This window comes from Apium graveolens, chromosome 6 (genome assembly GCF_009905375.1).
Source record: "Apium graveolens cultivar Ventura chromosome 6, ASM990537v1, whole genome shotgun sequence".
NCBI lineage: Eukaryota > Viridiplantae > Streptophyta > Magnoliopsida > Apiales > Apiaceae > Apium > Apium graveolens.
Window position 1 is genome coordinate 50,292,775 of NC_133652.1, and position 72,089 is coordinate 50,364,863.

At 33.5% G+C, this 72,089-nt stretch overlaps 2 protein-coding genes and 1 long non-coding RNA gene across 6 annotated transcripts; 1 reads left to right on the forward strand and 2 right to left on the reverse strand.

Annotated features, from left to right (window-relative positions):
• Positions 1-22,372: 22,372 nt before the first annotated feature.
• Positions 22,373-30,936, forward strand: LOC141667968 (uncharacterized). Of its 2 annotated transcripts, none has more exons than XM_074474623.1 (11): positions 22,373-22,528; positions 23,170-23,337; positions 23,420-23,478; positions 23,719-23,784; positions 23,912-24,019; positions 24,630-24,696; positions 27,141-27,225; positions 28,074-28,234; positions 29,018-29,119; positions 29,646-29,868; positions 30,642-30,936. In XM_074474623.1, exons 1-11 carry the CDS (start codon positions 22,490-22,492, stop codon positions 30,773-30,775), a joined length of 1,212 nt encoding a protein of 403 aa, XP_074330724.1. In that variant the 5' UTR covers positions 22,373-22,489; the 3' UTR covers positions 30,776-30,936. The 2 variants fall into 2 exon arrangements, with proteins under 2 accessions (XP_074330724.1, XP_074330725.1); XM_074474624.1 differs by having other exon boundaries at positions 22,388-22,528; positions 23,197-23,337.
• Positions 30,937-36,977: 6,041 nt separating this feature from the next.
• On the reverse strand, positions 36,978-45,789 carry LOC141668573 (uncharacterized). The gene is made up of 12 exons (XM_074475506.1): positions 45,633-45,789; positions 44,504-44,731; positions 44,348-44,378; positions 44,182-44,195; positions 44,022-44,072; positions 43,439-43,508; positions 40,636-40,708; positions 40,470-40,537; positions 38,265-38,388; positions 37,983-38,022; positions 37,414-37,481; positions 36,978-37,243 (listed from the first exon to the last, which is right to left on the reverse strand). Exons 2-12 carry the CDS (start codon positions 44,636-44,638, stop codon positions 37,237-37,239), a joined length of 681 nt encoding a protein of 226 aa, XP_074331607.1. The 5' UTR covers positions 44,639-44,731; positions 45,633-45,789; the 3' UTR covers positions 36,978-37,236.
• A 1,273-nt stretch (positions 45,790-47,062) lies between these two features.
• LOC141663936 (uncharacterized) lies at positions 47,063-49,418 on the reverse strand. 3 transcript variants are annotated; one of them, XR_012551749.1, is made up of 6 exons: positions 49,314-49,418; positions 48,559-48,899; positions 48,377-48,464; positions 48,173-48,293; positions 47,842-47,987; positions 47,063-47,194 (listed from the first exon to the last, which is right to left on the reverse strand). It is a non-coding gene; the product is annotated as an uncharacterized LOC141663936 (long non-coding RNA). The 3 variants fall into 3 exon arrangements; XR_012551748.1 differs by lacking the exon at positions 49,314-49,418 and having other exon boundaries at positions 48,559-48,672; positions 48,754-49,064; XR_012551747.1 differs by lacking the exon at positions 49,314-49,418 and having other exon boundaries at positions 48,559-49,064.
• Positions 49,419-72,089: the final 22,671 nt, after the last annotated feature.

The following is a 72,089-nucleotide window of genomic DNA, read 5'->3' on the forward strand; positions in this document are numbered from 1 at the left end:
TTTTAAAATGTAGCACTTGCTTCCAAACACATGGAGATGCTTTACAGCAGGCTTTCTCTTAGACATGATTGAGTAAGGTGATTTGCCATGGGCCTTGTTAATGAGATATTTGTTTTGAGTATAGCATGCAATGTTAACAGCTTCCTCCTAGAAACTTGTTGGCAACTTGGTATCTTGCAGCATTGTTCTAGCAGCTTCAACTAAAGTTTTGTTCTTTCTTTCAACTACTCAATTTTGTTAAGGTGTTCTAGCATCTGAAAATTCTTAAACAATGCCTTCGCTTTTGCAGAATTCACTCAATATTACATTCCTGAATTCTTTTCCATTATCACTTCTCAATCTTTTTACACAATTATGATCTTCAGCCTGTTTTTATATCTTCTTGATGTCCTCAATTATGATGTGTGGAGTCTCGTCTTTAGAGTGCATGAATTCTTTCTACCCAAGTGTATCTTGAGAAATCATCCACCATCACAAGTGCGTATTTATTCCTTGAAATTGATAAGACATTTACTGGCCCAAACAAGTCCATGTGAATAAGCTGCAATGGTGCACTTATAGAATTCACAGCTTTTGACTTATGACTTGATCTTTTCATTTTTCCTTTCTGAGAAGCTTCACAGATTTCAACTTGAGCAAACTCCAGATTAGGCATGTCTCTTACTAACTCCTTTTTGACCAAGGTATTGATTGCCTTGAAATTCAAGTGAGACAACTTGTTATGCCATAGCTTGTTTTGTTCTGATACCTTGGTGTAGAAGCAACAAATACCATCCTTATTTGTTGAGTCCTAGTCTGCAACAAACAAACTTCCTTTTCTTGCTCCTTTCAGACTAACTTCACCAGTTTTCTTGCTGATAAAACTGATTTAGCAACCCAAGTAGTGTTGGGCACTTTCTTCTTGTTAACTGATTTAGCAGAAGTAGAATGAGTTGTTTCTAATAAAATAAAATTCAATGACTGTTGTGCATTTTCCCTATCTGTTGTAGACCCAATTTTTGTTTCTTTAAGGTCTACTCTCAGTTTGTGGCAACTTTTCATCACTTTCAAGTTGCAAGAAATGCAATCAAACTTGTCACAGAATGAGTAGGGATCATTTGAATCTGCTTCATTATATTTGCAGGCTCTTTCAACTGGCTTGCTAACAACCTTTTTACAAAGGTGAGTTAGGTGATTCACAGAGCCATATTTCTCACATTTCTTTCTTGGAGCATCTGAAACATAATCAAACTTGTTGCTTTTGTTTATTCCAATTTTCCCATTTCTATTTTTCTTCTTCTTTCTTGCATCTTTAGTTTTGGTTTCTTTGACAGGGTTTTTTGGAACCTTGGTTGTCCATGAGCTTCTCTTCAGCTTTGAAAGATTGAGTTGCTTCTACATTTTTCTTCTCATTGTCTTCATCAGCAATTTCTTGCTTCATAATCAACTCTTCTTCACTGAAGTTAACTTCACATGCCTTGAACATAGGTTAAACAACCTTTTTCAGCATTGCTGGAACATTTTCATTTTCAGTTGTTTTTTTTGTCACCTATATTTTTCTTCTTGTTGTTCAAGACATCATAATCAAGGCCAATAGCAATATTTGCACATGGCTTGTTTTTCTCATGGTATTGTCCAACCAACTCAGATGAATTCTTGAAGGACTTCAACTTTACTTCATTCTTTTCCAGCTTCTCCCTTAGCACTGCTTCAATTTTACTTGCACACTTGAGCTTGTTCTTCAGATATGCATTTTCTTGTCTTACAACTTCAAGCTCTACCAACAACGATTCAGCTTTTTGTTTCTCATTTTCAAGCTTCTCATTTATCTTTGTTAGTCTGCTAATATCTTCATTAGCAGCAACCATACTTGTATGAATGTAAAATATTTCTGTGCTCATCTTTTCTACAGTTTCCTTATATTGACTCACATTTAAATCATGGTGGTGAGAGTTGGTACCTGTGATTTTAATGAGGATGATTCTTGTTAGATATATTTGAGATGTCATGTTTAATCTGATTTGTGTTTAGTTTTCGGAAGTTAACAACAGGACTTATCAGGACTTACTGGAAATCAAAACTTACTGAATTCAGAACTTAATATCAGAACTTAAGGCATCAGAAGATATATATCAGGACTTAAGTGCGGGAAGACTTCAGATAAGGAATGCGGCTGATTTACAGGAGAAGATTTGAACTAAAACAAAAGAAGATATGCATGAAGAGTTAGAGGACTAGAAGACTTGTAGAAGATATCTGATTGATATATTTTAGGAGACAGAATTATATTCCATATCAATTAGAATACATCTTGTAACTGTGTACTATATAAACACAGCTTAGGGTTTACACTACATGTGTTATCATTATCGAGAAGATTATACATTGTAACCTAGTAGCTCTTAGTGATATTTTTCATCACTGAGAGAGAACAACAGTTCTATTGTAACAGAGTTTATTTGAATACACTTGATCTTTGTTACATACTTGTGTTGAAATCGATTTGATTGTATAAACACTATATTCAACCCCCTTATATAGTGTTGTGTGACCTAACAATTCTCCTTGCTCCAAGGCCATTAGTGCATAATTTCCAACTTCCTCATCTTCATCATTATCAGAATCATCCCAACTTTTTCCCTCTGCAATATAAGCTTTGTTTTGATGTTTCTTCAGAAGAGCTTCATACTTTGCTTCCTGTTCAAGATAAGCTTTGTCTTTCTTTGATTTCTTGGGTTTCCTGCATTCTATAGCAAAATGGCCTAGTTCATCATAGTTGAAGCATCTTATCTTTGATCTGTCAACAGATCCAGTTTTGTAACCATTTTTGCTATTAGATGTGTACTTTCCTTTTCCTTTCCAACTACTGTCTTTATTGAATGATTGTCCTTTACCCTTGAAGAATCTTGGTTTCTTTACTCTAATGTTAGAGAACTTTCTTTCCAGATAGGCCATTAATTGATCAAGCTCATCAAGTTCATCCAGGGTATAAAACTAGGGATGGCAATTTGTACCGAACCGATGGATACCCGATCCATATCGATCCGATCGGGTTTTACCGAACCAGAATATTTCGGGTTTGGATTCGGGTTCAGGTTTGATTTTTAAACCCGAATCATTTTCGATTCGGGTTTGGGTTTAAGGCATACCGTACCGAACCCGACCCGAAAACCCGAAACTCGTTCCGTTCCGATCCGAACCCGAACCCGATCCGAAATCTGTGTTAATATATAAATAATATTTTATATCTTATAAGTAGTAATATAATATATAATATAATATATTACTAATATTAGTACTAAAAAATTATACTTTTTACAAACTATTGCATTAAAGTCGTTGAAATATGTTTTTAGCAAGCATGTTCAATACAAGTTTACTAAATGTTAAGATTGTTGCATTATTTCACTAACAATTTTATTCACAGAGGTATGATTCTTTTTCTTCTCTGAACCCTCTAATTCAACCCCAAGAATTTTAATATCGTCATATTTATGAGCACTTTGCTCAAATCAGATCCTAGTAATTTTTCACCAGAGTTTGTGCAAATTAAGGTGCAATTTGATAGTGATCTACAAACCCGAACCCGAACCGAATCCGAACCGAACCCGATGGGTTCGGCTTTAGTGGTTCGGGTTTTTCCGGGTTCGGGTTTGGTTTTTGCTAAACCCGTTTCGACCGACCCGATCGCCATCTGTTATTCCTAGAGAACTAACAATGACATTTACAGAAGGGGGGTTAAATGTAAATCTCAAAACTTTTTCAAGTTTTGAGCAGTTTCAAAGGCTGTGTGTTTAAGATAAACAAGTGTATGAATTGCTTTAAGCTAATACAGACAGATATATATTCAAACACTAATGTAAAAGAACACAACAGACCTTAAAAACTTTTCTGGTGGATTGTTGTTCCACCAGAGATGGTATTTCAGAAAATCTGTGATTCAAGAAGTTGATCACAGCTGCGTCCTAGTACAAACTAGATAATTTTTCACTCAAGATTTTTCTAAACAGCTCTGGAAAAATTCTTATCTAATTACTAGCTGTTGCTTGGTTTATATATCACCAAGTTTACAAGTGAAGACAAAGATAAAAATACAATAATAAAATAAGTTCTCCACTTGTTTCTTCTCCATTTTACTCCAGTGCATTGTTGACTATTGCCTCTTTATACTAGAGTAGAACGGCTGCTTTTTCTGATGTTCCTGAAATAGGCTACCACATCTCAGTTGTCTCTGTCAACCCATGTGCCTCTGTTTATAGGTACAACTACCACTTGTCAACTGCTATTTAACAGAACATCCGTTGAAGCCTTCATCCGTTGATGGTTTTATCCGTTGATGTGTTAGCAGTTGAAGCTCTATCCGTTGATGCACTCATCCGTTGATGCACTCATCCGTTGAAACTTTAGAGACATCCGTTGAAGCTTTGTTTCTCATCCGTTGAAGGTCTTTAAGTTATCCGTTGACACCATTTCATTTATACAAAATTACAAGGCATGAAATATTTACAATTGGCCTTCCTATCTGCATATCCTCTAGTAGTCAATATGACTTATAATTTCCCTCAACATTTAAGAATTATATCTCAAATTCAGAGACTGAAATGTGCTACAACACTAGACTTATTTCTAAGTAAAGCTACACCATCAACGGATAGCCAAAATGGTCTTATCCGTTGAGGCTACAAACACTAGATTTCTACTTAAGTGTTTTGTTAGACATATCATCAAACTAATGCACATATATTCCTAAAAATCTCCCCCTATTTATGTCTATAAGAATTGTAGACATAAATTCAAGGTTAACTTGATGATAACAAAACACTTAACAAATATATGAACTGAAACTAAGTAGAAATTTAAAAGTGCTGCAAAAGTGTATGTACTAGAAGGTAATTGAAGATTTACAGTATTTCCAAGGGTGCTCCTCTAGCCTGAGCAAATCATCTTTTTCTTCTTTGTTCCCTGGTTTTCTTTCCTAGCCCTTTGTCATTTTCCTCAATTTGGAGTTGGAGTTGTCTGAAGAATTCAGCTTCATCTTCATCACTGATATCCAACTTAGATTGCATTTCTTTGAGAGTTTCATTGCTGGCAATCTTGAGTTGGTCTTCAAGTCTGAAAAATCTTCTGACTCCTTTATCATCTCTGAATTCCATCAACCAATGAGGTGATTTGTGAATTGTAGTTCCCCTTTCTTGAATGAGTAAGGTTCTGGGCAAAGCATTGGGCTCCCTCCAAGTTTTCCTTATGTTGGCAATCTTGTTGAGAATTTCAGTCTTGGCAGTCCTGGTAAAGCCAGAATCCTTTTGTATGGCTGAAAAGACTCTGATCAAGGTAGAGTAGCCTTCATTCAGAATCCTGTAGAGAGGCCATGTTCTTTCCCCAGCTCCTTTGTATTTGAACACCAATCTCTCTGGTAGCTGTCTGTAGGCAGCAATTCCCCTTACATCCTCCAGCTCATCCAGATAGAGTTCAATGTCTGAAATTTCTTTTATGTCACAGATGTGAACATAATCATCTTTAGAAATGGGTGGCTTAGGGTTAGGTTTATGTTTTTGAGTGAATTTCTTAGAGTTTAGGGGAGGTGTAGATTTGGATTTTCTTTTCTGTTTCTTTGGTAGTGGAAGAGTGGTTAAAAAAGTAGGCAAATTGATGGTGTCCCAATCAATAGGTTCCTCTTTTGGGATGATTGGTTCACCATGGATGTTTATAGTGGGATCAGCAACAAAGGGTTCAGGTATGGAAGGTAGAGATTTAGTTTCTTCAGTGTTGTCTTCACTCCTTCTATGTGCCTTGGCCTTTCTTCTGTTTCCCTTCTGCCATTCCTCTTTTTCCTCCATACTTTCACCAAATATACTTCCAAAAACCTCATCTAAGTTTGCAATCTTGTCTTCACCCCTGACTTCAATTCCTTTCTCATTTTCAACTAGACTTGACTTTAGCTTTTGTTCAAGCTTTGCTTGTGCTCTTCTGTCAGCCTTGAGTTTTTCAGCTTCTTTCTTTAACCTTTTGGTTTCTTCCCTCTTGGCTATTGAGAATTTGGGATGTCCTTGGATCACACAAATGCTCTTTCCCTCTCTAAAGATAATAGCCATGTTTCTCCTTACTGCCTCATCCATGGTCTCCTTGTGTTTCATGATGCTAGCACCCAAAACTTTGTCTTCATCAGGCTTTGGAAGAGGAAAGTCCACTTCTTTCATCTGAGCAAAGTCTAGAGGGTTCTTTGTGGAGTCCTTGCTGGATCTAGTGTTGGGCTTGAGAACCATAGGTTTTAGATTCTTGAAAGAAGTCTCTCCAACCTTATTTCTCCTTTTTGGCTTGTGCTCCATATTGATTGGTTCAACCTTTGTGCTATGTTTCACAGATATTGATTTATCTTGTGTAGAGCCAAACAACTGTTGCACCCTTTCATCAATTCTCCTCCTTTGCTCTTTCACTTGAATTTCAGCTGCTGCTAGCTGGATTAAATCAATTCCATCAGGATTTCCTTTGATTTGAATGATTGGAGAAGTAGTGATGGCAGGAACTAGCACTTTAGATATTTGGATTTTTGTAGATGGCTCTCTTTCCCCTTCCCTTTTACTCTCCCCCTTTTTGTTATCATCAAGGAGAGGGGTCAAGCCCTGTGCTTTTGCCAGCTGCATAAGTAGATTTGTTTGAGATTGTTGGTTGTGAAGAATGGTGGCCACAGAATCTTCAATAACTTGAACTTTGTCTTCCAATTTGGCCAGCCTCTTTTGAGTATGGGATTCCTTTTTCAATCTCAACAAAATTTCCTGCATTGTACCATAGGGCATGACTGAATCCAATTTTTCAGAATTGTAGGATTTCAAGTCAGCAATATCCTTTCTGAGTTCATCCACACTCAGATTCTGTCTTACTTGCTGCAACTTCATGAGATGCAGTGAGTCCAAGTGAGCTGTAAGGATAGCCTTTGTACCAGCATGAGAAGTTTTCTGAATGGCCTGTTGGATAGTACTGATTTATTTGACTAAGGAGACATTGAATTGCCCTGTTGTAGACTCCTTTGTTAAGGCCCATTCAGGTAGATTTGGAATAGAACTACGGCCTTCATCTCCCCCTAAGTTCATGCTTCCATCAGAAGAAATAAAGTCATCATCATCAGAATTTACTCCAAATTCTTCAAATGACTCACCAGCTGTTGAAGGCATCTTTTTAATAGCAGCTTTGTCCCTTTGAAGAGATGCTGTTGTATGTACTAGATGTAGTGTCTTTTCTGCCTCCACATTGCCCTGTGCAGCCAATAATTGATAGGCTGAAACAGGATGAGTAAAAGTGTCAGCATCCAAGGAAATGTTATCAATTACAGCTTTGTAATGTTGCTAAAATTGTCTTTCCTTTTCAGCATCATTCACAATCATTGACTCACTAGCAATGGCTGGATCCATCCTTATATCTGCTGTACCTGCCTTTCTCTCATTTTCTCTATGTTCTTGCATCAGGGGCTCCCCCTGGCTCACACAACTCACTCCCTCACCTTCACCTACTAAGGTGGTACTCCTCTCACTTACTTTTTCCATGCTGGAAAAAATAGCATGCATATTTGAGCTCTCAATCTCTCCTTTTGCCTGGGAGCAACCCAGCCTCTCACTCAAATTGTCACTCCCTTCCCTCAGTCCTAGAAGTGATTGTACAGTAATCAAGTCTTCTACACTTGGAATTGTTTCAGTTGTGTGTGTAGAGACTATCAACGGATGCGGAATAGCCGTTGAAGGTGAAACTGATGGTATCAACGGATAACTGCTGTTAAGCTTATCCGTTGAAGAACAACCACTTATCAACGGATGAGTGATATCCGTTAAAGAAGGAAAAGAAGTAGAAATTGAAAGTGATATAACTGTTGAATCTGTGTAGATTGATATGAGTTTTGGTGACACAGATCCTTCAATTACATCTGAAAGAATTTGCGGGTGATCCAACAAATCATCTAAAAGATGATGATCACCTGTATTTGAGTGGGGCTCCTCCCTGAGTTGTAAAGAGGGAGAATCAGGAATTGATGGGAATAACATATCCACATCTAGAGATGGTGATGAAGTGTGTGGTGATTGATGTGTGTTAATTGTGAGAGAATGGGGCTGTGACTCCACATTTGTTGGAGCCACATCAAACTGAGTTTGAGAAGGCATAGATACAGATGGATGTATCTGTGCAGTGTGTGCACCCTGTGTAGAAGATTGGGTTCTGGCTCTCTTTCTTCTAATAAAGGCTTTTGTTGGTGAGTGTTTGGCTTTATTGTCCCTCCCTCGTTTGTTCTGTGTTCCTGGTTGGGAACTATTTTCAATAGTTACATCCTTTTGGGAGGATGCAGCTAGAGATATGCTAGTAACCTTTTCAACCACCACAGCTTTTTGAGAAACTGTGGCTTGGCTAGCTTGGGAAGCACTTATCTCTCCTTCCTTATCCTGGGGGTTTCTTTGATGTTCACCCCTCCCCTCACCACTCACACCCTGTTCACTCCCCTCAGGGTTAATGGTAGATGTTACAACTGTTGTCTTTTGAGAAACAACAGAGGTGGTTTTCTTTGTCTTTGATTTTGAAAGTTTAGTTTTGGTGACCTTAGTAGGAATCTGTTGGGGCATTGTCACAGATTCCATGGCCACACTAGAAGATAAAGAAATAGAGGGGTTGGAAGAAGTAGGAGTTGTAGAAGCAATTACCTCACTTACCTGAGGTGCATTCATGATTGGTAAATATACCAATGGCACACTGCTGTTGAGATCCATTCTCAATAAATCTGCAAGAACTCTTTTCTCTTGTGCCCAACACTTGAGTTTATTATTCTCATTGGTTATGACCAAACCTTCAGCAACATGGTTAGCCAATAACATAAAGAATCTAGCATAATAGATGTTATTAGATCTATTAGCTTTGTTACCTAATCTAGTACCCAATTCTAGCATAACATAGTTGCTAAAATTAAAATACCTATCAGAAACAAGCATATAGAGCATATTAACAAGAGATGAAGTTATGGCATCAAAATTGCTAATTTTCCCAGAGAAAACCTTGATAAAGGCATCCCCAAGAAAACTCCATTCTTTCCTAAGGCCTTTTCTTTTAATACTCCCTAAACTAGCAGAGTTAAGAGAATAACCTATGGAATCTAACATGCTGGATACATCATTATCAGTGTGTGGTGTCATGGCATTGTTCTCAGGTAATTTAAAACATGCTAGTAAATCATCACAGTTAACACAATGATTTTTACCTTTGAGGGTGAAGGAGATAGTCATATCTAGTGAGTTGAACTCAGCAGTTGTCCAAATCTCCTCAACTACTTCACAGTAAATCGTTGGGGCTTCCAGCATTGCATAGCTAAGTTTACAATTTTTGATGAAGTCCATCATTTTGTGATAATCGGAGTGGGCTTCATTCTTTTCTACCAAAGCTATGAAATTGTTCTTCTCATAGATGAATCCAGATTGAGACATAATCTTTACTACTGGTGCCATTGTTGTGAGTAGAAATTGCAGAGAATAACTTGAAGGTTTTGCAGAGAGAAAATGGTAAAAGCTTTAAAATTTCAAGAAAGCGTAAAGTAAAAATGAAAAATCAGAAGGGCTTATATACTTTCTCAAATTAATAAGCATAAATAATAGATTAAACAATAAATATATGTAAGTGAATTTCAGCCGTTTAAGAATAAACTGTAAGAATTCTAAAAACTACCTTTAAAACGAATACATACAACTGTATGTATGAGTATCAACGGTTAAGAAAATAGAATCAACGGTTGTGAAACACCTGAATCGACTGATGTGATATTTCAATGGATAAAGTAAACTGTCATCCGTTGAAGAGCACTTCAGTTTTATCCGTTGACGGATAAAAAAAGAAATTCCAGAAATGTATATGTCTTTCAACGGATAATGAACATCTGTTGACAGAACAATTTTGACTTTCAACGGATAGGGAATATCCGTTGATGGAATAATCTGTGTTAAAAATCAAATTTGTTCTAGCAGCTAATACATTTCAGGCTTCAATTCAAATTGCAACAAGGACATGAATTTTAAGAGTAATTAAGCATACCTAGCTCACTTACCAATCTTGTGAATGTTGATTCATCAAGTGGCTTGGTAAATATGTCTGCAATTTGTTGTTCACTTGGAACAAAATGTAGTTCCACTGTACCATTCATGACATGCTCCCTAATGAAGTGGTACTTGATATCAATGTGCTTGGTCCTTGAGTGCTGCACAGGATTCTCTGTTATGGCTATGGCACTTGTGTTGTCACAAAAAATAGGAATTCTATCAACATGTAGTCCATAATCAAGGAGTTGATTCCTCATCCATAACACTTGAGAGCAGCAACTTCCAGCAGCAATGTATTCAGCCTCAGCTGTAGAAGTAGAGACTGAATTTTGCTTTTTGCTAAACCATGATACAAGCTTGTTTCCCAGGAATTGGCAGGAGCCTGTTGTACTTTTCCTGTCTATTTTGCAACCTGCATAGTCTGCATCTGAATAACCAATTAGATCAAAGCCAGATTCTCTAGGATACCAAATACCTAAATTTGATGTACCCTTGAGATATCTGAAAATCCTCTTGATAGCAATTAAGTGAGACTCCCTAGGATCAGCTTGAAATCTAGCACACAGACATGTAGCAAACATTATATCTGGTCTACTGGCAGTTAAATATAAAAGTGAACCAACCATGCCTCTATAACTTGTAATGTCCACAGACCTTTCAGTCTTATTTAATTCAAGTTTGGTGGCAGTGGCCATGGGAGTTTTTGCAGATGAACATTCCATTAAGTCAAACTTCTTTAAAAGATCATAAATATATTTAGTTTGACTAATGAAAATTCCACCACTAACTTGTTTAACTTGTAACCCAAGAAAGTAAGTTAGCTCTCCCATCATGCTCATTTCATATTTACTTTGCATTAATTTAGCAAACTTTTTACAAAGCTTATCATCTGTAGATCCAAATATAATATCATCTACATAAATTTGTACAAGTATCTTAGAGCCATTAACATTTCTAAAGAAGAGAGTTTTGTCAACAGTACCTCTTGTGAAATGATTATCTAGAAGGAACTTTGACAAAGTCTCATACCAGGCTCTAGGTGCTTGCTTTAGTCCATAGAGTGCTTTCAACAGATAATACACATGGTCTGGAAAATTTTGATCTTCAAAACCTGGAGGTTGGCTTACATAAACTTCTTCCTCCAATTCCCCATTTAGAAATGCACTCTTGACATCCATTTGATAGACTTTGAAATTGGCATGGGATGCATAGGCTAGAAAAATTCTGATGGCTTCAAGTCTTGCAACAGGAGCATATGTCTCATCAAAATCTATTCCCTCTTGTTGAGAATAGCCTTTAGCAACCAATCTGGCTTTATTCCTTATGACAATGCCATTTTCATCCATCTTGTTTCTGAATACCCATTTTGTGTCAATAGGACTCTTGTTCTTTGGTTTGGGTACCAGCTTCCAAACTTTGTTTCTCTCAAATTGGTTCAGCTCTTCCTGCATAGCTAATATCCAATCTGGATCCATTAAGGCTTCTTCCACTTTCTTAGGTTCCTCCTGAGATAGAAAACTACTATACAGACATTCATCTTGAGTAGCTCTTCTTGTTTGCACTTTAGATGATGCATCACCAATGATCAGTTCAAAGGGATGATTCTTGGTCCATTTCCTTTGAGGTGGAAGATGTGCTCTAGATGAGGTGGCCTCAGTATTGTCGTGATGTGAGACAGAGTGTTGATCAGTTGAAACTCCCCCTGAGTTGTTGGTCCTTTACAGGGAACTTGGAGTTCTATCAACTGATGATGTAAATCGATTATCCGTTGATGAACTATGATCAACGGATGCTTCATTCTGTACTTCAACGGATGATGCACTATGTCTTTCAACGGATACTGCATTGCCTCTTTCAACGGATGCAGAATTCTGTGCATTATCCAAGGGCATATCTTGAATCCCTTTTGAAGTGTCATTTCCATCAATCTCCTCTTCACTATCATCACAATATATCTCAATGTTGTCAAATTTGAGTCTTTCATGGTGTCCCTCATCTGTTAGTCCATCAATCTTTTTATCATCAAACACAACATGCACAGATTCCATAATAATGTTGGTTTTTAGATTGTAGACCCTATAAGATTTTCCAGCTGAGTAACCAACAAATATCCCTTCATCAGCCTTTGCATCAAACTTCCCTTTATGGTCATATTGATTTCTCAGTATAAAGCATTTACATCCAAAGACATGAAGAAAGTTTAGAGTTGGTTTTCTTCTCTTGAACAACTGATAAGGAGTCATGCCTTTAGCTTGATTGATCAAAGAAATATTCTGAGTGTAGCAGGCACAATTAACAGCTTCAGCCCAGAAATATGTTGGTAACTTTGATTCTTCAAGCATTGTTCTGGCAGCCTCAATTAAAGATCTGTTCTTTCTTTCAACTACCCCATTTTGCTGAGGTGTTCTTGGAGTTGAGAACTCATGCATGATTCCATTTTCTTCACAGAACAGCCTCATTGCCAAATTCTTGAACTCAGTTCCATTGTCACTCCTGATATTCCTAACCTTCAAGTCAGGATGATTATTGACTTGCCTGATGTGATTGATAATGATTTCACTTGCTTCATCCTTTGATCCAAGAAAATAGACCCATGAAAACTTTGAGAAATCATCTACAATCACCAAGCAATATCTTTTTCTTGCAATTAACAATACATTGACTGGTCCAAACAAATCCATATGTAGCAGCTGTAATGGTTCATCAATTGTTGTTTCAAGCTTCTTTTTGAATGATGCTTTCCTTTGTTTGCCTTTCTGACAAGCATCACACAAACCATCCCTTGAGAATTCAACAAGAGGAATTCCTCTAACTAAGTCCTTTTTGACTAGATCATTCATTGTCTTGAAATTCAAATGGGATAGCTTCTTGTGCCATAGCCAACTTTCAACTGAACTTGCTTTGCTGAAGAGACAAGTAATAGATTCTGCATCTGTAGAGTTGAAGTCAGCTAAGTAAACATTTCCTTTTCTAACTCCAGTTAGAACCACTTTGTTGTCTTTCTTACTGGTGACAACACAGGCTTCTGAATTGAAGGAAATTGTATTCCCTCTATCACATAGTTGACTGATGCTCAGTAAGTTGTGCTTGAGACCATCAACTAATGCAACTTCATCAATTATGACATTCCTTGTTGAAATCAAGCCATATCCCATAGTAAACCCTTTGCTGTCATCTCCAAAGGTTATGCTAGGGCCAGCTCTCTCCTTAAACTCTGTGAGCAGGGAGAAATCTCCTGTCATGTGTCTTGAACAGCCACTGTCCAAGTACCATAGATTTCTTCTTTTTCCCTGCACACCATAAAATCAATCAAGTTGATTTTGGTACCCAAGTTTCCTTGGGTCCATTCTTGTTAGCCTTTCTCCTAGACTTCATTCCTCCTGCATCTTTAAACTTAGGTAACTTTGAGTCAACCTTGATCTTAGATGTAGTTGGTTGAGGTGTAGGGTTAGTCACAGAATCATTTAGCACATTTGGAATTTGATAAGGCATGGATTGTGCAAACATGTTATTCCACATAGACATATTGTATGGCATTTGAGGCATACCAAATGCAGCAAGATAAGGATTGTTAAAATATGGCATGTTTGCAAAATGTGCATAAGGATTCTGTTGAGACATAACAGGCATAGCATGCAGAGGTGATGCAGACATATTAGGCATGGAAGAGGGTACAGGAATGGGAGTTTTCTTAATAGATTTGCAATTAGCAGATAGATGATTAACACTACTACAATGCACACAGCTTTTTCTAGGAGCATACTTATCAGGTGTGTAATTGTTATGTTTGTTAACCCCTACCTTCCCATTTCTATTAGATTTCCTTTTAGTTTCCTTTTTATCCTCAACCACTTTGAGCCTATTCTTTAACTGTTCTAAGGTCATGTGCCCTATATTCACCTTACTGACATCTTTGGATGTGCTTGCTTCTCCTTTGACAAAGTTCTTGGAAGTTGAACCAAACTTTTTGTTGAGTTTCTTTAGATTTTCACTTTTAGAAACATCTTCCTGTTTTAATTGAGGAACCTTCAACGGATGCTCCTTTTCTTCCTTCAACGGATAATTTTCATCATCCGTTGATTCCACATCCGTTGACAGCCCATCAATTAATTCCAGTTTCTTTTTGTTTTTATCCCAGGCAGTCTCACAGAATGATTCAATTCCTTGGACCTTGGCAATTTGAGCACTAACATCCCTAGATGTCTTCCAGGCTTTAATCACCTCTTGCTCTCTCTCTAATTGATTAGAAAGTATTTCTACTTTCTTAACAGATTCAGCTAGTTCATTTTCAACAGATATACAATGTAGCTTAGTTTTCTCTAGGTCAATCAACTTATCTTCTAACACAGCATTTCTATCACTTAAAAACAAATTATTCTCTTTAATCCTACTATTTTCTTTAGCAAGAGATTTAAATACACACACAAATGATACAGTTCAGTAGACATGTCATTAAAAGCATCATTGCACTATTCTTTAGTAAGCTGTGTTAAATCAGTAGTGATTACCTGGTTGCTTGATGAACTAACTTCATTTTCCTCAGAATCAGCCATGAGAGCCAAGTTGACATATTCCACATCTTCATCCTCTTCTTCTCCATCAGCTGCCCAGTCTTTTTCTTGAGTAATGAAAGCCCTCTCCTTTTGCTTGAGCAGATCAAAATATTTCTTTTTGTAATCTACTTGGTCAAATTTCTTCTTTTCAGAAGTTGGCTTCCTGCACTCACTTGCAAAGTGTCCACTTGTACCACAATTGTAACACTTGAACTTGGATTTGTCCACCATGTTCTTATGAGGTTTAGTGGCTCTAGTGTTTTTCCTAAATTTCATCTTTGCAAATCTCCTGGACAGAAATGCAAGATGCTCATCAATACCATCAGAGTCATCTTGGCTGGAGTTGTCTTCATTCTCAGCAACTTGCTCTTTACCCTTGCTTGATTCTGATTTGCTTGTGCCAATTTTGAGACTTGGCATTGTCTTCTCCTCATTCCTGGTTTCCATCTTCTCACTATCAGCTACAAGAGCAACTGTTCCTCCTTTTCTCTTTCCCTTTTCCAACAGCTCATCCTGCTCCATTTCAAGTTCATAAGTCTTCAAAATTCCATATAATCTTTCAAGAGTGAAGTTCTTATAATCTTGAGAGTTTCTCAAAGAAACAGTCATGGGCTTCCATTCCTTTGGCAGAGACCTAAGAAATTTTAAGTTGGAATCCTTGACTTGGTATACTCTACCATACAGCTTCAGTCCATTCAACAGCTTTTGGAATCTATTGAATGTGTCATTTAAAGATTCATTTTCTTCAAAATGAAAATACTCATACTGTTGAATGAGAAGCTGCATTTTGTTCTCTCTGACCTGCTCAGTTCCTTCACAGATAATTTGTACAGTATCCCAAACTTCCTTTGCAGTTTGGCAATTGATGACATTGTCAAACATATCTTGATCTAAGCCATTAAACAAAATGTTCATGGCTCTCTTATCCTTGCGGATTTCTTCCATGTCTTCAATAGTCCATTCTGCTTTTGGCTTGGGAATGGACTGTCCAACAGCAACTGTTGCAGTAGCAGCTGTGGCTACTTTGTGAGGGATGTGAGGACCATTTTCAATACAGTTGATGTAGCTTTCATCTTGAGAAAGAAGATGTAAATGCATCTTCACTTTCCAGTGATGATAGTTATCCTTTTCCAGGACTGGGATCTTTACACCAATATCCTTCCTATTCATAATGGTAACAGGAGGATTCTTCTGTGCACTCATCTTTGTTAGTTTCCAAGATCTTTAAACTCTTTGTGTGTCAAGAGCTTGCTCTGATACCAATTGTTATTCCTAGAGGACTAACAATGAGATTTACAGAAGGGGGGTTGAATGTAAATCTCAAAACTTTTTCAAGTTTTGAGCAGTTTCAAAGGCTGTGTGTTTAAGATAAACAAGTGTATGAATTGCTTTAAGCTAATACAGACAGATATATATTCAAACACTAATGTAAAAGAACACAACAGACCTTAAAAACTTTTCTGGTGGATTGTTGTTCCACCAGAGATGGTATTTCAGAAAATCTGTGATTCAAGAAGTTGATCACAGCTGCGTCCTAGTACAAACTAGATAATTTTTCTCTCAAGATTTTTCTAAACAGCTCTGGAAAAATTCTTATCTAATTACTAGCTGCTGCTTGGTTTATATATCACCAAGTTTACAAGTGAAGACAAAGATAAAAATACAATAATAAAATAAGTTCTCCACTTGTTTCTTCTCCATTTTACTCCAGTGCATTGTTGACTATTGCCTCTTTATACTAGAGTAGAACGGCTGCTTTTTCTGATGTTCCTGAAATAGGCTACCACATCTCAGTTGTCTCTGTCAACCCATGTGCCTCTGTTTGTAGGTACAACTACCACTTGTCAACTGCTATTTAACAGAACATCCGTTGAAGCCTTCATCCGTTGATGGCTTTATCCGTTGATGTGTTAGCAGTTGAAGCTCTATCCGTTGATGCACTCATCCGTTGATGCACTCATCCGTTGAAGCTTTAGAGACATCCGTTGAAGCTTTGTTTCTCATCCGTTGAAGGTCTTTAAGTTATCCGTTGACACCATTTCATTTATACAAAATTACAAGGCATGAAATATTTACAATTGGCCTTCCTATCTGCATATCCTCTAGTAGTCAACATGACTTATAATTTCCCTCAACATTTAAGAATTATATCTCAAATTCAGAGACTGAAATGTGCTACAACACTAGACTTATTTCTAAGTAAAGCTACACCATCAACGGATAGCCAAAATGGTCTTATCCGTTGAGGCTACAAATACTAGATTTCTACTTAAGTGTTTTGTTAGACATATCATCAAACTAATGCACATATATTCCTAACACCATCCCTATATAAAACTAATGTTCTTCCAATTCCAGAATGACTTGTTCTTGTGAATCATTTGTTCTTTGTTCACTTGTTGAGGTAACTGGAGTCTGGGATCTTGGCTCATCATTAGAGGTATGGCTTTCATTAACAATTAGAGCAATTGAACCATCTACAACATGCCCTTGACCAGTTCTTAATGATTTTTTTTGAATCATCTCTAATTTATATGTTTTTAAGATTCGATATAGAACTTCCAGTGTTATTCTGCTTAAGTCTATCCCTTCTCTGATTGCTGAAATTTTCTGTTCCAAATGGTCAGGGAGTAAGCAAAAACTTCAAGTTCACTTCTTCAACTTCATAATATTTGTCATGCAGCTGCAAGTCATTTATCAGCTTGTTAAACCTTTCAAACACATCAGTGATACTTTATTTTGGCTTAGCCATGAAACCCTCATACTGTGAAATTAGTATCCTTCTTTGATTAGATCTAACTTCCTTAGTTCCTTCACAAAGTATTTCAATCTTTTCCCAGATTTGCTTAGCAGTGTCACAGTTGACAATGTTGTTGTACATTACATTGTCAAGTGACTCTATCAATATCAGCTGTAAGCTAGTATCCATGGAAACTTTCTCTTTCTCAGGCTCAGTGTACTCAGAAGGATCTTTTGGAGTATAATGAGCTGGAATGACCATATCACCATCTGTAGATTCCTCAAATTCAACCATAGGAGTGAAGGGCCCATTTTTGAGAATCTGAATGTAAAGTGGATTGGCCATCCTGATAAACAGCAACATTTTCTTTTTCCAAATAGTGTAGTTAGCTTTATCAAAACTAGGAATTTTGATGCTACTGATTTTCTGTGTATTCATTCTTCCAAAATCTTAAATCTGTTTACTTTCAAATTTTGCTATGATACCACTTATAAGGTAATGAATTATACACAGAGGGGGGGTGAATGTGTTTTTGTATTTTTATGCTTTTCTTGAAGTATTTATGGTTTGAACAAAGTAAATATAAATCGTGTAGTGAAATGTGTTAATACTGAAATTAAACAAGCAATAACAGTGAACACGATCTTTCAAAACTCACTTAATTTTATATTAAAATTAAGAATGTTTTGCTACAAAATTTCTAGGCTCTTTGTAAATAAAGAGCTTAGCTTCTTCCTTGAGAGAATACAAGATTTTCTTATCTAAATTGTTACAACTAACAGAGGACCAGTGTTAACTTTATATGATAGTTAACTACTGGTTTATACAGTGTATAATAAGAGATGTTATTCACTTTAGTAAACTGTCACTTGTCATTTTCATTTTAGGAAAAGTATATCTTCCATTTATGGCTTAGCATATCTTTACATATTGTGTTAACTTTGATATTCCTTTGTCAATTAATCTTCACCCTTGATCTTGCACACTCTTCAAGCTGCTTTTTGTAGACTTGTCAATCAAACTGGTTGGATTTTTTGTTGATTGTTAATCTTGGATATTGAACTAGTCTGCAATTTGTACTTTGAGATTTTACCTCGAGATCTCCAGTTAGGCATATAGAGAACTTGACATCTCGATAAATATATTGGCTTATCGAGATCTCTAATCACTCTATTGTTGTTTTGACTTATAGAGGTCTCTGAGTTCTCTATAAGAGAATTTGGCTTGTCGAGATCTCTCATCTTCATATCTTCACTTTGGCTTATCGATATCTCTGAGTTCTCTAGTGACTTATTGACTCTCAGAGTTCTCTAGTCAAATTTGACTTGTCGATAACTCATAGTTCTCTAGTGAATTTTGGCTTGTCGATATCTCTGAGTTCTCTAGTGAAATTTGACTTATCGATAACTCAGAGTTCTTTAATGAATTTTGACTTGTCGATAACTCTGAGTTCTCTAGTGAAGAAATGATTTGTCGATATCTCCAATCTTCATGTCTTCAATTTGGCTTGTCGATATCTCTGAGTTTTCTAGTAGCTTTTCTGAGTTCTCTATAAGTCATTCTGAAGGTCTCGAATGACTTCTCTATAACACTAAATTTGTGACTTGTAGAGATCTTGACTTAGAATATTTTTCTCAAAACAGATTTATTCAACTCCAAGTTTCTTCATAATTCTTCTGAGGCATGATCGTCTTGATCTTCTTCCAGATAAAATTCTTAGGCTTGAAACTGTTTAAAGAAAAAGATTTCAGTCTGCTCTTTGACATTTTTACAGACTTTAAATATTACAAATACAAAATACAAACTAAGATTACAATAAAACTTACTTAGGGTTATCAATTTGACTTAGCCTTGTTATTGTACAGGTATGTCTTGCACAACGAATGTAGACAATATCAGCTTCTTAATTCGACCTCCGACGCTTTGCACTAATTCTGTTTAGGTTTAATGGTAATTGGCTCAGTTTATATTAAAGAGAAAATTGTTAAGTATTATTATATGGGGATGATGAATGAGGATGGTATATATTATGATATTAATCTATTGGTACGTGTTAGGTGGATTATAAATCCCAACCATTGTGAGCTTCAAGCTATTCTTCTTGTGTATTACTTTTTTTGTTCATATAATAACTCGAGGTACGTGAGGTGGTATAAATATGATGGCTGAAATTTAGTTAGAAAAATAATAAAAATATGATCAATCTAAAGTTATTAAATAGTTCGGTACTAGGCCTTACATCATTTGAATAAATAATAAAATAATAACACAAATTTATGACCGAATTGTTTAATTTTAGAGTATTATAATTTAAAACTTATTTATTACGGGCGTTTCTAATTGTTTTAAAAAATTATTTACCTATTTTCACATGCCTAATTATTATAAATTTACAATAAAATATATATTTGATCATATTTATTTAGGCATAAATAAATTTAAATAATATATAATATAAAAAAAATCATTTAAAACAACCGTGCATCGCACATGTTTTAAACTAGTAAATATCAAAATCAAAATGAGGAATATGTATACAAAAAGTAGAATGAGTAAAATAAGCATGTAAAAACCTGGTACAAAACCAAAATCCGGGTTTTTTAACTCTTACAGCTATTTCCACAAACACATGATGTGCATCGCACTGATCTTCCATGAAAGAAAATAAAATCGTCTTATCTGTCGTTGAAAAATACAAGGTTTCTCTCTACTTCCCTCTCTCACATTGATATTGATGTGAAGAAGGGTTCACGAATCAAATATTGGTATAAGAAATAATCTACTTGATTCCTGGAGATATTTATGAAGAAGAAATGTGGTCATTGTGACCCGATTTCACTAGTTTGACCTGCATTTTGATCCGATTTTGTCCAAATCGTGTTCTGCAGGATTCAATCGAATAAGATCGGAATGAACAAATTTGCCGATATATTGGCCGAGTTATCAGCTACATGGCCGATTTCCACAACGTTGCTACGAAGATGAAAGAAAAAACTTCACTTCTAACTGGTTAAGCACTTACACTCTCTTATCTCAGTTTTTGGATTTGACTCTGTAGACGGGGAAATTTGATAGTAACAAAACGTGAGGTACGTCACCGGATCAGATCTATGATAGTGGTTTTTCGCTGAAAAATCAAAAAACATGTAGTGTTTGTGTGTTTATTATCTTAGGTTTGGTGGTGCCTAATTTGCACTCTCAACTTCTAATCTCTTATAATTTGCCTATATATCCCTATTTATAGGGATTCAAAACAACATAATTCTTGAAAAATAAAAAACTTAACCACAAGAAAATCGTTTTCTACTAGTTTTAGGAATGATTGTCGACGAGGCCTAACCACAAGGTCCAAGGTTTGTCCACGACTTCAAACTTCGCGGATAAGGCATCTCCCTGACTGAGGATAACCCACGACTATCAGCTGTTTCTTTAATTCGTGGACGCATGTATAACAATAATTTACCCCAATATTGGATGAATACTTATCCCTCGAATGTGGAGCCCCCACCAGATTACAGAATAAGTGATCATAAATTTTTGGGTGTAAGGTGTAATATGCTTTAAAGTCTTCCAATGAGGACACCCATTGTTAGTAATACATATTCATGACTTTCCCACAAAAATTTTACGTAACAAACATACACTTAAATATAAAATGTGTAGAATTGATAGTATTGACATGGTAAATTTTCTTGCATTTGTTCATAAAGTCAAAAAATAAATGGTAATAACAACTACAACCAACTGGATTATAATCAACCATATCACCTTATTATCTTACTGCATTAATCAAAACGATCAGATAAATCTCTTACCTTATAAGTCATATTATCAAGATCAATATCATCTCACGTCAAATTTTACTGGCAGTCTACTGATATTAGGGCCAAGATTGCGTTATTAACGGGGATACAATAATGTAAGGTCAACGTCAATGAGTTTATTAATTATCATGAATAAAGTTTTTACGGTAATAATTTATGTAGGTTGAATCCCTGCATAACATTCAACAAGATTATTACAATTGTATTGAAGAAGTATGAATAAATAAATTTTAAGATATTACAACAAAAAAAAAGTTTTCATGATCCTTTTCGCCTGAACTTATCCTTATTCAAAATAATCACGTTATTACGACTACCACCTACCTATCATATTCGAACCTTATTATTACCATCATCACCACTTCTATTATCAATATTTGATTGATAATCAGTCTCTATCTAAAATCTTATATCATTATTTATGTTAAAACTCTTCAATTCTTCAATAAATTTATAATCACAACACTGGATTCAAATTCACGGTCGAGATTGATTATCAATCAAAACCTAATTCTTAAATATGTAATTCCCATCTATATATTGAAAAATACGTGTTATATGTGCATAGTCTGATGGAATTCTATTATAAAATGCGAAAAGATATTTAACGAACGGAAGTTGATGAAAATTATTTAATTATTTATAAAATTTAAACCGAAGTCATTAAAATGCATGTTTTGCAAACACCGGCCAACAAATCTGTCGATACTATATTATAATAATAGGGTATAATTTGGTTCAACGGTTATTCCCTAATTTTGGTAATTAAAATAATAGATAAATAGTATTATGTATTTGTTAAACTACCAAATTGTTAAATTACTAGAAATAGTCTACTTATCCTGCTAAACTACTACCACAATTTATCCTTTTATTAAAAAATAAATAAATAGTGTTACATATTCGCTAAACTATTACATAGTCTAATTATTCTACTAAACTACGACCACAAGTTATCTTATGATTTTAATTGTAAATTTATAATTATTATATATTAATATAAATATTTTAAAATTATAATATAACGAAATAAAAAAAATATTAACAGGTGAATTGTACGAGATTTAAGTTAGTAATATATAAAAAAGGAGATGCCAGGTTGCCAAATTGTATCAAATTTTAGATGAAAATAATTGTTTAATTCAATTGTTATTTCTCCCCTTGTAAAACCAACATACGATGTGGACTTACCCTGACAAATAGAGGACCTACACTCGCCATATATATACTTACATTATAGACACACAGGCAATAACAGCATCAAGTCTCTGATTACATTTCACACAAGCACAAACGTATCTGGAGATCTCTCTCTCCGCCTTTAATTCTTCACTCATGGCCGACGAACCTTCCATCACTCGCTGGTCATTTCAGGTATCTTTTAATCTCCGATCAATCCTACACACAAATAATTAATTATTTAATTAATTAATTATTAATGTTATTTATCGAGAATCATTTCGTTTGGCTGCTGAAATGTACTTATCAAGCTCAATTCCAGACACGATATCAGTTTATTATGCAACTTAATTGAACATTTCAGTGTAGTAAATGTTTTAGTGCGTGAATTTAGATTCAATCTTAATTTTATATTTCGCGCGATCACAAGTTCAACTATATGTATGAGTGTGTGTGATTATAGTTAGTAGGATGGTGATGGTGTGGTAGTTTGATTGAGAACTATGCATTTGTATCCATAGGAGAAACTCGATAAATTTATTATTATATTTTTTTCCACTGCCAACATAACAGCCACGATGTATATTTGATCTTGATAGATGAATAAAATTCTATGGACCTATATTTATTCATTTATGGAGGTTTAACTGTCAACAGCGTGTGTACAAACGTGGAACGATAGACAGTTGATTAGTAATTGTGTTTTTACGTGACTAGTATTAATATTTAAGTGTGTACTATTTTTTGTAATTTTCTTTTATTACTGTGGTACTGCCTCGTGTACTGTATATTTTAGTGAATGTTGTATATTTACATTGACTTTTTTCTACATTTAGGATTTTAAGATGTTTTATGATGTGAAGTTTGGGAGGAAGAGAGAGACTGATGGTAAAGATGCCGAGGCTAATGGCAAAGATGTTGCAAATGGAAGTGTAGCATTGAATGGAAATGGACATGTGAAGAACATATCTGATATGGCTGTTTACGAGCAGTATAGAAATCAGGTAGTTTGTATGTGAAGTAAAGATGTGTTTATGTTTTCTGGTAAGAGTTTTTTTTAGTTTTTTTTTTTTAATGTTCTTTCAGAATCAAGGATCCTCGGTGACTAGTAATGGAATTTCATCTGCCGTAATTAATGAAAGACCGTAAGATCTCCTGTCTTATATCTTAAGATTGATTCTTCCTCATCTAGTACACTATACTATATCATTCTGGCTACATTAAATTGTATACTTGTCGTCGTACCTTCCGCCTTTGACCACTAATATGACTAGAAATAGATTGTTTGTGCTGTATATGAGGTTGTTTCTTTTTAAAGGTAACTTGAGTGCTATTTTTATTTTACGTATTCCTAATCTGCTTACATATGATTTTGACATTCTCAGGCAAAAATCTCTTCTTCCTCCTTTTGAATCTGCGGAAATGCGTACTTTAGCTGAGAGTTTGAGTAGGTAAGTGGCACTTCAAGACTTTGCCTCTTGGTGCTTTAACTGTTTTATTGTAACATAATGCATTCATTAAACAAAGAAGATTTCGACTTGTTTGCTGTTCATATTATAATTGTGGTTGCCTTTGCAGGGATATCATTCGCGGTAGTCCAGATGTAAAGTGGGAAAGCATAAAAGGGTTAGAGAATGCAAAGCGTCTGCTTAAAGAAGCAGTTGTCATGCCTATCAAATATCCCAGGTGAGTTGTTCCTGGCCTTGAGTTTACTAGCTGATTTCTTTTTTTGCTATACGAGAGTTGGATTTACTTTTCTATCACATTACTGTATAAGTTGTAATCCTTCCTGAAAATATTTATCTTATTTGATTTAGCAATAAATTAGAATTCCTCTTATTCCTTGGATCTTATAAACGTACTTGATCCTCTAATAGAAATTCTTGAAAACCTTAATATTTCCTCTCTTATGTTAAAAGTATATGGTTTGATAACCAAAGCTGTGTATACATGCTGTGGTTTGAGAATCGGTTAATCTCTTCATCATGTACTGAAATGCAATGAAGTATTAATTCCTAAACAATATGTTAATAGCATTAGGATTGAAACGTTTCCAGCTTCAGAATCTGATATATAAATTGTACCTGAAAGTTTATGAAGAAAGCATCTTAAACTTTATTTGCTAGGGATTTTAGTTTTAATCTTCCTCAAGATTAAGTATGTTTTTTGCAGTCATAATTTTTTGTATTGACCGATGTCTCTTGGTTCTAATTTTACCTAAAACAAGCTAAATATGTTAAATATCTATAGTTGCCATTTTTCGTTGACAAGGCCCGGACTGTCTGTTTTATTACAGCTACTTTACTGGTCTATTATCACCATGGAAAGGAATTCTCCTTTTCGGCCCTCCAGGAACGGGAAAGGTTTGTTGTCTATGTTTTACTTCTATTGTTAATATGAAACTTAAGATTCTCATTTCTGAGTAGTTAATTTTTGCTGTAATTGGAGGGCTGCATATAAATATACTCTCTTGATTTTTGAACTTGTCCATGATTTAATCTCATTTCGATTTGAACAAGGAACTGCTTTTTGAGCATTGCTTTTCTGAAACTTGTACTGTTTTTAAGCAACTTATGTTAGTGTCCATTTAAGATATCCTTCTCCTGGTCAGGAGTAGCTCTATGACTAAATTATAGGATAACTGATGTAGTTCAGTTTCTAGATATAATTTGAGATTACAAATAGTACCATCTAAAGGCCTTCACATCATCTATATCGGTTATTTCAGTCCAAGCTCAAATCCTACATGAACTTATGGGGAACGCGGAGAACTCTTACACACTTTATTAATTAGTTTAGGTATATATATTTACCCTAGAGGGAAATACTGTTTTAATCATACGCGGGATACGAGTTTATTAAATAAGTATTTTATTTCTTAATAAAGCCCAAGTGTTTGCGGGCCTTGGTCCATTAGGTTGTGTTTTAGGTCTGTAATTGAGTCGGTTCATATATAATATAAATTGGGGTGTAGTAATTCGGGAATTAGGGTTCTGGTGGGGTATGGTTTGTCGGTTGAATCATTATGGGTATGCAGGGGTGGTAATCAGGTTTCAGTGGAGGCGAATTGATTGAGGCTATGAACAGTAGCGACGATGAACATAAAATGAACAAGATGAATCAATGCTGTATCAAATTTGGCGCTGATGCGAAGATTCCAATTTGATGCATCACAAATCTACAAAAGAACAATTTATTAAATAAAAACAAGAATAATGACTAATTTGGGTGAATGGACCGCAGAACCACATGTGATGCTCGAATCCATATAACCCTGCTGTACTTGTGTCATGTCGACATGACACGAGTACGTAACCTGAATCAGATTCGTTGGTGGGAAATCGGGCACTTCTAAATTGCCGGAGAAATCAGGGTTTGCAGAGGAGATTCAAGATGAAGACTAGATAATAGAGAGATGATAGTATAGATGAATAATTAATCGGCTTAAACGTAGATCTCTAATTAAGTGGCTCAGTATGAAACCTGTACTATTTACTGTCCATATTCATCTACTAATATTTATAAAATTAAAGATTAATAATGTGTAGTTGTATGTCAAAACATCTTTAACGTACGTAGTTAAAATATCTCTTTTAACGTACGTAGTTAAAATAACAGAGTTAAACAGTTTTTTAATATATAAATTTCATTTATTAACACTAGCTTAATTATTATATATATTAAACAATTTTTTAGAATTTTTTTAAAATCTTTACATTAATTAATTAATTTAATTGAAATGAAAATTGCGATGTCCAAATCGGAGAGTCGAAGCCTTATGAAACGGGCCCCTGGGTCTTTAATTTTGAAGTTTTTCTGAAGTTCAAAGAATCTGACACCCCGATCCATGTCCATGTCAGATCCTTCCTGAAGAATCTGAAATCATAGGAACATCCTCTACCTCAAAGGTTTTCCGACGGATAAAATCTATGGATTGCAATCCATGGAAGAGAGTCATTTTAATACGTAACGATATTTTCAATAAACAAGTTTAATTTAATACGTAGGGAATACATGACTTATATGGAATAGAAAACCTGAAACACAACCCAATGGACTAAGACTCACAAGCAATTGAGCTTCTTTTTAGATTAACTACTTGTTTAATAAACTCCTAGTTCCACATATAAAACATATCGATAATTACATTTTTTCCTCTACGCTAAATACGTAAACTATTTTTACATATAACTTCTGTTCCCCTTTGATTTAAATGCTATATTTATAACATTTCTTAATTTTGATAATCTTTTTACACCATAGTGTTCAATAATGTCTTCATGGGTGTAGGTTTTTTGGCTACCATCTTGTTAGCTTCAATTTCTGTCAAATACTCTTGACCCAGGACTGAGTAACTATTGGGATTACTTTTTTTTTTTACTTCAATTTTCTAAAAGTTTTTAGATTTTCTATTGCCAAGAAAATTATTTAAAAACTGCGTAAACATGTCCCAAAACCTATGAAGAAAGAAGGGACGGTTCAATTTTGTTGAAATGTTTTCTAGTTTTCCTGAATAAATATTTGTCTTTTTTGTTTGAAAGAGAAAACTGTAGAGAGTATAATATTCCGAACCAGTTATTCAAATTCACCGCAAATAAGAAAACCATGTTTTCTAGCTTTCCAAGTTTTCGATTCGAAAAACAGAAAATTTGATCCCTTTTTTTTTCTCCAGTTACTTTTAGAAAATTATATGAAACAACAGATGAAGTGCAAAGGCCATGTACGTCAATAGTATTACTTATGTGGTGCACATTTTCATTGATTATGTTTAATATATTTATGCTATTTTTAATTTCTTATGTCACAGACAATGCTTGCAAAGGCTGTTGCAACAGAGTGCAACACTACATTTTTCAACATTTCTGCATCATCTATTGTTAGCAAATGGCGTGGTACGTTGCAGAGCGTCAATACTGTGTTGTAGACCATGGGTATTAGTGTACAAGTACATGCATAGAGTGTTAATCTTTAAAAAAATATATATATTCTTCCTTTGTGTTGCATGTACACTTTGTTCATTATATATCTATAACTATATCAAGTGATTTGGTATCAGCAACCATATATAGTACATTTCAAGTAGTATTTCAATGGCATGAATATATGAATTAAAAAAATTTAAAACTTTGGATATATATCACCTTTTTTTTGTACTTCTACGTATACTGCTTTGGTTCCTCCAAGGATATGTTAGTGCCCAAGCGGTCACGTTAATACTTCCCAGACTTGAGGAGTACAGTCTGATCATGCATCCATGAAATAAAAGCCAGCATTCTGTGATATATGAATAAGTTAATAAGCAGGGTAGTCTAGATACTGGGATGATATTTATGAACTAGACATGGTGCTTAGGTTGATATTGCAGTTCTAAAGAGTATCTATTGATAAAGTAATTGCCTTTTTTTCCTAAACAAGTAATTGCGTTATTATTGTGAAGAAGCTAAATCATTATGATTTTGATTAGTTAAATATTAACTATAGAAAAGGCTTAACATATTGTGTTAGAGATTGCAGAAATATTGTATAACATGAATAATGGGTCATATTTGGCGACAGTAACTACTGGAGTCAATGTTACTTCCGCTGCATCATCCTATGCCTCGCCCTGTGTAAAGACTGTCCTTTGTATACTTAAAACTATGAATACCAATCTCCTGTTGATGTTTGGCTATAAATTTAATTATTTAACACAACAGTATAATAGTTTTATCTTGTTTCTAATCATCATATGGCATGACAGGCGACTCAGAAAAATTGGTGAAAGTACTCTTTGAGCTTGCTAGGCATCATGCACCTTCCACCATATTTCTTGATGAGATTGATGCCATCATTACTCAACGAGGTGAGGCACGTAGTGAGCATGAAGCAAGTAGGCGACTGAAAACTGAGCTACTCATACAGGTTATAATTTTTTCTTCAAGTGCTCCATTCTACTTATTGATTTATATATTTACCAAGATTTTGAAATTTGTGATGTAGTTGCATTCAGAATGTTAGTGATTGGAGCATTCCTGTTCTAGTGTTATTTTTTTTTTAATTTTATTTTCAGAAGTGCTTTTATAGAAACCCTTAGGCATTTTATATATATAGATGAATTCTACCCACTATGTTTATGAACATCAAGACAGAAAATTATCCTGATGGCTTTATAGTCCGATAGCTTTGAAAGATTTAAGACATCATTTTATAGGATAGGAAACATGAACAGTAATTTAATGATTTTTGAAATAATTCAGTTTTCATTGCTTGCTGTAGAAAACAAATTTTTCTGTAGAATATTAGGAGTCCTGGCTCCAATATTCTAAACCTTATGCATAGGAGATAAATCCGCAGATTTGCATGCGATATTGGGACAAGCTTAGTATCCATTTAATTTCTAATTAACGTAATCTAACCCACTTGCAACTAAATTTCGTTGTTGTGTACGGGGAGCGCTTAATTTTCTGCCTAGTCCCAATTTAATATTGAGAGTCAAATTAGCACTGGTACATCATTTGTACTCTTATTTATTTTAAGTTGCAATAATCTACTTCTCATTTGAATGGCGTTATTTTATGAGTGCTTATCGATAACATCTCATGTAGTAGAGTATATACATTTCCAAATTAAATTGTTTCTAATTAGTACATCTGTAGTAGCATAATGCTTCAAGTTGCAAGATTTAACATGTGGATTAGATTGCAGATGGATGGATTAACAAAAACAGACGAGCTTGTCTTTGTTTTGGCGGCAACTAACCTCCCTTGGGAACTAGATGCTGCTCTACTCCGGCGTCTTGAGAAACGGGTATCATTCTAGTTGGCTACTCTATGTTTTGTAATGATTGTTCATATTCATTAGAAATGTAAGTCAATCCAAAGACTTATGTATTATTGCATCGGATTGTTAAGTACTTTTGAGAAATTTGTTCATTTAAAGCACACTAAAAGAAATTGTTCTGATTACAAGACTAGGATTAACAGTCTTAGCTTGAATTTACCTGCCTTTTGCAAATATTGTTTAAACACATGCATCTCAAATCATTTGCTGCTAGCAAGTATATACTATTAGTTACTTCTATTATAACATTGAGATATTGTAGAAACCCAAGGGCGTTGAAACTCTTCTTTGGTCACAAATGCTATTCACTTCTTCATGGTTTAAAGATTTCAATGTTTGCTGTCCTTTACTTTGTTACTACATTCTTCTTATCCGAAAGTAAAACACCAGCGTGTTGAATCTAATTGGCAGCACGTGATGTCATAATATGAAGATTGTTTAAAATTAAGCGCACTATCTGCATCTAACACGTCTTTTTAAATTTTGATGCAAGATCCTTGTACCACTTCCTGAACCAGAAGCAAGAAGGTCCATGTTTGAGGAATTATTGCCTCCTGCACTTGATGAGGAGAAACTCCCATATGATCTAATGGTCGAGAAGACAGAAGGCTATTCAGGTTCAGATATACGGTTAGTGTGCAAAGAGACTGCAATGCAGCCCTTGAGACGATTAATGGCATGTTTGGAGGAAAAGCAAGAAGTGGTGCCTGAGAATGGTATGTCATTTTATAGATCATGTCTGAGAAGTTTAGGATTTTGAATCTGAAAAAATGCCTATGGTTGCCTATGGTTAAAAATGACAAGTACAAAATTACTGAAGAACAATATAGACATACTGTAGCATATAATTGATAGCTAGGAAGCAGGGTGCGGCACCCACCCATCATACTACGCACCCGATACGTTCAGGGTGCAGGGTTGCGCTGGGATGCGGCCGGATAAGTACGGGATACGCCAGCCGTGTCCCAGTATTTTACTGCTCATTCGTGGGGCTAGCTATCTTCTTGAGCCCATGCCAATTGGAAGTAATTGTGTCCTGATCCATATATTTGTGATTTGCATCACCGGTTGTGATGTTGTTAGAAAACCAACTCAAGATATGTTACCTGCATAATCAAGTACAATGCGTGGATAATTGGGATTTTATTTTCGTATGAACAAACAAGCCTTTTACTTCACCTCAAAGGCACAAAAGATCAATTGATTATGCATATATTTCTAGAGTTCAGCAGTGGTCAGATAAATTTACTCTACATAGCCTCTTTGCATACAAACTGGAGACGGCGCACATGGATATTTTCCTTTTTGGTTTGATTATCGTTAATTAATAGATTTTCAAGTACACCCATTCCTTCACTAAAACTCAAACTAGAGTTCTTCATCTGATCAACTAGGCTGGCCTACATGCCAGTGTTTACATTTTTAAGTTTCGCCAAGTATTTGTTTGTAGTCAAGAAGTTCTTCGAATTAATATTTCCTTTGCACGCAGAATTGCCAAAAGTAGGACCCATCAGACAAGAAGATATCATGGTAGCTCTGAGGAATACGAGGCCCTCTGCTCATATGCATACTCCTCGATATGAGAAGTTTAACAATGACTATGGCAGTCAGCTCCTTCATTGAGACCACTGGTAGATCCTCACATGTGATTTTTTTTTCATCTTTACCGATCTGGCTGTCATTTTTTAGGCAAAAGTAACATTTCCCTTGTTTCTGCTTGACCTTGTGAATATGTAGATTCTCAATTATTTTTGTAATAATTATCAGTTACTTTTCGAGATCAATTTGTGTTCTCACCTTCATATTTATGGTCCTCGTCAGCAGTTACTGAAGAATTTTATTACTATATTACAATTTCGAATGACCATCAAACGTCTCTAATTATAATTTATAATATCTTGATAAGATATGTACACACTATAATATAACATGTGCTATCTATGACACTATTTGTATTGTATTGTATTTTAGCCGAGGACACTTGCAAAGAAGGTTCTATATGATATGCCTATATATATCTGAGTCTTACAACGCTGAAACCCTCTTTTAATGAAAATGGAGGGGGTGGGTTGAAAAAATTGAAATTATGTGGAGAACGTATTTTAATTCTGTGCAGTATCAGAAACCATCTTGTAATGAAAATGGGAGGATTAGCTGAAATTATGGGTGCGAGGGCGTATTTTAATTATGTGTTTTAAGAGTTTTTTTTATTAAAGCAATCTCCCTATATATAGGTTAATGGTCAAATAGAAATTAACCTTGAAATAAAAATTAGAAGCCATTTATAAATAACATATTTATGTTTTTATTTTACACAGCCTCCCGCCCCTGATAAGTGGTCTATTGATGTATCTCCCCTCCCTAGCTTCCCACCTCTTTTCCCGCCATTCATACTTCATCTTGATCAAACTTACTCACTCATTTTTTCCCTTCTCCTTCTTAATAAATTAAATATATCTCATGCCGAGTAAATTACTAAATTCTTTGACGAACAAGATTGATGAGATCATAAACCTATGTAAAAAATATGTAGAAAATATATGCTCATGTATGTATCTCATATATAATATCTGGTAATTTTTTATAATACAAGTTGGTGATTTGTGTTATATAATTCATTAATTATCGACGTACGATTTAGTGATTAATGTGTAGATTTGATTATTAATTTCATAAAATTTGGTGTTTGTATTCATATATTAAGATGAAATTTTAGATTTGATGAGATTTATTGAAAATTGGTGGTTGTTGGTAATTGTCAATGATTTTATATTTGATATATCCCCTCTTATTTCACAATAATCGTTCAAAAGTTTACTCACCAACACCTTTACGACATGTACATTCAATTCCGATCATTTTCATCATTTCATATTATACAAGTTAGTGATTTCTGTAATATAAACGGTGTTTAAAGATGAATCGAAGAGTTTAGTGTTGGGTCATGCTGGCGGGCAGAGATAGATCGGAGACGATGACGGAGATAGATCGGAGATGATGATGGAGGTAGATTGAAGATGGTGCATTTGATTGACTAGTTGTAATGAAAGATGAAAATAATGATCAGAGATAAAGCATGTGTATGTACTGTTACTGTATATTTATCAAGCGGACATTTTTTTAATATGTAAATGTGACTCATTTAATGGGCTGGACCGTTCTAATTAAAATGGAGGATTAGCCTGATTTCTAGTTTTCATTATAAGACTGTTTATATTTAAAACGCCCATATATATATAAAACATTTCTTTGGAGGTATAATTGTTTCTCAATTATCTAAACATATTACTATTTTTCGTATCTTCAATATAAATACAAGTTTAAGATAATTACATATTACACCCCTCAAGTATCATGAAAAAATAAATTAGGCCCGAATTCTGGGAAAAATAAGTTACATTCCCTTAACTTAAACTTTGATAATCACTATACACCCATTATCAAAATTTCGTTGAATTGGGCAAGCTGAAACTGGAACTTCAAAAAAAATTTAGTTTTATAGATTTATATTTTCAAAATATTAATAAAAATTGATATTTTAAGTATATCGGCTATTAAATATTAAATTTTAAATTTTCAAATGACATTATTAATTTTTTAAACTTTCATTTTATAATACTAATTTCAAAATTTAATAATTATACTAAAAGTAAATTTAAGTATTTAATCAAAATTAATTTATAAAATTAATTTTGATAGAATAATTAAACACTGGCATTCATTTTATATAATGAAATCTGAAACTGTAATTAATAGTATGATTTTAAAATTATTTTACACTATGTGAACTTAAAAATTCAATTTTTAATATTATGCAAAAAATAAAAAATCTATTTTAACTAAATTCTTTGCTAACTTCCGGTTTTGACCTCCCCCAATTTAATGAAATTCTGATAAGTGGTGTATAATGAATGTCAAAATTTCAATTGAGAGATGTGACTTGCTTTTTCCAAAATTCTGGTCTAATTTATTTTTGAGTAATACTTGAGGGGTGTAATACTTTGGTTTCATATTTATATTCTCAAAATTCGGGTCTAATTTTATATAAATATTAAAAGAATATTCATTTAGGCCAAATTTAGTTGAACGTAATCTGAAACATAGGTTGGGGGCACAACTAAGGCTCGATCTCATAAATGGCGCTGAACAAATAATTCATTTTTATGGCACAATCATTCATTTTTGGATAAAAATGGCATATAACGCCACTTTTTACGGGATTCTGCCACAGACACCCACAAGAAGTGCCGTTCTGGGGCTTTTTTTCCCTTTTTCCCCTCTTGTCCCGTGTTTGAGTGGCTTCCCTTGTTGATTTTGTAGGGGTAAAATTTTGTGACGCCCCAAACATACCCTTCCGTGGATTCAGGTCGCCACGATATCAAATTTCGCATATCTGTATTATTACAAACTATAATAAAATACATCATTCACTGTGGACGCCACTTCACAGATCTCAGGACCGAGTCTCTCGCACACACCTGCTTATTACATACATGATAGATATCATACTACAAATATGGGATATAAGGTACTAGTCCTGGAATAGTATTAATAGATTATTACAAATCATAATATTTAGCAAAAGGCTAAACTCTGCCACAACGAGCATGCTCCTTTCCTTTCCTCTGCCTTGCCTGATTAAATATGTCATTTGCTTCATTCTTCACTGTTTTGGGAACATAAGAATAATAAGAGTGAGCAACCGAGTTCTCAACAAGTATAAATGACTAACACATTATAAGATAATAAGAACGGGTGCCAAGAGCAGTGGAATTGTAAATTCAACAAGGAATAATCAACAACACTTCACAATTGTAATAAAGAAGCTCTTAACTGGCACTATGTCACTTCATTCAAGAATAACTAGTCGTTTTCCATCTCCGGTACATCAATGATGCGATCAACTACCACAGTATTCCTTTCTCCTGCGAATCTCACACTCACCCGATCACGGCTCGTCGTAAGAACGCCCAACACACACTTGCTAGTATAAAAGAAAGGTTAACGTCTTAACCTTCAGCTGCACTTGAGACGAATAACATGTCCACATATCGAACTATCACAATAAATACTGTGGGTCAAACTCCACGTTTACCGGTATAAATGAACACATCCCAGTTCAATTCTCACTTCACATCACATCACTTGAATATTCAAAAGTAATATCACATTTTATGGATCGAACAATGAATCAAAAGTAATATCACATTTTATAGATCGAACAATGAACCGGTCTCTATTTAATAAGAATAATACTTTGGTATCGATCTGAACAATATATCGATAAACTTCAAGTACAGGGATATTTTCAAATAATGAGAATAATCACGTCAAACGAAATCTCGAATAGTTCCAAAATATAAACAGATTCAAAAGAGTTTCTGTAGGAATAGAAAGAAAGAATAATTGATTGATTTATCATCATTCATGAATCTTGGAAGGGTTCAATAAATTGATAAAAGATTAATTGGAATTTGAGAGAAATTAAATAATAGATCCGAATGATAAATCGATGTAAGACTTTGGAATAATTTAGACGAATATAGAAATTTATGTCCATCTGGTTAGAAATAAATTAACTGTCCCGGATGATAGGAACATTCATGTATGAAACCAGAGGTTATTGTTTCGTTACAAACAAAGGATTTAACCAGGTGTCTTACATTGGAAATTTTTTCGAAAAAAATATTTACGAGAGGGCTCAAATAATAAATCCGTAAATATTCATCATCAATATGCAAAACATATATAAATGTCAAAAATAGGAAAGAGAGCTGAGAAAACTTGTCTTGTATTCGATAACTAGTGCACTAGCAGTGAAAATTCACCTTTCCAGGACAAATAATTTCACTTCGGGTATTTTCTAAAATAATAAATCACACCAAAATATTTTAGTATAAATATTTCGAAATATAACCTCTCATAAACCTTAAATAGTATTTTTTTATATTTATTGATCACTTAAATGTCTAATTTTATTTTTTTCCGTAGGAACCCGCAACCGATACCCTTCGGGTGCGCATTGAGTAAACCCCACGGGTTCATGTAGTAGCCTGCAAATCACGTGAACCAAGGTAAACCGCATTAAAACGACATACTCTGGTTCAGGAGGCATAATCATGAATTCTCCTCCCGTGAGATTCGAACATGTGACCAAAATGATAATTATCCCCTCTTTAACCAACTGAGTCAACCCTTGCGTGCAACTTAAATGTCTAATTTCTCGAGTGCTAATTCTATTAAATCATCTCAAATCAAATTTATTAAATATCAGGAGAATTATTTAGCATTAGAAAATAACTCAATTAATTATTTAAATAATTTAATGGTATACTCGTTCCCAATTATGCCTATTAAAACATTCTCTCTTTTTAAGTAAAGAAAATATCCCAAATTACAAAAATATTAATTATTAGCAAATACCATTTCCGATTTAATAATGTCACTTCATCGCACACATAAAATATTATTTTAATATTCCAGAAACAGCGCACAACTTGGAAAAATATCATCTTCCCGTTATAAGTAACTTTCCTCGTAAATAATTTTCTAAAAAAAATTATAATTTAACAAATATTTTAGTAATTATAGAAATTACCATAATTAAATTCATTTTATGATCCTTTTATCGTTAATTAATATTTATCGATTACATGCTAATTAATATATTTCAAAATCCCCTCTTCTATATTAAAGGTAATCCAAAAATAATATTTCTTTCACAATGTAATATTTCTCTTAAACTTTACTAAACTATTTGATTCATAATCCATAATTCTTTTATGGCCATTTAACAATCTAAGACCAATTCTATTCCCCCTCATTTTATTTTTAGTTTGTAATTATTAATTAAATCTCTCGTTTTACATAATATTATTTACCCACCACGAATATAATTTCGCAATTAAAGGTTAGAGGTAATCCCGATTAAATAGTTTATGCACTTATAATTTAATATTCGATTAAATCAATAATTTTCCTAAATATTCATTCTTTTCTCACCGTTACTATTAAATAAAAATTCTAAATTACTCAATTACCACTCATCTCCACCCTTCACTTTATTTATTTATTTATTTATTTTATTATTACTTTTTATTTACTTATCCCATTTAGTTATCTTTCTTTAGCAAAATTTTATATCACAACAATTCCTTTTGATTTATTGTGACATATCTTATAATTTCTTTTAAAGAAATTTATTCAAAAATTATTTCCAGCTATTTGAATTATACAAATTTAATTCATTTTTTTTTCAAAAATGTCATATAAGAAATATCTAAGGCACAATCTTAATAATGCCTCAAATTAAGAAAATGTATCTTAATGTTATATATTATACTATTAAAAATGACATTCGGCTTTTTGGGACATGATCAAAGCTTGTGAGCGCCAAAAAGTCAAATATATAAAAATTGAGAGAGGATTATGTAAAAAAATTAAAATTAAATTACGGATTACTAAATACCTTGGACGCTTTAAAACCAAATAGGAAATCTATCGAAATCCCAAAACACCTGGGGAATACATAACAACAAATTTCAACCAAGAAAAATATATAACCCAGGCGCTTAAAATAAAGAAAGATCCTTCCCATGTGAGACGTAAAAAACCTGCAAGTAAAACCCGTAAAGAAAGGTGTTTGATAAATTTAAAAGCTACTATCTGGAGGAGCGCTTTTGGTCTAAAAACTGCTGTTAGCAAAAACACGTCCCCGACCTTTTGGAAAAAACTGTTTTAAATTTTTGCAGGAAGTAGTTATCAATTTCATCATTAAACATTCTCAAAAACATTATATATATATATCAAAAACATTATATATATATATCAAAAACATTATATATATATATATATATCAAAATATGTATAATTAAAAAAAATTACCAAGCCCGCAAGGGTTGGCTCAGTTGGTTAAAGAGAGGAAAACTATCCTCTTGGTCACAGGTTCGAATCCCACGGGATACTTCCTCAATTAAGTACTCTGACCCTCACCCACCACTAATATTAGTCTAAACTTCATGATTTTTCCAAGAAACGCAGCAACATTAGGATGTAGAACTGACTTCATATTGCACAAGTTCCTTTTATGCCCTGAGGTGAGCAATACAGATGACAATTAGCAAATTTCAAGATAATTTGGTAACTAAATAAATCATAAAGCTATAAACAATATTTCACGAAATTGAGGACAGACACATCATCTAAAAGGACATGAAATGGGTAAAAAAAATTAAAGATAACATTCCAAACGACAGACTTACCTGCTCATGTAAGAATTATCTGTGGTATCGATAAGTAACTGGTCTCCAGTTAATATGTGAGCTGGTACCTACAAATTATATGAAAATAACAATATCACAACACTGTATATAATATAAGTTGTAGAAAATATAACTTCAGATGGCCTAGGTAAATAAAATTGGCAAGGAGAAATGAAACACAGAGAAGTATCTTCATTTTTAACATCCCTGGCACAACCTGTTCACCAAAATGTTAAGAAAAGAGAATAGACGTACAATAGTTACTACATCTACTATTTCAGTCATTTAAGAGAGCTCCCCCTATCTGGTTGAGAAATTAGAATTGTGTACATGTCTTAGTTTGTATGATCCAAGTTGGAAGTTGTTTCAGATATTAGTAATATTTAGACATGAGACCTCGTAATATTGCTGGTTTTATGACACATGTCGAAACTATTTAATCATGATTAGATTAAGGATGTACTAACAAGACAACAAAAGAAGATTTTAAAAAGACCCAAAAGAATATTAAAAAGGTCAAATAAGAGCAATTTTGTTAAAGTCAACAATCATTTATCATATGGACTCACCTGTATAGTTAGGCCATTGTCCAACAAAGCCTTCTTTGTACTGTAGAAAGTAAAAAAGCAACGAAAATACCCAGTTTCAGATTTCAAAAGATATGAGCATTTGAGGAGATAAAAATGGCGTCAGCTTTCAGAGAGTAATGCTGATTCTAACATTTTATTTATATATAAATTCATTATTAGGCTTCTATAAGTACTAAAAGATCTTTAGACAAATGCCTTCTAAAAAGGCGTCAATCTAGTGGCTAGCAATATGTGTGTGTGTAACCAGAGTAATAAACATACTGAGGAGTGGCTCCAATTCCCTTAACGGGAGCTTGTGTTTCTACAACAGTGCATGTCACCCGTGGAGGAACCGATGCAGACATTGGTTTATCATCATACAGTTCAACGGTCACGGACATATCATCTATTCACAACAAAATACGATAATTAAGCATTGCCATGACTTAAAAATTCTGTATTTGCTACGAACAATTCATATGAAAGTTGCAAATATAGGTGTTAACAGCAATTTCAACAAACGTATCCCGGATATTCAAATTACAGGGATACAGAATAAGTTTACAGGAAAACAGGAAAAAAAGACATGTTATAAGGCCCCCACTAATTTATCATCAATAGAGCTTGGAAATGCGGTTCGGTAAATAAATGGGGGAACCATCGGCGATTGATCTACCTAGAGGCTTCTTGGCAAACGGGAACAGGGTCAAACATTCACATTCTATATTTCACTACTATCATCAACCAAGGAGATTGCAATTGCAAAGGCACATGTCCATTACAAAACAAGATGGTACAGCGCAAACTATTATGTAAATGTGTGAAGGGCCCAGAGACAAAGTCTATGGCACCATATGGATCAATTTATGCATGTTGCAGTTCATCAACAGTTAACGACATTTCCTCTTTTATATATAATTATATATACATAATATAATGCACGATTACCTAAACTAGCAATGACTGATAAGTAATAATGCAATGATGTAGTTTCGTCACCTTTTATACTATACTGGTACAAAGTCTTTTTCATTAAAGAAATGGAATTTACAATAACAAGATGTACCTGAGCACAAAGGCTTAATACCATTAACAAAATCAAAACACGTATCACATTGGCTATGGCTACACATTTAAAAAGCATTAGCCATGTACATTTAGCCCATATGCTCCCTATAATATATAAACAATTTCTTCATGAATTTTCATTAAGTATTCATACAATATACTCATATGCTCCCTACAATTTATTCTTGGTAACAACTAGTAGAATATTAGATTAGGTACAATCATCAAACTAATAGGGAAGAAAAAGGGTTCCAAACAGGACATTATCAATGCGCTTATTCTTCTTTTATGGAAAATTGTGCATTCGCTTCTTCACTTATCTTACCCCGTTTTTCATTAATTTTCAACATTTTTTCTGCAAACATCACCTACAAAACTCTCCTACTACCACTTTCGACAAAGATCGGAACCATACATTTTCTTATGGGTAGTCAAAGCCAGCAATTCGGGTCGCGACATCCAACGTTTGGGGTCACATTGTTCCAGGATAGGAGACGGACTATGGGACGTGCGTGGCTAAATTTGAGTTTTCTTGTTTCACCGTGCTTACAAGTTCTAGAATGTTCTACTTAACCAGCATGGATGTTACTGCTATCTGACTATATTGCTCATGGTTTACCAAGGGTAAAGTCTTGCAGTGCTACTAGCCTGCTACTTGGCCACTTCTAAGCATACTGCGGCAAGAAATGGATAGACGTTCAGCCAGCCTTAATTTAATTTTAATAGGGTAAATGAATTAGGCGGTGCATACACCTAGATGAATTAAGCATTCAACTGTACATATTTAATGTTTTTCTAATATATAATTGGACTTTGCTTATTTCATCTTTAAGTGGTGAAATTCATACACGTGTACCATTAGAAAGTGAACCATAATACCCATAACAACAGTCTCAAAATAAAACAAACAAAAGTTAATAACAACATCTATTTGATTCAATCAAATAAAATAATCTTACATCAGTATAATTATAACTAAAGGTTGTGATTTGAGTGCAAACTGTTTTTAGAGTGAGAACAATTGTCCTGAGTGATTTAGAGTGAGAACAATTGTTCTGCACTCAGGACAATTGTTCTCACTTTTCTTAAATTAGAGCGCGACCCATATAACTGAAAATATTATAAAGATATTGATATAAAATGTAATGGATATGGCCTATATATAGCTGAACACCAATTGGACACCTAGGCGGGCGCTAACTCCTAGGCATCCAAGTGGTGTGCTGGCTCCTTGTCCCCCCCTCACAAGTATGCTTATAATTTATAAGAACACCCAAATTTTCAATACAATTCTCCAACTGTTAAAACTACATAAATTGCCTTTCTATGCTATATCTTGTCTTTACAAGTGCATTAACATATAGTTAGTGAAAAAACAAAAAAAAACTACTTCAAAACAAATATCACTAGGTTTATTACCTTTCAAATATGCAAGAGCTCCACCAAACAGTGCCTTGGGCACTTCCACTTGATCATATGTTTTAGGCCTAATTGCAAAAGATTGTAGTAAATTGATTGTTTCACAACAAAATAAAGCTATGCACTTAAAATTATAATTGGTGGACCTAAAAGAGGGTGTACTCACTCCATTAACACAACAGAGTCAGTTTCTTCATCTGTATAAAGGTACGTATATCTCTTTTGTTCAACATACACTCCTGCAAAACATTACGGCAAAAAAAAATCCTGTAAACATTGATGCAAAACAGAACCAGGTACAGTAAATATATATCAATATCTTACTAGTTATGTCCTTAAATTTCTTAATTGAAGTTAATTCATATGCAGAAGATGATTTTAGGGCTTTGTGACTATCAATAAGTTATATTCTAGAACTAACAATGGATTTAACATAAGAAAACCATTGGCTTCTTTAAGGTCCAGGATGTCCTAGCTAAAGTTAGATAGTTTTATCAAAACATTATTTAGCAGGTCCCAGCATTTGAAACTAGACTTACTGGTAAAGCCCAAATGAAGAGGTCACGAAGATTATAAATTTAATAGAGGACTAATGTTATAGCATATTGAGGTCTGTAACACCAAGCAATACTAGTACTAAGCTTTAGGAAACTACTACTTATGAAGAATCTAGATAGTTGATGCTAAAGTTACCCATTATTTTCAAGCTGTAGGATTACAAAATAAACAAACTTGTGAGATGATAAAACATAAACCTTAATTACGTGAGTTAAACACTAATGCATGGTTGTCACGTCGATGAGTCGAGGCGAGTCGACGGACCTCCCGCTAGTCGATTAGTCGACTAGTCGACAAAAAAATAATATATTATTATAAATTAAAAATACAATATACATATATATATACACACACAAATGTATATATATTATGTATTTTAGATTTCTAAGTTCTAGGTTTTAAGTTCCAACTCATTCCACAATATTTTATTTCAGATTGTAAGGAATTAAGAATCCAACACTTGGAGAAAATGATGAAAAAGCTAGAAGATCTAACAAATGATAACAAAAAGGAAAGTACTTGCAATCATCTAACAATTTAGAACAACAAAGAAAAGTACTTGCAATATGTGAAATATGTAACAATTATTCAATAACAATTGTCTGATACAACTGTGATGTGATGTGGTAGTGCAGCATGTAAAAAAAATTATGTAGAAAAAATATTTACACTGAGCAGCTCGACTAGTCGACCGCTTAGTCGACTAGTCGACCAGGCGACCGAAATATCGACATTCAGCTAGTCGACATGTTGAGTCGACCTCCAAATACCGCTTAGTCGACTAGTCGCCGACTAGTCGCGACTAGTCGACCGACATGACAACCATGCACTAATGATTTACAAATGTGATAACTAGAGTAACCCAACAGAAAAAGTAGGAGACCAGAGGTGTAGAACTCCTAAATGTTAGATGTAAGTTCTACACGAACCTATTTTGAAATAATCTTGCAAAGGAAAAACCTAAGGCTCCTATTACCCGCTTTTGACGAATAAGTCTTTGACCTAATGGCCTTCCATACAACAATATGTTTATTTCTTCAGGTCGTACCAACTACTTAATTTACTTACTGTTTTCCTATAGAAGGAAAATGTATTTATTTCAAACTTAACACCTTCCTTGAAAAGAAAGTTAGGCAAGTAAATAGTAGCATATGAGTAATAAAATCCTATGTTACTCGGACTCTTCAATTTATCTTCGAGTACCCGTGTCGGACATTCGACACTCGGACATGGACACTTATTTTAGGCCAAAAACATGTATAATTTCCAAATTGTTGGCCAGTCCGTTACTTGGACATGTGTCCATATTGGACACTTCTATCCAAGTCCGATTAACATGGTTAAAATCAAGTAAAACACGTATTTTAGAATTCAGTTTTTTGTGCATCTAGAACTTCACTTTTAATGGATAATATGTACTACTGAAGTGCCTAATTTCAAAACAGTACTAGGGGAGAAATATGTACTACAAGTGCCAATTAACTTCCACTCTAATTATGTATTGACCGTGAATCTAAGTTACCCAAACTCGGGTACAGGTGTCAGATACGGGTGCGTATCCAAGTGTCAAACTCTTAGTTTTTAAAAAAATAGGATTTCTGGATATGGATCCAATATTGGACACGGGTGCGTGGATTCGACATATAACCTTCATAAGTGAAATTAGACCTACTTTTTATACATTACATTTGTAAAATTTGTGTCTTCTACCACATTAAGTAAACATATATATAATTGTTTATGTCATATTTATAACATAAATTAAAAGAATAAAATAGAAATAGTCAAATAGTAATCTATAGACATCCCTCCCTAGAATTAAGAGGGTTAAGTTGTGAGGCCTTGTAAATCATTTTGAACTAAATTTCTTAAGGTTAAAGTGTCTGGTTTCCATATGAAGGATCCAACTCAGATCCCATACACATACCCATGTCATCTCCGATGGACACGGGTATGAGGGAAAAATTGAAGAGTCCGGGTAACTTAGATGTGAATAACCTATATGATAATATGTTATTCTATTACAAAATTCAAAAACAAAATAAAACAATCGAACATAATTTTTCATGGTTGTTACACAACATAAAATATCCAACTCTGTTGTTTTAAAGTTGTTCACACTTTAATAGCACAGTGATCCCACAAGTGACTTCTGTATAACAATTTAAGAGAACTAAAGAACATTTTTCCAAAGAAGGTGCTGGTATTGTTTTTTTAGGGCAAACTGAAATATGTTCAATTTCCAAAGCAACTCATTCTGCTGGTATATAAACTCTAATGCTGTTCAATTATAATTAGGTTCATTACGCAAAAATATGTATGTGATTAAAGGTTTTACATATAAAAAATGAACTAAAACTAGCACATTCAGTAAAAAGAATAAAAATTTAAGAAGTAGATTTGAGGAATACTTTCAACTGCCTCATCTGTCCGCAATCTTTCATTGACCTTATTTCCACTATCAACATCACGAAGCTCAACCTAAAAAACAAAATCAAAGGAGGGAGAGTTTTCAAAGAGGTGCATATAAAAATAAAGAAGAGAAAGATAGAAACTAATAAAACAAGCTAAAAGATGCATGGTAAAACAATATTTACAACTAAGAAGATGAATACGTTAATTGTACTGAGCGGGTAAAAGACAAATGAAATTAAAAGTTGGGGCGTATTATGAGTAAGTTGTACCACCAGGAAAAGCCAATACGACAATAGTACCATTGAGAATATCTAAAAAATAAAAACTGAACCTAACATCTGTGCTAGTTATGAGCATGTGATTGGAAACTGATGACTATAGTTTTAGTTGATATAAGTAGTACAGTTATATAGTTTGTTAAAGAACCATGGAACAATCTCTAAAAACAATTATAAATTATAAATATTGGATCACAACAGATTCATAGACCTTGAAAAATTGAGAGTGTTTTAGTAGATTATAAGGTAAGGGGTGTAGTACATGTATATTATACAATGCCAAGAGGAGGCAAAAAAAAACCTGTATGAGAGCTCCTCCTTTTCCTGGTGTCCTATGCATCATTTTTACGACCTAAATTCGGCAAGGAAGAAAAAAAGTAGCACAAATAAACAGTCAAACCGTACCATAATATGATATTGAATTAAGAAAACAATAATTCTTTAGAAGGAGAATTTAGTACCTGATATACTTTGCCTGAGTAGTTGGTTTGTTCAAGCCCGGAAAAGGAAGCAAACATAAACTTTTGATAACACAACAAAGCATATATAAATGTGTGTGTGTGCGGGCGTGCGCGTGTGTAGAGGGAGAGAGAGTAGAAAGGGGTACAAAAAATGATCAAGCGTTACCTTTCCTTTCAATTACATTTCCTGGTCTGACCTGCGCAAGAAGCAATAAGAAACTTTTTAAACTTAATTAGGGTCTGTATATTATCTTACAACTAGAAATACAAAGGCATATATGTTTAGGATGTGTATATATACTAGAAATAAAGTAGTAGTTACATCGGAGCCACAAAATTTAGGGCGGAGCTGAGTGGCGGACCAAGGATTGGATAAAATAAGCCCGCCTGGTGTTGCTGATGATCTCCAGATTCGACTGCACAAACTTCCACTTTTCCGAATTATTGACGAACTCATTGACGAATTTGTTCCCTGGTCAATACTATTTTCAAACCCTTTTTCTTTCGAAGAACAATTCACCACACACTGAAGCTTATTTCTTTCTGATATCTACAAATAAACAATATTATTTTCAAAAGTGAGATGCACCTTGTGAAAATAATAAACTTCTATAATAAATAATTATAAAATAAAAATTAAATTTGTTATAACCCTAGCTCGATATTTCTTTCAGTTGATACAATTTTTCAAACTTAATATATTATTTACTTTCTAAGGAGCAAGAAACATAATTGAATATGATTCTTTGGGAGATCCCTCTTCGCTTTTGCATTTCTTTTGCCCATGAAAGTAATATATTGCAGTATTGTCCTCAACATCAATTCAGAGTTTTTTACATGTTCACTTATGGGATAACGAGTATCTTAAAGGTAGATACATGTACTGTGATGTGCTCTTGCTCAACACACATTCATCATTTAAACTAGACAATTTTTCTAAATGCTTGGGAATTAAATTTCCAGCAAATATCAGATGGAATTATATTTAAATGACACAAGACGATTAACGAGTGCTTGCAAATATATGTCACGAAAAAACAGCAAGTCTCTATTTAGGGACAAACAACATTTATAATTTCTACCAGCATCAGAACAACAGTTCTTCGCACCTCAGTAAGTACGAAAATTAATATGAAAGTCACAATACGCTTATGAAAATATCGTAAATAAATCGATCACGAAAATGCTTAATCAACTGAAATGATACAACCTAAAGAACGTAAACACTAGAGTACGACTAACAGATTGTTTAAAGAATACAAGCTACATATAAATACACCTCCAATTGCATAAATATAGATCCATGAAAATGATATCATAACACATAGTACAAGTTTTTAATTAAATGATAAACATGTAAATTTAATACAGCACCTCTTTGATATTATTATTAAATAAGCTATAGAATATTAAGATTAGTATTCTGAACTGTTTGAAGGTAAAAAAATTACCTGAGAATTAAGAACGGGACTCTGAGGAATTGAGTGAGAGCGATTGAGTCGTGAGAATGGAGAAATTTGAGAGTCCTGAGTGTGGCTGAGTGGGGGAATGTGCTGAAGCCCTGAGCCCAAATTGTGGAAAGCCTGTCTTGATAGAATTCGGTCCAGTCCGGCCCAACTGAGGTTTATAGTGCAACAACATCCAATAAATCCTTTAAACAAGCTTTTAAGTAGAAAAATAAAGAGTAGTGTCAAAATTTAAACTCTAAGAGACTCTTAGAGCCTCTTTAAAACCTTAGGAGTCTCATCTTTCTCCTCTCTTTTAAGAGCGAACAATTTGTTCTTAACTTATATTTTATTATAAAGTAATTTAACCACCCACTTTCTCTCTCCACTTTATATTGTACTCCTATTAAATAAAGATATTTTAATATTAAAATATTATTTAAATAGTGGATATAAAGAGTGTTGTTGGAGGTGAATGTACATTAAATTATTAAGAGTCAATATTTTATAATATATTTGAAGAGTGTCTTAAGACGCTGTTGGAGATGCTCTGAGGGTAAATTGACTTGTTTGGGGTTAATCTTATTAAATTAAAAAAAATGGTGGTTTAGGTGTGTAAATTTTAAACGTTCAACCGAAGTGTGTAAGCCTATAATATTAAACTAACATAATAACCCGTGCGAGACACGGGTCATTTTCCAAGATTTATTTTGTACACCATACAATATTGTATAACGTCTAAAACATATCAAATACAAGTTGAGTATCAATCAATGTGTATGATTTCACTACAAGAAAAATGCCCATAAACATCGGTTTTTGGTCGATATCTATGTTGTTTGGCAACCGATGCTGATGTCGGTGATGTCTATTCTACACATCGGCCATAACCCGATATCTTTACTTAATTAGACATCATTTCTGGGAAAAAAAGTGATGTCCATGCATTATTTTTTACAAAAAAATGTTAGAAATAAATAATTTAATAAATAAATTACACCTATTACAACAAATTAAACATATAATGGGCTATGTTTTTTTCCACATAGACATCGAATATTTTCATAAAGGTGATGTAAAATCTGATATTAAACATCGATTTATTTAGTAAAAGGTGATGTCTATGTTGGCACTTAGACATCAGTTGTATCCCAAACAAAGTGATGTCTATGTTCCTTTTAGAGTTGAACATGTTAGTCTTTGACATCGGTTTTTTAGGAAAAAGCAATGTATATCAACTTTTTTGACATCAGTTTTTCTTCACTAAAACTGATGTACAATTGCATTAGAGACATCAATATTTATATATTAAAAGTGATGTACAATTATTTTTTTGACATCAGTATTTATTCATTGAAAGTATTTAAATAATGAACTAACTAAACACTTATATTCAGCAACATAAATATCAAGTATCTAATTTTATTACAGAATCGTTCAAAACCAAACTATTGTTATATGTTTGCTAAGTCATCCCTGCTAACATAAATATCGAGAATAATTTCTTCAACCTCCCTCTGTACTGAGTTGATGCCTATCTTATCAAAAGGTGGAAAGGGAGATTCAACCTGAACGATAACAAAAGGGTAAGAGGAAACAAAAATTTATAAACTTTACAGCACTACAATCTAATTTTCCTAAAAGCAGTAAGTTTAAAAGACGTGAGTTGGGTGACAGTTAAGAGTTACTTTCCAAACAAAAAGTACCACTGAAATTTTATGCAGCTTGAGATTTCAGTATTATGATTATTGAATATCAAGTAAACCCTTCTAATGTACTGTTCTGTAGTGAGCTCTAATATAGTTCTGAAGTACATTACTTTATGATCTTTTATAATCATGTATAGTACACTACATTAAGAAAAAAATCACAAACTTACAAGTTCAAAAAATGGAACATGATTTGAATCCTCACAATATTCACTCTTTTCGTATCAACTAATAAACATTCCTATAAACTTGTCTATTGACATGCTATCATTGTTATACCCAATTTACACTCACGAAGAAGATACAACCACCTACTTGTGAATAAAAAATCTAAAAATTACATGTTTTTAAAATCTATTAATGTTCTTTATATGTATAAAGATAGAAAATAACCGACTTTTATCAAAAAATATTGCAACAGTTAGTCATGAATGATAAACAAGGGATAAGATCAATTTTTTTTCCAATACTGTGAATATATGATCCATTCAGAAGAGACTCATTACCTCAGTGTCATCTATCCTGAACCAACTGCCTTGCATATCTTCAGCATATTCTTTATGCTTCAAATGTAGAATTTCAATCACCTCATGCAGATTATTAGCCTCCTCTTTCATCATATTGTCAATCTTAGACAACTGCACAACAGTATCTGCATACTCCAGATTGTAACAGAGCACATTGTCAATGTTAAATGGTTATAAAGAACAACAATATCTAAGATTGTAATAGAGCAGATAGCCGGAAAGCAACAAGAGGAGTTCCATAATCTAGCGAATAATAATAATAAGCGATGTTTATATATAGTATTACTTAATAATAGGCAAGTTTCCCGACCTTCTCCGGATGGATTCCCATGCAAAACCTGCCTTATGCTTTCAGCTTTGTCTCTTTCCACAACTCAATTCTAATATTCTACAAAGAAACATCTCCTCTGCAGGACATGATGGAACTGAACCTAAATTACAGATAAGATACAATTAATCAATGCATTTATAGGATCACCAGTATTATGCAAAGTAAACTAATATCGTTAAAAACCTCTCACACGTTATGCACGATCCAACATCTGTATTGTACTTTTTCCAGCCCCAACACGTGCGCCAAGAAAAATAAAATCATCAACCAACTACATCAGAAGAGCAAGGAAAATAGTTAAAATAATAATAACATAAATTATATAGTGACAGCAGAATAATGAGACGTGCAAAAGATGAAGCAACCTGATTCCATTGTTGGTTCACTATGATTAATATCTCATCATATGTGGACTGTTTGTCCTTAAGTTCTCTTATTCTGCCTTCAAGATTGTGCAACTCATGCTTCTGCACGTCTAACTGCTGAACAAGTTTCTGATTCTGATACCGGAGAACTGTTGCGTCAAAGATTCACAGTATTGGAAAAAAAATTGACCTTACATTAAGTAGGTAATGTAATGCCCGGAGAAAGATGCATTAAGCATATCTATAGGTAATGTAATATCATCTGCTACAGTCATAAACGAAATCAAATCCAACATCTCTGGGAAAGTAATACACTTGTTTATCTTTCCATAATTTCCTTCCTGAGAAAGCAAAATCATGATTCTGAATAGACTATTAAAGAATAGAGAAACTCAACAAATTTAAACAGAAAGAAGCAATAGCTCTGCAACTAGACCAGTTAGTAGGGAATTTAAATAGAATGTTAGCCTTAATGGCTTCACAATATATTTAGGCTACCATGTTGATTAAACAATGGATAAAGATAATAACTAAAATGTTGAACTGCTCTTACCAAAAAAAAATTGCCAATGGGTATCACTAAGGACACCTTAAATAGTAAGCTGCTTATATTACACGCTAAACTACCAAACTGCTTTTTTTGGTGGACAAAAATCTGGATCTTTATGGCTAAACCTCAAACTCAACGTGTAGAACAAGGGATTTAAGGATCAGTACATGAGTATTTTAACGGTTGTTGCTTAGACAACAATTACCTGAAATCTCTTTAGGACTATCGTCAAGATATTTGGAGCTTCCTGTATTCAAATCTTGTAAACAAACCCAAGTTTTTTACTGGAAGAGACAATATTAGTTGTCATTTACACACCATCTTCAATCACTTAGCAGAGTGCACAAACCCCGGTATGACTTGCAACTCGTCCAATTGCTTCACCAACAACATATAAATTGTTTAAAGTCAATACATATATGTAGTATATTACTAGAACTTTAAAAGGCAGAAAGCCAAAACTAATATACTAAGAGTAGCAGTAACTAACAAGTTATTATTTGGTTAGAAAAATCAAGCATACACTATATATCAGTTGCCGGAACAATCTTATGACTGGTCTAAATCTCAACACTCTTAAACATGAGGAGAGTTTTGGGACAATATTTATATTATTTATATAATGACAGTTAACAAGTTCGCAATTTAAAAAGATTATTACAGAAAATGCATAAATTACCATCATCATGAAATGCCTCTGAACTACATCAACCAGTTGCTCTTTAGTTGGGTTGGAGACTTCATCCGCCTAAAATACAAACCGCGTTATTACATATAAGTATACAATCAAAGGATATTCGACCAAGTTCAATAATCAAGTTCTTTATAAAAGCACAAGTTGGATAAAGTAAACACCTTAAGCAGCTGTAGAGTTTTTGGAATGATTCCAAACCCTTTCCATGAATAACAATTTTTGGTCTTCTTGGTAAGAAGCTGCATATCAATATCAAAATCAGAAAATTCCCCTAAACCAAATAATATAAATGGAAGAAAAGGCGAGAAACTATATATCTTACACCAATGCTTTCAAGAACATTAATAATACCATAGACCTTCGCTTCTCAACACCTAAAATTAAACCAATTACAAAAAAAATCAACACGATATTCATTACAATTCACATATAAACAAGAATTACACAATTCAACACACAAGACCTCTCCAATTAAAGTAAAAAATCAAAAAAATTATTCTAAATTAATTTAATAAAAATTAAATCGAGAAATAAAATAAAGAAAGGGGGTATCAGGAAGAATACCTAGACGGGCAACATCATCATCAAGAAACTATAATAAAATTTTAAAAAAAACAGATGCATATAGAATTAAATTAAGGATGTTGTGTATACAAAGGGAGGTGGGAGAGAGATTACTTTGAGCATAAGAGACCAAGAGATTTCTGTTTGCGGTAGTAATTGGATTCTCTGGATCCAGAAGGAAGTGAAGATGAATCTTTTGAATTCGATGAAACCAGCGCCATTTCACCACCTATATATCTATTCAAATTCATGAGAGAGAAAAGGGGAGAGAGAGGGATGGGAGAGAGAGATGGGAGAGGGTGAGAATTTTGGGATTGGGGGGAATGTAGAAGGGGGGAGAATTTTGGGATTGGGGGGAATGTAGAACTAAAATCTGAATGAAAATTTCACTAACGGGGGAAAGAAAAGGTGGGCGCGAATTTTATTTTTTTTTGGTGAATTTTAGACATCGGTTTAATTATAACCAATGTCTACAAAGAACAAAGACATCACAAAAATACGGGGTGATGTCAATACTTTTTTTAACATCAGTGGCAAAGTTAACCGATGTCTAATGTGTGATGTCTATTGACATTATTGTTGTAGTGTTTTCATGTAAAACATTAATAACGTTCATAATATTTTTAATATATCTCATTAATCATAATATATATTTTCTTGTTTGTGTCGTGTAATTTGTATTTACTAAATGAATACAAGCAGGATAGTCACTGTACGTGTAAAAAGAAAATATTGAAGTTAATCCATCAAATATGGTCAATATGTTAATAAAAAGAAACTAAAAATTAGCATATATGTATATTGTAGGGTCGAGTAAATTTTTTGAGTTTTGGTCAAATAAACCCGGAGTAATAGATATTTTATTACTAAAGTCATTACTATTTTACAATTACCTTGCTTATTTTAAAAAGATTAGTAATGCATAATTAAAGTGGCCAAGACCTGCAATCGTAATATTCAACAAAGTAGAATTTACATTACAATAAATTTAAGTTTATTTTTTAAGAAAAATGTTATTTTTTTAATGCAACGTTTATGTTGATTAATTCATTAACTAAAGTTGATCTCGGCCGTATACTTAACTTTTAATCATCTCTATTATACAAAGTTAATTTTATAAGATGTCATGTATTTGTCAATCCATAAATTAAAATTGACATAATCTATTTAGTTTTTAACACATTGAAAAAAAACTTAAATTTAATTGATCATTCTTATTTTCAGAACATAAAAGACTTTTGTTAGGTTCTTCTAGTATATATATCAATAACTCTAAAATACTATATTAAAATTGATTCTTTTAATATTGGTAAAGATAAAGTCACATGTATGTGTATGTATGTAAATTATTATTTATTATATTTTCGAGTAAATTATGTTGGTCTCATTTATTTATATGCCAGATATCTTGATCATGTATATATCTAATTGTTATTCAGTAAATTACTCAAATAACATGTATTTATGATTATTCAAAAATTATAATTATCTAATAAATTAATTATAATTATTTATATATCATAGCCGTAATAGCATTGACAATCAAACAATGTCTATTTTTACTCAATAGAACATTAGTCATGGATGTGACATAAAAATAATTCATATATCGTAAAGACTAATTACTGATATTTAGAAGTTTTTTTTCAAGAATCTAAAGATAAATTTGTACTAATATCATCATTCAAATCATTTTGAAGTTTTTTCATTTATGATTCTAATATTTCTTTTTTATAGTTACTTGATAATATTGTATATTATTTTTCTAAAATTAAATATTTTTAATTTGATGAATTTTTTAAATATTAGTTGAACTTGTTAATCCTTTCAAAATATTGACTAATATTAATTTTTTTTATTTAGATACCATAACATGGATTAAATAAAATAGTACAATACATTATAGTTTTAACCTTTTTTCAAATAATTCAAAATAGTTGTACAATATTTTCCAACACTAAATATTTTTTTTGTAAATTTATTATTGCTAATTTTAAATATTTTTTTTTCAAAATATTGAATTCTATAATTTTTCAAGTTTCTTATATATATGAGTTAAGTTCTATTGAGTCCTTATTTTTAGTTGAGTACGGGAGTCCGTATATGTGACACCCTCCAAACCCGGGTCATAAGTTTGGGGCCCACAATACATACACACACCATATTTAAACCTGTTTATGAATATAATCATATATGCAATGACCCTACTTACCATAATCAAGGATCGCAACAGTTTAAAGTATGTCCACAAGCCACAACCTTATTTATTACAAACGTACCAAATCCCAAATTTATTTATCTTACATTTGAAGTCAAACTTTATTACAAACTTTTAGCACACACTAAGCCACACAACTTCCGCTAGCTCATTCCACTTAAACCTGTAAACCTAGCTGGCACACTCGACTGGGGATCCTCGCCATTACCAAATTTCTTTTTAACTGGAAAATAACATAAATATATTCGCAAGAGTGAGCTAACTAGCTCAGCAAGTCATAATGACAACACTGATATTGAATAACGATCAATTGAAGTGATATAGGGAATTAAGTTTCCTGATAAGCAATGATTAGAATTGGATATTCACTTTTATTTTAAAAACCAAGGTTAGGCTGCTGATCAGTAACGCACTAACCCCGAGTAAGGCTCCCAGCTTTGCTCTATATACTGGATCCAAGGCACACATTGGCCTATTATGACCACGAATCTGGTCCGACTACGAATCTGGTCCATATTTAAAAATAATCCAATTCTATAACAATAACATGATAAACAATGTAATTCAATAAAATGAATCATAAACAACATTTATCTTGAAGCCTAAGGTGATTCACAACACCAGAATAGTATAACAAGGTAAACAAGAAGATTGACTTTCAATTCACGGAAAGAATCAAAGTGTAGAAGACCAAGGGTACAAAGGTTACAAGGAATGGTCTTCTACTATGCAAGGCATAAAGGTTTGTCTGACAAACAATCTCATATCAAGGATCAGTATGTGGTAGATATGTATTTGTGGAGTAGTATCAGATAAGTGTGGTTCGTATCCAATAATTCAACAATCAAGGGTTTACAAGAAATCAGGCTCACGGCTCAAGATCAATAAGAATCAGGGTTTAGGGTTAAGTACTTCAAAGTACTTGCAATATAGAATATAAATTACTGGGAATAATTGTAACATAATGAAAAGAGTTCAAAAGTATTCACAAGTATATTACAAGAAAGTTCAGGGACAGTTGCCTTATCAATTCGCTTTCACTTCACTAACACTTATCAATTGGTTCCCACTCACTAACCAATTACTTTTCTTTTCTACGTCTCGCTTCCTCTGTTAGACATCACATATACTCATCAACACTACCTCTCAACTCATTCTATTCGATACAAGCTTCTATCTACCCTTCGTTTCACCCAAATCCGACGTACGGATTAAAAGTTACCGCAAAAATAGTCAAATAATGCACAAACAATCATTTTATACAGCAATCAGGTCACATATAACACATAGCACGTAAGATATTCAATCCAAATAATTTTTCAAAGAAGATTCGGGGTCAAAATGATTTTCCACGTATTTAATACGAATTTTTGAACATTTTTCGGAATTAAAATTGGACTTCGAATCATTTTATAATTAAATAATAGGGTTCGAACAATCGAATTTGACATTAAAATAATTTTATAATAATTATCGAGCCTTGAAAATATTTTAAAATAATATTTTAAAACTCGAAACTTTTTTTTTCAAAATTTTTAAATCAATTTTAAATAATTAAATCCAATCATCAAATTAATTAAAATTAACTAAATTAATCAATCAATTAATATTAAATTAATCGATTAATTAAAATAATTAAAAACAAATTAAAATTAATTAATAAAATAAATCAAATTTATTTTTGAATAAATAAATAATTAAAACAATTTTTCTGAATTTAAAATAATTAAATAAACAATTTTCGAATTTTTAAAATAATAAAAATATCATTTTAAAAATAAAAATAAACTTAAATCCATAATTTGTAAAGTTTTAAAATTCCAGGGACTGAAATATAAATCTGGCCAAACTATAGGGATGTTTATGTAATTTAACCATCCCCGTCGCCGGTTGCCAGCGATCGCCATTAACGGCGATCCCGAGCTTTTCCGGCGACACCAAACCTGCCCAGAAACACTTCAAATTTACAGGGGATGAAGTAGAGGTTGCCAGGAACGTGAATATGCAATTCAAATCACCAGAAAAGCCGTGGATTCACCGGAAAACTCGACGAAATTTCAGCCGCCGCCGGACTTCAGCTTTCCGATCTGCTAAACTATGAGTCCTTAAATCAACTAAAAATTATGGTTTGATTCCTGGGAACTTCCTGAATGCAGTGGTGGTATCTGATTTTACCCATAATCAACAGAAATGCGGTTTACCTTGGTTCACGTGGTTTGCAGGCTATTGCGTGAGCCCGTAGGGTTTACCCAGTGCGCACCCGAAGGGTAGCGGCTGCGGGTTACCTACGATAAAAAAAAGAAGAAAAGATAACCCTAATTCGAATTAAGAACATTCAAACGATTATAAACCCTAATTTACAATCCGAGAATCAAACTCAAATTTAACCATGTTATTGAACTCAGTTTTTGACATATAATATACCAAATTGATCAGGAAGAAAAGATCTACACGATTATGTCATCAAATCATATCAAAAAACATCAAGAACAAAAATTCATATTTTAGTCCATAATTAATTCGAATTTAAATAATTAAATCAGAAAAATACCTTGATTTCTGGGCAAAAACAAATGGTTGATTCAGAAATAAGATTTCGAGAGCTTCGTTTTGATATATTGCACGCCCGAATCGGAGTTCGATAACGCCTTCGTTTGTGCGATTGATTTTCAAGAATACGGTGTTTTTATAAAATTTTCTCTGGTTTTCAGGGTTCGTACTGTCTGATTATGATTTTTACGCGTGAAAATGAAATAAGAAAGGGCTATTTATATTTACAGAATATTAGTACGTTCTGGATCGTGTTGGATCGATAAATACGTTTGTTTTGGATAAGCACTATCCTGTTTTGGATAAGCACTATCCTGTTTTGGATAAGCACTATCCTGTTTTGGATAGACGTTATCCTATTTCAGATAATTATCAAAACCGGGCTTTTATAAAACTATTGTACGAAGATAATGTTATCGAAAAGGGTTAGCGTATCGAAAATATCGCGCCGGGCCGAGAATAGGTCAAACCGTAATCTGGATCGAAAACGTCCGAAATTACCAGATTAGGTAAGGAAGGAGTTTTCGGAAGAGTTTCGGGTTATAAAAACGTAAAAATAGTCGAGGTTGGACGATTCCCGACTTTATAAAATAATTTTATAATTATTCAGAAAATATTTAATAAATTAATAAATCAATATAAAATCATATAATACTCCAAAAATTACCAGAAAAATACCTTAATTATCTATATTTTATTCTGGACATGATAAAATTAACATACCTAGACTTTACCACATATGAACATTCAAATAATATCACTAATCATCAAATAATTCACAAAAAATTCACGTAAAAATCACATAATAATCATTTATTGATAAAAGTAATTACACGTTATGTCCCGGATATTACAGTATATGTTCTACAAGTAAAATAGTATAAAACATTTTATAAAACGTATTATAATATGAATCATGTTCTACAAATATCACTATTTTAATAAATATCTTGCAAATCTCATACATTTGACAAGTTGAACATTGCAGAACATATGATTTTATTGAACATGATTAGTTTGAAGAACATACGTATTCACGTTATTAAACACGTAAATATTCAACTTGCTGAACATTAATGATATAACACCATAATACACGTTTATATCATGTAGTTTATTATTTTAGTTTTTATATTATTAGAAACATAAAACCTGAACCAATAGATTGGATTATTATTTTAGTTTTATATCATGTTATATAAAGTTAGGATTTTGGACTCTAGAACTCCACAAAAAATAGGGACTTTATGTATATGATTACTTATAATAACCATATCGAATTGAATAATATAAAATTTAGGATTTGTCTCACAAATATTTGAATATAAATATATCTTTAATTAAATAATGCAATAAATAAACTATTTTTTTATGAAGAAGCATCAAACGTCTTACCATTTTTCAAATAACATGTTAATGAAAATTATTAATTTTACTTTATAGTTGTAGTTTAATTTTTTCTAAAGAGAATGAAAAAATAGGACTTTAGGAGCACCTCTTTATAAATTCACCATCATTGAATAATATTTTAAACCTAATTTTTTTAAAAGTGAAACATTAATAAATAAATCGATTTAGTATATATATCTTTGTAGTTTTAACACAGCTTGTGACATCTCATGTCAAATTTTGAATATATTTAAATATTGGGTCAAGTTCCAGATGTAATAATGTAAAACCAGTCAGTTCGTAATTTTGATACATAATATCAATTGACTTGATCGTATAAAGATCTTAAAAATATTAATTTTTATTAATATAAGATATTATAAAATTTATCCTTATTGGTAAGATATTCTCGTCGAGCTCGTAATTTAAATTTATTAAACCTAGATAGTGATGATGTATTTTCGGCTGGGTCATGTAACAAATTTCGAGTATTATTTCAAAATGGGTATTCTTATTTTGAAGCTAGTAATTTTGATACATATTATCAATTGAATTGATTCTATAAAGAACTCAAAGATATTAATTTTTACCAATATAGATATCACAAAACTTTTCTTTTTTGTTAAGATTTTTTAGTCGAACTCGTAATTTAAATTAAACTTAGGTAGTGACGTGGTATTTACGGGCAGGTCATTTAGTCAAATTTTGAGTATTTTTTGAAAAATGGGCCAAATTCTACTTTTGAATTCGAAATAAATTGAAATACGCTTATTATAACTTATCTAAATATGTAGTACATATATATTATTTATATAAGTGTATCTCTTTTCAACATATAAAAAATAATTATATGTACAATTTATTTTCTATTAAAAAATATATATTAAAAATGTGTGAAACATGCTTTTAAAATTAAAAATTGTTTAATAAATACGGGAATGATCCATTTATGTACTATGGTTAACTTTATATCTCAAATTCAATTGTTCAAAACTAACTCTACAAATATTTTGATAACCATGTTTAAAGTTAAATAAATTGTCGTTATTTACGACACTCACATATTATGTATATGATAATAAAACTTAAGTAAAAATGTGTAGTGGTAAGGTGATGTGCTTGTGAATGTAAAGACTCGGGTTCAATTCCTCCCAACAACCTCTTTTATATAAATTTAAAGTACATGGGTAAATTTGTCATTTCAATGAGACTTTAATCTTATTAATATTATCACCATGTTCTCTTATTATATATATAATAACACGACTAGCATAAAAGCCCATGCGGCCTGTATATATACGAAAATAGTTTCTCGAATAAATTTATATATATTAAATTAAATTTATAATTAAAAAATGGAGAAATGCTTTTTTTGCTTGATCTTATATTGTATATTAATTTTATAATATCACATATGATTCTCATGAATCAAAATTTTTTTGGTTATATTTTATTTTATAAAATTTAAATAAATATCAATATCACAAAAGACATACAATAAATTAAAATTTGGTAAAAAATATTTTAGATTCAAATGATTTTAATCAGCTTTATTAAATTAAACAATTGAGTACATATAAATTATTATTTAAGTATAATAATCATGTTTGACATGGGCGCATGTTAACTCACGTGATTTTAATATAATTATAGTATATTTGTAAAATATAAACTTTAACCGCGTAGAGACATATTACAAAATTTCATAATTTTATACAATACCCAACCTAACCGACCCGAATCGACCATAACCCAATCCAAAAAATTCAAACTGAACTTTAATATAGTTAAAAATAAATAAAACCGAATTAATGAGTTTGGTTAGGATTTTGTGTGTACCCGTCCATTTCAACGCGACCCGCTCCTCTACTTGTAATAATATGATTTAAGTTGAATATTTCTATTTAACCTCTCATAACATGATTAACACTTAACACCATTGTGGTAGATGAATGCAACTTTCTACTTGAAAGCTGCATCTAAATGCAACCGTACATATCCAATTTTTTATTTAGTTATGTTGGCATACGAACTTACTTTAACTAATATTATATACACTTTTGACAGTATTCATGTTGGAACTTGATCAAAATGACTCTCTGTGAGTATAATAGGTATCAAAGTAAAAACCTGTACTTCAAAAAACTACCAAGCCTGCTTTCTTTTATCTTAACATTGTTATACACAAACGTAATAATTTTTTATATTCTGAACGACCCAACCGAACTCAAATTCTAATGGATCCAACTCCATAGAACTTATTGAAATATAAGTCACTCTATCAACGGATGAACAAGAGTGGTTATCCTTTGATAATTACAAAAACACTTAATTAAATCTACTAAGGTGTTTTGGTGAATTATCATCAAGCCTACAACATATTTCTAACAAACCTTACAGGACTTTTACCTCTGAAATCATCTATACCATCTACCCGCATGTTGTGCCTTTGGGACCCTGAGGCTTCGTCTCTGGAACTAGGGTAGTATGCCCTGATCCTTTCATCCGTAGCGATGTATGTGTATGTAATGTTGTAAGATTCATACAAATCCACATGCTTTCTGTTACAGAGTTCCTTACATGAATCTTTACATTAATTGTAATTCATGTTACAAATGAAGGAATCTACACCATTAGTGGGTCGTAAATCTCTTACATTTGAGGCAACCGTTTTGAATTTCTTGATATATAATCTCTCAAAGATTCCCCATGAGCTTGTTTGATATTTTCCAGAGATATTGTATACACAACATGAGGGGTATTGACTGGGATTCAGCCAAAAACAAAGTTTTAAATTCTTCCCATGATCCTATTGATAATCTCTGATCACCCCGGGGTCTTCTCCTTGCTGGGCCGGGACTCAAACTCCGTTTGGACTGAAACAGTGGCAGCGTGCGGTGTAGCTGTAGGGTGGGAACCTACAAAACAAAACCGGAGGGGGTGGCATCCCCGCAGCACCTCCGACGTGAGAATGAGAAATGGTTTTGAAGCAGAAAGGGGTAAAACATGAATTATTCAAGTATATAGTGGTGTGTGTGTATATGTGTGTATATGAGAGATGAAGTAACCCCTAACCTTCCTTTTGTTCTGCCTTTTATAGGCCTTCCACTAGGGTTTAGGGGTTTTTACCTTTCGATCTGGACTGTAGGTGCGTCTTTTGGACTGTAGGGCGTGTTAGGTCACACAACACTATAGAAGGGGGTTGAATATAGTGTTTATACAATCAAATCGATTTAGGACACAAGTATGTAACATTAATCAAGTTTATTCAATAAAATAAGCTCTGTTACAAAGTAGGTTAAACTACTCTCTCAATGATGAACAGTATCACTAAGAGCTGCTAGGTTACAATAAATAATGTTCTCGTGAATGATAACACTTATAGTGTAAACCCTAAGCTGTGTTTATATAGTACACAGTTACAAGATATCTTCTAATTGATATGAAATATATCTCTTCCTAAAATATATGAATCAAATATTATCTTCTACAAGTCTTCTAGTCGTCCAACTCCTAAAGCATATCTTTCTTTGTTTTAGTCCAGATCCTCTCCTAGAAATCAGCCACACTTTACTTTTGAAGCATATCCTTCCTTAAGTTCTGATATCACAAGTTCTGATATCTTAAGTTCTGATATCTTCCTATCTTCAATAAATCCTGATTTCCAGTAAGTCCTGATAACACCTGATATTAAGTTCTGAAACTAAACAAATCAGATTAGACATGACATCAAATATATCTAACAATCTCCCCCAACTTGTAAATTATGAAAAATATAGAAGTTAATAGATTTTATGATGTCAAAAATATTTAAGTACAAATACAATGAGAGTTCATTTAGACAACTAACTACAACTTACAGTCCTTGCAGCTTTTACCAATCTTACTGAATCAATCTGAATCAAAGTGATTCCTGACAAAGTTTGATATCAGCTTCTCTTCTGCATTTCTCGGGACTTGAGCTAATGTAGCCTTGACTTGTTTCAGTTCTTCATCTTGACTTCCAATCTGGTAGATGGCAGTCCTAAGCGCTGAAATGTGATTTCTTTCCAAATCAACACCAAGTATGATTACATTTGAATGAAATGAGTCTTCATTATAGCACAAACATTTCTCTTTCAGAATAACTTCAAGTTTAGAAGAATTCTTCTTCATTGGAATTTCACTTCCATCATCTTCAACTATCTTTGGAATAAATTCTGCAACCCTTGATCCAAAGATTCTGGATTTATCCCTTATGGTCTTCATGATGAAATTTGACCATCTTCTGGTAATCTCAGACTTTATCTCCAAAAGTTAATGAAAGAATTGAAGTTCTTTAAGTGATTTGTTCAGCACATCTGATTCTGACATTCTGTATGTTCTTCCATCTTTAAGAAATAGAATAAGCTTTTCCTTGACATTACTCTTATCATGAGCATCCAGTACCACTTGAACAGATATAACCTTGTCAAGATGTTTCTGTGTAACTTTCTCAAGTGGTTTGTCAGTTAATAAGAATGGATCTTTGATAGTTACTTCAACTCATGTTTTCAGCTTGGCTTCGCTTGATCCTAACCCTGATCTGTCTCTTGCTTCTCTGACATTCAATCCAACAGTCAAGAAATCAGACAGCAGTTGACTTTTCTTAGGATTTGATGGTTTAACATTTTTCCATAGGAGTTTCTTCTTATCAGTAACTGTCATCTTGTTCAAATCAACTTGAGCTCTGTCAGAGGTTGATGTCTTGATGACTTGTTCAGGATTTGCAGATTCTTCTGTAGCTTGATGTTCTGAAATATCAACTTGAGCTATGTCAGAGGTTGTCTTAGATTCTTCTATCATCTTTCTTCTTTTCAGAGTTTCAACAGTTTCATCTTCAGCAACAACATCATCAAAGACTTGAACCAACTTGCACACAGGATCCATCAGAATTTGAGGAATCTTCATTTCCTGTTTCTTGATTTTCTCCCCAACTTTTCCTTTTCCCTTGTCTTTGGGATCAGTAGTAGTTTGAGATCTAGTACTTGATCTAGGAATCTCTGTGGCAGATCTTTCTTTTATCACAATGCCTTTTTCCTTAGTCCTTGGAGGTTTCTTTGCATTAGAAGCTTTAGACTTAGGATTTGTCTTCTCAGCTGCAAATCTAGCTTCTTCCTCTTTTAGAGTCTCTAAATCCATTTCAGGATTATTCTTGAGAAATAATCTTTTAGCAATTTATTCATCAAGAGTCTGAATCTTGGGATCCTTATAGTAGACAGTAGTCTCCCTTCCCTTAAGCTTCAGAGTTTGTAAAAACTTCTGAGAGTCTTGACTTCGAGACTGAATCAGAATATCAGAACTTGATATCAGAGTTTGAGCATTCACAGCTTCAGAACTTGTATTCTTCTGTGTAGAAGATTTGCTAGAATCAGAGATTAGTTTCTGTGAAGAAACTTTGCTTCTTTGCTTGCCTTGACCTTGACCTTTGCCCTTGCTAGGGTTTCCCTGGTCATCTTCAGAATCATCATTTTTCTTCAGTAATTTGCTAATTGATCATTTGGACTTAACTACCTTCTCCCCCTTTTTGGCATCATCTGGCAGGAGTAGAGAAATAAGAAGTTCCACTGAAGATTAGATTTCATTGAGCTGCCTGCTGCTTGGTTTGAACTTGCTCAATAACTTCCACTTTTTCATGATTTGGTCTGATAAACCTATTCTTGTCTAGCTTGAACATTAGGTGTAGCTTATCAGCATTTTTCTGAAGTTTATCAACCTTTTCATGAGTCTTGGAGTGTAGACTTTGAAGATTTTTAGTACTGAGAGCAGTGACTTTAAGTTGCTGCTTGAAATCAGAACTTGTCAGCAACTCATCAGCTTTTGAAATATGTTCTGACAGAACATGTGAGCTAGGAATGGAGTCAGGTTCATTCCACTTCTTTGTCCATTCAACTCCTCTAAAATTTTCTTCCCAAGGAACAGGAGCATCTTCTTCAACAAACTTAAGTAGTGCCTCCTTTCCAAGAATTGGAGCATTAACTGGAACACTTGCTGGAGCACTATCTCCAGAACTTGATAAATTCTCATCATCTTCTGTTAACACCACAGTGTGTGTAACTGAAGGAGATTCTGGAGCAGCTTCATTTAAATTCTGATCTTCAGTGCCAAGATCAAGAATTGGAGTTGATGGTCTCTCAGCCTGTAGAATTGGTGAAACATGAGGTGTTGACTATTTTGCTGGTGGAGCTTCCAGATAGAGAACGGTAGGAATATTCAAGTTATGAATATCTATTTCAGAATTTATCTCTTGTTGTTCAACATCATCTATAGCTTGGATTGGAGAGTGAGGTGGAGAAATCACAGGTTCTGATATGTGAACTTCAGGAATTTCAGATTCCAGAATCAGAATTTCTCCGGGTGCTGGAAGGGCTTCAATTAACGTAGGTTCTTGTGAGATCAGAGATTCCTGATCCCCTTCCTCAGCTTCTTCAGCATCTTCAAATTGAATTTGTGCCATACGCACACCTGCTCTTGTCTTCTTTGATCTTCTGGATGGTGGAGAGATATGATCTGTATCAGAATTTACAGATCTTTTCTTTTTCAAAATGCTAGAACCCTCAACTTCATTCTCCTTCTGAAGAGTTGACTCTTCAGCTTCTACTATCACAGGTTCTGATGCTGGAACCTGGACCTGTTCTTCCTCATCTGAGTCATCTATCAGAATCAGCCTTCTTTTTCTCCTTGGTGGAGATTGAGGATCATATTTTGCTCTTGAAGATTTGGGTCTGGATGTTGTAGCAGATTTTACAACTGGCACCTTTTGAGAAGTACCAGAGGTTGGTTGAGAGGATTGTGCTGGTTGATAGTAGGTTCTGATAGTAGGCTGTGGTTGTGTATTGGAAGGCTGTGTTGGTGGAGGTTGTGAAGTAGTAGGTTGTGTAGGTGCAACATCAGGATATATAGTTGTGTATGTGTGAAGATCAGAATTTACTAAGAATTGTTTGACAGATTGAGGAATTTGGAGGGGTCTTAGTATATTCTTCTTATTATCAGTAGATAATAAATATGTGAAAGCCCTTTTGTGAAGTTTAAAGGGTTCAATTAACTCACTAAAGTTTTGAGGTGCATCAGAACAACAGAAATTGTATATAAGCTGACAGAATCTAGCAAAATATACTATGTTGCTATCTTCTTTCATCCTATCACCTATAAACCCTAGAACAACACTAGCGTAATCAAAATGAGTTTGATTAATAAGAGCATACCCAATTTGCTGACTCATTATTGGGATAGCATCAAAGTTGGAGCATTTATTGGCAAAGACTTTGGTAATGCAGTCGAAAAAGAAGCTCCACTCCCTCCTTATGTAGGGCTTCTTCAATTATCCCAGCTTGGACAAAGATTTCTCATAGCCTAGATTTGCTATCATGTTTTGAAGAGCTGACTCTCCAACTTGTGAACTGTAAGAACAGTTTTCTAGCAGATGCAATGCTTGTCATACAGTAGACAAGGTAACCAGATGCTCATCTTCCCCAGTTGTGAACATGATACTTGGGGACCCATCTTCACCACCATCATTATAGAATCCAGACCTCCAAAACTCCAGAATTTGCTTGCCTGAAAGAGTTTGTGGTTGGGTCAGAACATATCCAATTTCACTTCGAGCAAGAAAATGTTGAATGAAGTGAAGTTCTGAAGGAGCCTCGTCCTTGTTGAGAATAACCGTGTAGTTGTTGGGGACAAAATTGGCTCCATCATAGATAAGATCTTTAGGTGCCATTTCTGTGAGAAATCAAGTGAAAATCGTGTATTTGCAAGGTGTTTGATAAAATGCTTGTAAGAAAGTCCGTCAGAAAATAGAGAGAAAAAGAGAGAGAGAGTAAAAGAAATAAGAGATTAAAGTAAGAGATAAGGTAAAAGATTTGTATAATCTTTTATCTCTAATGTTTATACTCTTCCCACTCAATGACTCTTTTTGGAAGTAAAACAGACATGTGACACCTGGCAGCATGTAAACAGTCAAAACATTATTAGTGGGCACGGTAAACGTGCAGTAATTACTGTTCACATGCCGTTACCAAAACAAACACGTAACCCATTAACCAAATGATTATCACTGTTTTTATCTCACTTAATTATTTTCTGATAAATATGACCATTACAGTAAATACCACAAATAAGTCAAGTAAATAAATAATGCCACATAAGTATCAGGATTTGCATCAAAACTTGACTATTATCAGAATTTAACGGTCATCAGAATATGGCTCCTGTACTCAAAAAATGAATGACTGTTTCTGTGATTCATCACACAAATACTGACTAGTTTCTTCATAGTTTAATCATCAGAACTTACATTAGAACTTGTCCTCAGAATTTATGCAAATAATACTTAACAGTTTGTCAGAAATAACTTAATCACCATAGTACTTTTCATCATTCATATGGAATGATAGTGTGTATTTGTGCAAATGGTCAGATAAGGATTAAAGTCTGATAAACTTCAGTATATCTTAGAAATAAGGCATAACTAAGAAAAATGCTTAAAATTTGTCTTGAATTGTGAAGTCTACTGTAGAATAAAGTTATGCAAGAATCCACCTCAACTGTTTGTGCTTATTTTATGCATCTTTTAAAATTCTTTAGACAATGGCTTCTCAGGGTAAATGAGTTACAACTGCCATCAGAATTTATGCTATTATCAGAATATTTCTCCAGTAATCAGAGAATGTGAAAAGTCACCAAGAAAAATCAATTTGCTTTTCTAATGCATATAACTTAATACCAGCAATGCACTTGGATCTTCCCTCTCACATAAATTACTCTAGATCTCAAAGGAGTACCTGATTTCAATTTTTCTTTTCTTTTGTTTTTTTTCAGATAAGTGAGGCTTATCAAGCATGTAGTTCATCCTTAAGATTTACTGACATCATAATTTGACAGATAAGAATCAATAATCTAGTTTGTGACTTAGTAATAAGATACACAAAGTAAATTTGACTAAGATCTAAATCAGAATTTGCTTTTGTTATTGATTTCCACATAAACAACTAATTTAAATATGGGATACATAGTTTGTTAAAGACTACTAAGTCAGCATCTAACAAGATAATCCTCATTGGATTGAATAGTCACAGAACATTCAAAACACTTTCAGAGTTTATAGAATCACATCAGATAACAAGCAGTGTTTAATATGTTACAATTTAAGTACAGATTACATGGAGATAATAAAATCTGTAAACACTGATCATAAAGTCTGATGCATGAGAATAAAAACTAAACATGTTTTGAGAAAGAACCTGAAACCATTCCAAGTTCATTTACCAGTCTTGTAAAGGTAACTTCACATTGTGGTTTTGTGAAGATATCTGCTAGTTGTTGATCTATTGGAACAAAATGCAATTCCACTATACCTTCCATCACATATTCCCTTATGAAATGGTACCTAATGCTGATGTGCTTTTCATTGATTGTTGAACTGGATTTCCTGTCATAGCAATAGCACTTTGATTATCACAGTAAATAGGTATTTTAGAAATTTCTAACCCATAGTCCAGTAATTGATTCTTCATCCAAAGAATCTGTGCACAACAGCTTCCTGCAGAAATATATTCTGCTTCTGCAGTTGATGTAGAAATTGATTTCTGTTTCTTGCTAAACCAAGAAACCAATCTGCCTCCAAGAAATTGGCAGCTTCCACTAGTGCTTTTCCTGTCTATTTTGCATCCTGCAAAATCTGCATCTGAGTGACCTATTAGCTTAAAATCTGATTCCCTAGGATACCGCAATCCTAGATCAGCTGTACCCCTAAGGTACTTAAAAATTCTTTTCACAGCTATTAGATGAGGTTCTCTTGGATTAGCCTGAAATCTTGCACATAGACAAGTAGCATACATGATATCAGGTCTACTTGCAGTTAAATAGAGTAAAGAGCCAATCATACCTCTGTAGTTAGTAATATCTACTGATGCTCCAGTATCTTTATCTAACTTGATGGTAGTGGCCATGGGAGTTGATGCAGTTGAACTGTCTTGCATTCCAAATTTCTTGAGTAAATTTCTGGTATACTTGGATTGATTTATGAAAGTACCTTCTTCAGTCTGCTTGACTTGAAGTCCTAGAAAATAGCTAAGTTCTCCCATCATATTCATTTGATATCTTGATTGCATTAGCTTGGAAAATCTTTCACAAAGCTTTGTATTTGTAGAGGCAAAAATGATATCATCAACATATATATGTACCAAAAGTAAGTCCTTTCCATAGTTGAGGTAGAACAGAGTTTTTATCAATTGTGCCTCTAGTAAATCCACTTTCCAGGAGAAATTGTGTCAGAGTCTCATACCATGCTCTAGGAGCTTGCTTAAGGCCATAAAGTGTTTTGTCAAGGCTGTAGACATGATTTGGAAATTTTAGGATCTACAAAGCCTGGAGGTTGTTCAACATATACCTCTTCTTCCAATTCTCCATTGAGAAAAGCACTTTTCACATCCATTTGAAAGACTTTAAACTTCTTGTGAGTAGCATAAGACAAAAAGATTCTTATGGCTTCCAATCTAGCAACTGGAGCAAATGTTTCATCATAGTCAATACCCTCCTGTTGAGAGTAACCTTTAGCAACCAACCTTGCTTTGTTTCTTATAATTATGCCATCACTGTCAATTTATTTCTGAACACCCATTTTGTACCAACAATGGATCTGTCCTTTGGTCTTGGCACTAGGGTCCAGACTTTATTTCTTTCAAATTCATTTAACTCTTCCTGCATTGCTTGCACCCAATCAGCATCTTGAAGAGCTTCTTCCACTTTCTTTGGTTCAGCCTGAGATAGAAAGGAATGATAGAGACATTCATTTATTGTTTATGTTCTAGTTCTGACACCTGCTTCAGGATCTCCAATTATTAAGACATGTGTGTGTGATTTAGTCCACTTCCTTGCAGATGGAAGTTGATCTCTAGAACTGGATCCTCCCCCATGATCCATGCTGTCTCCATCAGCATTTTCTGATGCTCCCCCTAAAGTTATGCTCTCTGAGATTTCAGAATTTGAGTTGGATCCTTCAGGAATTGAAAAATTAGAGTTTCCAGAATTTTCAGAATTTGACTCATCAGAACTTGAAGAGCCAGTGACTGGTTCTGATGCTTCTTGAGAGTCTTGAGATGTGGTATGATCATCAGCTTGCTCCCCCTGAACAGGTGCATTTTCCTTTGGAGCAATTACCACAGTTTCAATGACATCAGAATATAACCCGTCAGAACTTATAGGATCAGGATTTAGGTCATCAGAATTTACATCTTCATTTTAAAATCTCAGCTGATCATGATCATTGAAATCTTCAAGTCCAGTAATCTTTTTATCATCAAAAGATACATTAATAGATTCCATAACAACCCTTGTTCTTAAATTGTAAACTCTGATGGCTTTTGTGGAAAGTGGATATCCAACAAAAATTCCTTCACCAACTTTTAGATCAAATTTTAACAGCTGTTCAGGATGAGTCTTAAGAACAAAACAATTGCATCCAAATACATGAAAGTATTTCAGATTTGGCTTATTTTTCTTCACCATCTCATATGGTATTTTTCCATGCTTGTTTATGAGTGTAACATTCTGTGTAAAACAAGCAGTCTGCACAGCTTCAGCCCAAAAATAGGTTGGTAGCTTTGCTTCATCAAGCATAGTTCGTGCAGCTTCAATAAGAGTCCTGTTCTTTCTTTGTACAACTCCATTCGGCTGTGGAGTTCCAGGTGCAAAAAATTCCTGCTTTATTCCATGCTTTTTCTAGTACTCTTCCATGATTGAATTCTTGAACTCAGTGCTATTATCACTTCTTATTATTTTAACAGAATCTTTGACTAACTTATCCAGCTGTCTGACATGATCAGTTAGAGTAGATGCAATTTCATTCTTCTTGTGCAAGAAATACACCCAAGTGTATCTTGTGAACTCATCCACTATAACCATAACATATTTCTTCTTTGCAATGGACATGACGTTGACTGGACCAAATAAATCAACATGCAGTAAGTGATAAGGCTCAAGAATTGAGGATTCAGTTTTGCTCTTGAATGAAGATTTTCTTTGTTTTGCCTTTTGACATGAGTCACAAAGACCATCAGGAGCAAATACTGATTTTGGCAGTCCTCTCACAAGATCTTTTATTACTAGCTCATTTATGTTGTTGAAATTTAAATGAGAGAGTCTCTTGTGCCAATTCCAGTTTTCTTTAATTGATGCTCTGCTTAACAGACAGATTGCAGAACCATCATAATTTGTTGAAAGTCTGGCTTCATATATGTTCCATATTTGTAACCTTTCGAAACCACTTTGCCAGTAGAATTACTTACAACTTCACAGTGTTCTTCAAATAAATCCCCATGATAACCTTTGTCACAGATTTGACTCACACTTAGCAGATTGTCTTTAAGTCCTGAGACAAGAGCTACTGATTTAATTATGACATTTCCAAGATTGATATTGCCATATCCTAGAGTTTTTCCCATGTTGCCATCTCCATAAGAAACTCCTGGGCCAGCTTTCTCCACAAAGTCTGATAGCGGGGCTTTATTTCCAGTCATATGTTCTGAACATCCACTGTCCAGAACCAGGATGTTTTTCCTGTTGCCCTGTAATCACAAAGACCACTATTGGTTATTTTTAAGGACCCAGACTTGCCTGGATCCTTTGGCCTTTTTAAGTTTGTTAGCATTTGCAGCAAATTTAGTTTTAGAGTTTATGCTAACATATTTTTTATCAGACTTTATATCAGACTTTGCATCTGAATTTACACTAGAAGGAATTACACTAACTTTCTTTTAAGAAGGTTTTATTTGATAATAATCATAGTACAAACTATGATATTCCTTACAAGTATAAATAGAATGCCATAAACTACCACAATGAAAATAAGAATTTTGTGGTTTAAACCCAATAGACTGACTCTTAACTCCTGATCTAGGAGGTAAAGAGTTTCCACAATTATAGCATTTCTTTCTAGGAGCATTAGGAACAGGCATATAATTATTGATTTTATTCACACCTTCCTTTCCATTCCTATTTTTCCTAGCTTCCTTTACCTTGTTCACATTTTTAATCTCTTTTAGCTTATACTTAAGCTGCTTCTTCGTCGTTAAGTCAATGTTTACTACAGCTGGTTTAACCTGTTTTAATTTGTCAGAAGTTGACTTTTCTTTGACTTCTGTTTTAGAGTCTTTCATCTTTTCAGATTTTGACTTGTCAGAATTTGACACAAACTTGATAGGATTAATTTTAGGCTTTTCAGCTTTCTTGGTAAAGTTCGGTTTAGATGAAACAATATCCTTTTCTTCTTTATCTTCTAGGTAACCTAGTCCTTCTTTCCAATTTCCATTTTCTAAGATTTTCTCTAGTTGTTCTTCCAGAGTTAGTCCAAGTTTTGATTATCTCCTTTTCCTTATCTAGTTCAGATTTAAGAGATTTATTCAATTTTAGCAGTTCATCTTTAACATACAAAACCTCATCTCTTTCTTTCTGAGTTTGATAAAATATAACTAACTCTTTTTTTAAGTAATCATTTCTGTTTCTAAGAGCAAGACTTTCAGATTTTAATCTTTCATTTTCTAAAGTCTGATCTCTAAAACTAATGAAAATGGTTTTAAGATATAATCTTAGTTCAGAAATATCATCAGTATGAAAAGCAAGAGTTGAATGAGGTACCTTTAATTCAGCAGTTCCAGAACTGCTATCAGCATTTGCCATCAAAGCATAGTTCACCTCTTCTTCAGAATCTGAAGTGTCTGCCCAGTTTTTCTTCTTTGTGATAAGTGTCTGGCCTTTATCACCTTTTCCTTTCTTGCAATCAGGAGAGATGTGGCCTCTTTCACCATAATTGTAGCATTTGACATTTGAGTTGTCTCCTCTGTCAGACTTTCCTCCTTTGCCTTCAGTCTTTCTGAACCCTTTCTTTTCAGAACTTCCACCTTTTCTGGAAAACTTCTTACCCTTTCTGAATTTCTTGTAGGCAATCTTTGTGATACCCTTCACCATAAGAGCACACAGTTGCATCATCTCTACATCAACAACCACTTCAGATAAATTTTAAATTCTGAATCATCATCATCAGAATATGATGACTCTGAATCAGACTGTATGATGAGAGCCTTTCCTTTGCCCCTCTTTGAGACAACCACTTTAGGAGATTCCTCCTCAGCTTGAAGTGCAACTGTCTTTGACTTTCTTCCATGCCTTTTGCTCCTCTGATCCATCTCAAGTTCATGAGTCTTGAGCATACCATAAATTTCATCAAGAGTAGTTTCAGCAAGGTCATAGTTGTCTCTTATGGTTTGTTAGGTCACACACACAAACTGTAGAGGGGGTGAATACAATGTATAGCACAATCAAATCGAACTTTAATAACTCAAGTAACAGAAAACAAACTTTATTGAAACAATAAACTCTGTTACAGTATGGAACTGTTCTCTCTCAGTGATGAATAAATATCACGAGAGCTGCTAGGGTTACAAATGAATAATCTTCTCGATTGTGATAACACTTATAGTGTAAACCCTATGTCTGTGTTTATATACTACATAGTTACAAGATAATCGCTAATTGATATGGAATATAATTCTTCTTCCTAAAATATATCAATCAGATATCTTTTCTTCCAAGTATTATATTCCTCATAGAATTCCATCTTCATGCATATCTCTTCTTATGTTTATCTCGATCTTCTTTCCTTTAACCAGCTGCCTTCCTTATCTGAACGTCCTTCAGTACTTAAGTTCTGATATCCATCTTCTGATAATTATTTCCTGATAATATAAGTACTGATATCCTTAAGTCCTGACTTCCAGTAAGTACTGATTTATTCTGTTTAAGTTAGATCTGAAAACTAAACATAAATCACATTAGCCATGACATTATCAAATATATCTAACAATCTCCCCCAACTTGTAAATTAGCATAATATACAAGTTTAACAAATATTTGATGATGTCAAAAACATTAAGTATAAATGCATGAGAATTTGACTAGATAACTACAACTAACAGTCCTTAAAGCTTTACCAATCTTTAACTTCTGATAACAACTTCAGTCTGTATTCATATCAGAATTTAAGCAGTTGTAGATCTTGACTTGGATTCATCTTCTGATCTCTCTGATGTCAGGAGTTGTTCTGAGATAGTTCTTCAACAAACATCTCTCAGCATATCTGAGTTCATCAATCATCCTCCTTTTAGCATCTTTAAGTTCTGCAGTAGCTTCACCAATTTGAAAGATTGCAGCCCTGAGATCATTAATTCTAGCTTTCCTTATGTCCTGATCCACTCTAATCAAATATGCCTTGTCAGACTCAAGATTGAATTCCACAGCCCTGTAACCCAGAAAGGTAGTTATAATCTTAGCAGAATTGGGCTTCATCCCAATAATATCACCCTTGTGATCTCTGTACTTTGGAAGATATGAGCTGTCAGACTTAACAGAATAAAGCTTTTTCTGTTTCTGAATTTGACTCTTCAAAAAGTTTGCAGCACTTTCTGTTATTTAGTCATTCACTTGAAGTAAGAATAATACATGTTCTAGTTCTTCAAAATACTTCAGTGGAATGGCATTTTCCCTTATCTGTC

Bases quoted from the DNA above. Each gene is read 5' to 3' on its own strand.
- LOC141667968 (XM_074474623.1), top strand. From the start codon at position 22,490: ATGGCCGACGAACCTTCCATCACTCGCTGGTCATTTCAG. The intron at 23,338-23,419 runs GTAGTTTGTATG...ATGTTCTTTCAG, and splicing joins ACGAGCAGTATAGAAATCAG to AATCAAGGATCCTCGGTGAC. The intron at 29,120-29,645 runs GTATCATTCTAG...TTTTGATGCAAG, and splicing joins TCCGGCGTCTTGAGAAACGG to ATCCTTGTACCACTTCCTGA.
- LOC141668573 (XM_074475506.1), bottom strand. From the start codon at position 44,638: ATGAGTTCGTCAATAATTCGGAAAAGTGGAAGTTTGTGCAGTCGAATC. The intron at 43,509-44,021 runs GTTTTTTTTTGC...TTTGTTTTTTAG, and splicing joins AAGGAGGAGCTCTCATACAG to GTTGAGCTTCGTGATGTTGA. The intron at 38,389-40,469 runs GTAATAAACCTA...TGTTGTGAATAG, and splicing joins AGCTCTTGCATATTTGAAAG to ATGATATGTCCGTGACCGTT.